General features: G+C 36.8%; 2 protein-coding genes across 3 annotated transcripts; one reads left to right on the top strand and one right to left on the bottom strand.

Moving 5' to 3' along the window:
• Positions 1-16,355: 16,355 nt before the first annotated feature.
• On the top strand, positions 16,356-41,743 carry LOC135773749 (protein arginine N-methyltransferase 8-B). 2 transcript variants are annotated; one of them, XM_065283513.2, is made up of 10 exons: positions 17,052-17,135; positions 19,994-20,233; positions 23,516-23,671; positions 26,909-26,972; positions 32,639-32,781; positions 33,727-33,814; positions 33,944-34,059; positions 35,446-35,596; positions 40,419-40,540; positions 40,767-41,743. In XM_065283513.2, exons 1-10 carry the CDS (start codon positions 17,067-17,069, stop codon positions 40,848-40,850), a joined length of 1,233 nt encoding a protein of 410 aa, XP_065139585.1. In that variant the 5' UTR covers positions 17,052-17,066; the 3' UTR covers positions 40,851-41,743. The 2 variants fall into 2 exon arrangements, with proteins under 2 accessions (XP_065139584.1, XP_065139585.1); XM_065283512.2 differs by lacking the exon at positions 19,994-20,233 and having other exon boundaries at positions 16,356-17,135; positions 40,767-41,741.
• A 1,288-nt stretch (positions 41,744-43,031) lies between these two features.
• cracr2aa (calcium release activated channel regulator 2Aa) lies at positions 43,032-71,553 on the bottom strand. The gene is made up of 18 exons (XM_065283510.2): positions 71,311-71,553; positions 64,694-64,928; positions 62,110-62,221; positions 61,134-61,311; positions 59,481-59,627; positions 58,905-58,995; positions 58,601-58,696; positions 54,829-55,016; positions 54,468-54,539; positions 54,348-54,393; positions 54,176-54,267; positions 52,165-52,525; positions 51,854-51,986; positions 50,133-50,214; positions 49,872-49,986; positions 47,868-47,969; positions 47,419-47,495; positions 43,032-44,281 (listed from the first exon to the last, which is right to left on the bottom strand). The coding sequence occupies exons 2-18, from the start codon at positions 64,880-64,882 to the stop codon at positions 44,197-44,199; spliced, it is 2,166 nt and encodes a 721-aa protein (XP_065139582.1). The 5' UTR covers positions 64,883-64,928; positions 71,311-71,553; the 3' UTR covers positions 43,032-44,196.
• Positions 71,554-72,089: the final 536 nt, after the last annotated feature.

The following is a 72,089-nucleotide window of genomic DNA, read 5'->3' as shown; positions in this document are numbered from 1 at the left end:
CATTTTAACAGAGCAGCTATGGTTGCGCGTTTCACACACCTCTCCAAACCACGTTGTTAACACTATGCTTGTTCGACTTCATGCGGCGCCACAAGAACCGACAGCCGGATGAAGTCAGAGTACCGCGAGAATGATTCAAGAAATCAAATTTCGCCTCGCTCTCGCGATACTGTGACGTCTTCCGGCTGTCGATTCTCGGGGCGCCGCATGAAGTCGAACAAGCCTATTGACAGCAGCAAAAGCTACGCATGCGCTTTTAACTTGTAAAACTCAAAGGTGTATGGGTAATGTAGTCTCTGCTCTCGGTGGGACGAATTAGGTAGCTTGCATTGTGAAGGGCGCTTTGAAAAGCGGCAGCGCAGCCAAAGGATTAAATTAAGCCTCTGATTTAAACAGATGTGCAAATGAGCGTTCTGGTACGCTAGAAGTACGTTCTGGGCGCAGGGAGAGGTGGTGGTACGCAAGAGCTATATTTGGAAGTGGCGGTAGAGTACTGGCGCCTACCGGCCCACATTAAAGCACTGGCGGTAGCAAAGGTAGACGGCCCTTTGAAAAGCAAAAGAAAGCTGATAAAAATGAGAAACCCACACTGAAATAAATTGGAGTCTTAGGCTACTTAACAAAATCTAAAAATTTTTCACTCAGAAAAGGCTAGTAAATATAAACAAAATTATCAGCAGTTTTAACTTTATTACTTTTTTAATTTTAATTCACTCTTTGTTTCAGCGATGTTTATAAATATACTATATTTTTGCATTTTGATTACAAACTGTTCTACACTGAAAATAAACTAATGTAATCTTCATGATTTAATCACGTAAAACACAAGTCTAAACACAAGCACCACTTTTCTGAATGATGATAATCACAAACATCCCAGAGTTTGTAAACCAATTGTTTGTAAACATATTTAATGCTAACTACTTAAAAATTCAGAAAATATTTTTTACAGTGTATAAATAAAAAGACATGAAGGAAGTTAATTCCAAAATGTAATTAATTGTACATGGTTTAGCTGCTTGTTTTAGCAGCTACCAGTGACACAGAGTCAAGAAATTAAAAACCACCCACCCCTAGGTCTGCCAATTCTTTGCCAACCCCCAATGCTAATCGATCACCTCATCATCAGGGAATCAAAAGAAAACCGGTTTATCCAGTTTTCACCAGCGCGTTGGGTTTTAATTTCAACCCTTGCAGTTTCTTTGTTAAAATGCAATTTAAGCAAATAGGCCTAATACATACGCTGTATGTTATTTTAAATGAATGTTTATAACTTATAAAATTAAGTGGATATCAGGTAACTTAATTTGACATATATAACCTATATAACCTAGGTTTGTTATGAAACATGTTCAATGGTTACAGTGGCTCATGGTGGGGTTGAACCCCTGGTTCAGTTTACCCCATCTGGTTCACTTTGCCCCACAGCCACCGTTTTGGAAAACTGCCTAGCTTAGTAATTCAGGCTAATCTTTAGCTAAATCATTCACATGGTTTTATACATTAGCCTATCACCAATATGTATGGTATAAATATTTAGACCTGGATAAATCTACTTTGACATAACAGCCATTATACCTGGTATGTAAACATTTTACTTTGATAGGATAAAAACTGTTTTTTTTTTTTTTTTTAAATCATACTTTAATCATAACTCTTTAATTTGTCCTTCTCTTTAACATAGCCAAATATAAATTATGGTTGCTACCTGTATTTGTGGTCACACGGCTACAAATCTGTATGGTTGCCTAGATAAAGGGGGTGGGTCAACTTACCCACTGGCTCACTTTGCCCCACTCTCCCCTACTTGGTGTTGAGAAACGGGCATTGTTTATCGAAGCCGGAGCGCGAGCTACAAACTACAGAGCGAGTGCGCGGGTGCACAATGGTGAAAGAGCAACACACGATGTAAATAACTAAACCAGTGCTCGCAGTACAGACACTTTATATTTTAGCGTACTGCGTACCTTCACTTTCTTTTGCGTGCCACCACTTCTCATGTTGCTGGTACTTTGCCTTAAAGAGTCAAAGGGCGTTTCTATGTGGCGCTGCGCAGACAGTTCGGCAACGAAGACATCAAAGTACCGCGAGAGCAAGTCGAAATGTTACAAATGGTCCGACTTTACCTTTGCTCTCGCGGTACTCTGATGTCATACGCCGATCAGTCAGCGCCGCACCATTTAAAGTCGAACACACAAAGCGTCAAGGCAGCATGGGCGGAAATCCCGGGGGGGTCGGGGGGGACAGGACCCCCCCTATCTGAGGGTTGTCCCCCCTAAATTATCATTAGAATATGTGTATTGAAAATAATTTAATGATTTATAATACTTAAACTAGTTGTGTAAGAAGTGAAACAATACAAATGCAAACGGAGCAACAACAAAAAAACGTTTTAAATATTTGGATTCCCCCTCCCTTGCCTCACAGTGGTTTGGTCCACTGCCCACGCCCCTTTTACCTCACCACCACACATTCCGGTGGTAGAGAAGTGTACGGAGCCGACGCGTTAATAAGCTATATACAATACAACGTTTCCCATCACTTATCAGTTTATCCTCATATGTTTTAAAACTGGACTATTTTGACATATAAACATGAACATATTTCGTTTTCTGAGAACAGAAGCAGATAAACGATCAAGAAAACATTTTTATGCATTCATCATGCAGAGGTGAGGCAGAGCTGAAAGTAACAAATTACATTTACTCACCTTGCTGTAACTGAGTTTTTTGTGTACTTTTACTTTGAGTAGTTTTTAAAATCTGTACTTTACTTTTACTTAAGTATGTTTAAAGTATTGTTGGTTACTTCGCTACATGTTAAATCATATCCGTTACTGAGTAAAAATAAATAAAAAAGTAAGGTGATAAAGACGCGCCACGGTCGGATGATTGATTGATGGGCGGGGGAACGCGCAAAAAGAACCATGGAGAGGGACGAGACAGGCGCAGGCTAATGCAGACCCTCAATTCAATTCTTACGAAAGAAACCCCTGGCCATTGACGCAAAGCGATTGTTTCATTCAGGTAGGGTTCATGCTCTTGAGTACGGAGTTTGAGAATTGCCGACCGTGTTTAACCGCTAATTTGCACGATGCATTTTTAATACATGCGCATTATCTTCCGAGGTCTAGCAGCTTCGCGTCAAGTCAAACAACTTGAGAACGTCCTCGAGAATGCGCAGATCATTAGACATTGCAGAGAGAGAGAGAGCGCGAGAGAGATAGATTGAAAGACATCAGGTACACAGGTCTGGGAGCTAATAAACGTGTAAAGGATGTATAGTGTATAGCCATGGCACTCATCTCATTATATGTTCATTTATGTATATAGTTTAATAACAATGTATGTTACCAGCAATACATCAATTACAACCTTCATATAATGATTGTATTTACTAGCTGCTGACCTCATATTATTTTTGCTTCAAAAGTGCATAACTCACCTGTAAAAATCATTAAATAATTCCATAAATGTTTCTTAGTTATAAAAAGCTTTTTATTTTATTAACATTTGTTATTGCACTTTAATTGTAGAGATGTTTACAATTAAAAACATAGTTTGAGATGTATATATCCTTCCTTTGTGAACTATACTAGAAACCTCTCCCCGCTGTAAAAAAGTAACTCTTAAAATTAAAATGACTTTTTACTTGAGTAGATTTTTAGACCAGTAACTTTACTTTTACTTAAGTAAAATATTATTAAAGTAACTTTACTTTTACTTAAGTAACATATTATTAAAGTAACTTTACTATTACTTAAGTAGAAAATTGTATTACTCTTTTCACCTCTGCATTCATATGTATTAAAATTAAATTTGCGTCCGTTCATAGAGAAAGAGAAACGTTTTCTATCTGTACCCATTTCCTTGCAAGTACAATTTTGCCTGTATTATTGGTGTCCCCTTCAAAAATTGTTCTTGAAAAATTTTATGTTTATTGTCCCCCCCAACATTTAGATGAGATTTTCGCCCCTGCAAGGCAGGGCCGCTGGAAGTCATTTTGAACAGGGGGTGCTGTGAATTTTTTTAACCAAAAAACCTATGAGCCTATAGGCCTATTTAAAATACATTTTAAAAATAAATACATTGAGATTTACTACTTTATTGTCATATACACTTCAGGGCACACAGCCAGGGTCTGAAACACACAGACATCATCAGTTCTCAGATGAATATGCGCTATTAATCAGAAGCAAAAATACTTATCCCAGGGGGAATTACTTTCGTTACAATTTACATACAACATATAATATTATAACAACATATAATATTAATTAAACTTCACAGTTTTCAATGTCCATGCGGACGAACATATTTTACTTTCGTTTTTAAGTTAAGATCACACGTCGATTAACAGATGTAAAATATTCTCACATTAACATACCTAGTATATTTTTATATAGATCTTTTTTTACTAAATAGTACTATTACTGTCTTTTTTAAACATATAAATAATTCATAATTTGAACAAAAATAATAATGGGTTTAGTTCTGATATTGTATACTTTTATAAAGAAAAACATGGTGTATAATTACATTTTTAGAATAGGCTTTATATAAGGTTTGTACTGTAAAAATACTTTATTTGTTACAAACAAAAGATAAAGAATTTACAAACGTGTGGAGAGCCATTTCAGCACTTGGACAGCGAAATGTTTTTTTTAAAAGCATTACTTAAAATGTTTTCTCATCTCACCATATCTACAGGTGCAGAGTCATTATATACAATAAATCCGTTGGGTAGCATTTAAAAAAAAACATTTAAAAGTAGATGCATTTGTTTAAAGCAAAGCATTTATTTACTTAGCTACAGATGAAGCAGCTCTTTGCGCCTTCTAACGTCTCATAATTGGTCATCATTTATGTCCAAGAGACTCAATAATAATCTGTTACATTTTAATCCTTTAATTTTTCATATTAAAAAGCGTTTTTGTGCTGCTGCGCATCCATGTAATAAACAAACTCGCGTTGTCATTCCGTTAATACGCATATTATCAACGCGCTCTTTACTCGAACAGAAAAAACTCGCCTCGCGAATTGCGCCGGTTGTATAATAGAGATTCCAAAGTCTCTCATGAGCTAGAGGACTAATATCCAGGGAGTTCAGTATTTCTGTGTGGGCATGCATCAGGGAAAGGTGTGTGAGTCTTTTCTGGGTCATGGTGCTGCATACCAATGTCTTCAAAAGATGCAAGGCGGAGAAAGTGCGCTCGGATGAGGCCACGGATAGGCACAATAATGAAATTAAAATCCAAAATACACGTAATAACCTACGTGTGTCAAAAATAATTTCCTAAAATATTCATAAGTAATATATCAATTGTGCAAAATATTTTAACTTAAAAAATATATATTTCTCGCCTTCCCGCGACCATGCGTCAAGGTCTGGAGGAAAATGATACCTGCCCGGATCCCACGCACGCATCTGCAGTTATATACATTTTACAAAACCAGTATTCATTAGATTTTAAGAACTTTTTTGCCACTTTTAAAACTGTAAAACTAAATAAAAAAGATATCATATGCCGAATAAGCATGTAAGCATATGTTTTCTTGTTCGCTCCACGCAACACGGGTTTAAACGCCGTTTTTTTTCTAAAGAATAATGTTTACACTTTATTGGTGGTGGTTGAGAATAATTTATATTGCTTGCAGAATAATGTATATTGCATTTTAGCGCAATATAAATGTATCATATTGTTATTCTTAAATTAAAGAATACTAATATATTTTTTACAACATTTTTAACTTTAAAACATACATATAAAGATGCTTTGTACAATAGCTTTGCTTCTGACAACAATTTTCTGTAATAAATCAGTAAATGAATCACAAAATGTGTTGAAAGTGGCGAATAAAATGCTTGTCAATTCAAACAAAGGTGTATAAAACCGCTTTAATTAACAATAACTAAACTGTGCTCTTTTGCATACCTCTACTTTTCTCATGTCTTTCTTTATACCACCTTTATCTTTTTAAAATCTTGCCACTTTTAGAAATAATTTGTTTGCATTTTTTGTATACTGCACACTTTATTTGCATCAACTATACCCATAATAACATTTTCTACGTTTTTCTTTCAATAAGGAAATCTGTTTATTGTTATGAATAACGGCTGAAAGGATTAAAAAAAATCATAACACTGACTGCCTATATGCGCAAGAAAGGTATTATCAAAGTTTTAAATATGTAAAACTAAATAAAGATATCATATGCACTGTACAGTATGTAAGCATAGGCCCATGTTTTCTTGTTCGCTCTGCGTGGGTTTAAACGCTATTTTTCTAAAGAATATTTTTTTAACTTTATTGGTGGTGGTTGAGAAGAATTCCTCTTTCCATATGTATAGCATTTTAGCGCAATATACATGTGTCATATTATTGTTCTTAATATATTAAGAACAATAATACTAATATATTTTTACAACATTTTTAACTTTTTTAACTTAAACATGTATTTTTATACCACATGAATCTCTTTAAAATATTAATACTTTTAGAAAAACGGACATAATTATTAATATTATAAACAAACAATGAAACGGTGTCAAAATTCGACAACACAAATAATTAAGATATTCATTGTAAATAGAGTTAAGGGTATTAGGCTCACACTAAATTCTTTGTTGCACTTAGTATAAATGCCCATTGCACGTACAGTCATCTTAATATATGTATGCGCTGTTATGCGCGCAAGAAGGGGTTGACGTCACTTTGCTGTTTTAATAGAAATATTAAAAATTCAGCAATGCCCTTATTAACTTCTGGAAACAACCGCAATGACAACGCATATAAAAATGTAGTTTTTTATGCGCCACCTGGTGGATTTTCTGTGAAGCGAAACACATTAAGGGAAAAGGGAAAGTAGCCCCCCCGAAAACACTTGCAGAATTCTGCGTGACTCCGCGAGACGATTTGGCGAATGCCGCGGGAGAAAACGCGCGTTTTTAAAGGCCACATCTGTATTTAGCAATACGATTGTCAATTTTGACAAGAAAAATAAAAAATATGTACTTTTAAACCACAACTTTTCGTGTAGGTCCGGTCCAGCGCGACCTAACGTAAATGCGTAGTGACGTAGGGAGGTCACGTGTTAGATATATAAAACGCACATTTGCGGACCATTTTAAACAATAAACTGACACAAAGACATTAATTAGTATCAGTTGACATACAACAACATAGGAACCGTCCTCTTTCTCCACACTGGGGCGGAGTTTCCCGGTCGTCCTCTGTGACCTCTTGACGTCATGGCGTATTGCGTAGGGTCAGCTGGTGCATCATGACCGGATATACATGACGAGAAGTTGTGGTTTAAAAGTGTATATTTGTAATTTTTCTTGTCAAAAATAACAATCGTTTAGCTAGATAAGACCCTTATGCCTCGTTTGGGATTGTTTAGAGTCCTTTGAAACTCCGTTGAAAAAAACTTTTAAGTGTTCAGTTAAGTATTAAATGTTGGGCTCTATTAAAGTCCATTAAAATGAGAAAAATCCTGCAATGTTTTCCTCAAAAAACATAATTTCTTCTCGACTGAACAAAGAAAGACATTAACATTTTGGATGACATGGTGGTGAGTAAATTATCTGGATTTTTCTTTTAAGAAAATTGACTAATCCTTTAACAATAGAGGTAGTGAAGAAATGCTTAATACTGTACTGTATATCCCAGATTATACTGTATATCCCAGACTGTACAAGTTTCTGGCAAAGCCACAATATTAACTTTAACAACACAGTGTTAAATTATTAAAGTGTTTTATCCATTTTCTGAAAAGTAGCGGTTTTGGAGATTTAAGGTTTTCACCTGACAGCGACAATATATTAAATTGCATGCAACAATCTTATAGGGTAGGACAGATTGTGTGTTGTAATAATCGCTAAGGTAAAAATCATCACAAAATTTGATTTTTCATATCTTTATTGCTTTTCTTAGACTGGAAGCTTTTCTTGTCTTTTTTCACAAAGCGTGCTCAAACTTTTACGACCAACACCAAAATCGACTGTATTGCTATACTGTGTTAAATGAAGTTTAAATGAAAAGATTTTTGGGTGGGGCTGTGTGGTGTCCAATATGAGATGAGTCTGTAGAAACCCACAGGAAAGGTCATAAGCAATGAAAGAGTCTGTGAATACATGTATGTGATACTTTACCACAAACACACACATCATAAGCATCTAACGGCAACTAAAAAAACACCTTAAATACCATGTATGTGGGAACATGTCAGCAAAAACAATCTCTCAAAACAAAAATCAAATTGAACATACCTTCGAAGTAAATGTATACATTTTCCCTGCATTCCTGTTGAGCAGTCGAATGCAATTCAGACCGGCTGATGCTGGCCGACCGGTGTGGATGGTATAGTTACACAGGAGGTCCCATCTGCACCTTCATAACAGCACAATAATATAAATGATCAAATGTGACATCACAATGCCACATGAGAGTGACCGCAAAGAGTAATAACACAGCGTGATGAAGGCCCGCTTTCTGCCGAGCCTCTGTAAATGATCCAAACCATCTACAGAGAAAAACAAACACAGGTGGCACATCTGATGCAGTTTATTATTGCTCTGATAAGAAACACAGTCCTCTCACCTCGAGCGGTGCTGCGCTTTTGCTTTATATGACCTGCAGGACACAAAAATTGTATAAATAAGGACATAATCATTTATTTTAAAATGTCAATTTTATAATGAATGTTGTAATGTACTTACTTATACTGGGTAATAAGTTGTGCTTTAAAAGTGTATATTTGTTATTTTTATTGTCAAAAATGACAATCATTTTGCTAGATAAGACCCTTATGCCTCGTTTGGGATCGTTTATAGTCCTTTGATACTCCGTTGAAAAAAACTGTTACGTGTTGAGTTAAGTGTTAATTGTTGGGCTCTATTAAAGTCCATTAAAATGAGAAAAATCCTGCAATGTTTTCCTCAAAAAACATAATTTCTTCTCGACTGAACAAAGAAAGACATCAACATTTTGGATGACATGGTGGTGAGTAAATTATCTGGATTTTTCTTTTAAGAAAATTGAATATTCCTTTAACCCCAACATCATAGCTAATTGTACAAAAACGAACAAATGTAATCATACAAATTACCCACCTCGTAAAATATGTATGAACTGCCATGAGATTGTTTAAAAATTGGTTGACAAATAGTTTCAAAGCACTTTTTTTACTTAAGTTAGCACACTAAAACACTGCAATGACAAGTTTTTCTCCTAACCTTCTTTGCACTCTTTATTAATCTTTTTGCACACATTCTGTGCCGAATGAAACTCACTACCACTGAGACTTAAAATGTCACAAGGACAAGTGATGTTAGCCATCAGATGGCCTTATTTTTAGCAGTTTCGGGTGATATTCTTAGCCTGTTAGTTCCAGATGTCCTTGCAGGCTTGGCAACCGACGAGACTTTGACAGGACTGTCAGATTTTCCGAGTCGATCGTGGGTTTTATCAGCGAGCTGCAGATAGGACTCCCCACGCCTCAAGCTAAAGTTCAAAGACTTCAACCACCAGGACGTGCTTTACAATACCACTCCATGGATAATGGCGAAGCATACATCACAAATATCATTCACATCTTAACTCCCGTGATCACCCAGGGCTCCTAATCTCCACGTCCAGAAGATAGTGAGGAAGAAAACATCCTCACGTGAAAAAAGCAATTGCAGTCTTGATTAAAATGTTCAGTTGTATAGTGAAAACAAGAGCAGGAGTTCATTCTTACAGATTTATTTATGTTAATAATAATAATACAGTATCTAGAATTTAACTTTCCTTTGAGAAAAAACACAAATCGCTGTTTTTTTATACTTTTAGGACAAACATCTGACTCAAAGATGTAGCCTACTTGAATACATGATTTAACAAAATGTGACATTTCTGCTAATTTAAATAAAATAATAAAAAAACGATGATATTATTTGGCACAGTTTATTGATACATTACCCCGATTCTACGAGAGTGGTTTCTGGAAAACATTCTTCTTTTCTCTGGAGTTCCAGTATTGGCTATGTTTACAGATTATCAAAGATGTTTACATATCATAAATCTTTTGGAGAGTTTTCTGGCAACTGGGTTTGGAGGATGTGAAATATCAGTCACTGTCATCGACAGTTGGTGCTCATCTGACTGTGGTGGGGATGACAATGAATCACGTCTCAATCCAGCACAAACACACACGTGTGTGTACAGAATTTAGCTCATTCACTTTGCCATCTCCCGCAGTGGAAACGTGGGCGAGAACGTCAAAAACGTCTGCGTTTGACAACCACTGATGATACCTGCATCTGTGCAATCAAAGCAAAATGTGGGTGTGTGCAGCCCTTAAAACTATTTCTTGCCATCTGAGCTCCCTTGGCAAAATCTTGGCAATGTTCTGAGTCATGTCTGCTGTTCAGATTATAAATACGAACTGTTGAATGGGGTGAAACAAACTTAGGGTTGATAACACCAGTGTATATGAAATGATGTTTTGAAGGAATAAAGTGTTCAGCACTACGACTCTAATGGTTCATAATTGTAATTTTAAAATATGCCTCAGGAAATAAACACTTGACCATTGTTAAAATACTGTAAATGTCAAAAGGTGGCATAGACAGCATGGTGGGTGGGTGTTTTTTTTTCACATGAACATTGTAGTAAAGATATTATTGTCTAAGCATGAACAGATGTACAGGTTGTACCCAGTCGATGTGGCTCCTTGTTTCTGAATACTGAGATGTGCATGCAAGGCCAATCTATCCTCGCCTCATTTTCCCCCTAATGAGATGAGGATCAAGGATGATAGAGGTTGCAAAACAAACAGACGGCTCTATATCAACACAGAAGCCAATCAATTTCCACACATTGCAGGGTTAAAATGAAAACACCAAGATAAGTGATTTACTATAAAGAGAATTATAATTGGCAGAGGGGCGTCACAAATGTGGCATGAACGTAGCTTGAGAGCTTCGATCAGATCTTGGAAGATGACTGTATGTGATATCTTTGTGAGAAATCGTCTCACTAGGGATGCATTCAAGTTCTCATGACAAGTGGGTCACTATGACAACCGCATGAGAACTACGCAGCACTAATTAAAAAAGACATGCAAAATACTCAACGTGTGTTGTGGTATCATTTTTATCTAAATGAACCTAGAAAACACCGTATTTGAAACAACCCAGCATTTTTCTTAAAAATAAAGGTCACCGTACACTCACTGTAAATTTTTTTAATGCAAAGTCGAAAAATGCAAATGTAAAGTGAGGTCATGTCTCTCACCAAAAATAAAAAAGTTGCTTTGGGAGTTTTTTCAAGTCAAAAGTTATTTAAGATAAAGAACTGACTTTCTTTTCACCTTCAAACAGATTGGCTTCAGAGACCTAGCGTGGCTGCGGTTACCTCAGATTTCCTGCTCGAGTCGAAAGGCTAAAGGCGGACTGTATTATTGAAGACAGTGCTATTCTTTTCTCAGGTCTGCTCACAGTGGCCTATTTCTCATTGATCATTAAATATAAATCCCACCTTTTAAAAGTATAAATGGACTGAACAGGTCACATGTACAGAAATAGACAGATGGGGAAAGAGGAAGTAAGGATATTTTAATGTCACAATAACCACATCTCGACTCAAATCTTGTCTGCTTTAGATCTGAGCGGTGCAGACTTTGTGCTCATCTGTGAGGTTTGGATTTGGACCAGCACTGCAGGGTAAGACCAACTGCAAAATCCCCATCCTCCTAGTTCTCTTTCTCCATTCAACATCATCAGCCAGGGCCAGATGGCTATATGCTTAATATGTCAGATACATCACAATGTCAGTGACACAGTCATAACACAATCTAATGTGTGTGCAAGCATCCACATCCACAAACAGCTAAACATGACACAGCAGCAGTTTAATCAACCCGAGAGTAACACGCCACCTGGACACTTACTATCAAATAGCAAAACACACACACGCACGCAGACACACGTTTGCACGCACACACACGTTTGCGCGCGCACACACACACACACACACACACACACACACACACACACACACACACACACACGCACAATTACTTCTGTTCTGTTGTTTTTGTACACCGTTATTAAAAAATATACCTCATATACACTGCAAAAAATGATTTTCAAGAAAAAAATCAGTCTTTCTTAAATAAAATAAAAATTCTTAAATAAAGATGCTTTTTCTTGATGAGCAAAACGACCCAAGAAAATAGGGCTAGTTTTTAGACAAAAAATATACAATTTAAGTGAATTTGTGCTTAAAACAAGCAAAAAAATCTGCCAATGGGGTAAAGCAAATTTTTCTTGAATTATTCCTGAATGTAGTGTTTAAACAAAATGTTTCATTGACAGATTTTTTTGCTTGTTTTATGCACAAAATCACTTAAATTGTATTTTTTTTGTCTAAAATCTAGAATTATTTTATTGGGTCGTTTTGCTCATCAAGAAAAAGCATCTTAATTTAAGAATTTTTAAATATTTTTACTGAAAACAAGACAAAAATACAACGAATTATTTTTCTTGAAAATCATTTTTTTGCAGTGTACTATATTTTTTAAGTGTTTCACTAGATCACATTAACATCAATAGGAAATGCGATAAAGAATATTTGGTGCTGTCCGAGGGAAGGGCTCTGAAATCGGAATTTTAGCCTGAACCCGAAATACTACCTCCTTTTTAACCGGAATAGATGAAACTCGCTGAGCGAGAGATGACAGGGTGGAGGAGGGATGCTGTAAAAACTGTCACGGGAAAAATGTGAGGGACCGCTATTTATAGGCACCTCTTTGCGCTGATTGGTTGGATCACATGACCATGCTCATCTCCAACTTAGTTAAATAAACTTCATTTATATAAATGAGGACATCCCCAAAGGAAGGTTTTGTCCGGTTTTGCTCTGCTATTCAAAATCCCTCGGCATAAATTAGAGCAGTGGTTCCCAAACTGGGGTCCATGCCCCACCTTAAGAGGGCGCCAGAGTTCAAACAGGGGGCGCATGATTTGAGATACACTGCAAAAAATTATTTATTTTATTTTTGTCTTGTTTTCAGTAAAAATATCTAAAAATTCTTAAATTAAGATGCTTTTTCTTGATGAGCAAATCGACCAAAAAAAAATAAGTCTAGTTTTTAGACCAAAAATATCAAATTTAAGTGCTTTTGTGCATAAAACAAGCAAAAAAAATCTGCCATTGGGGTAAGCAAAAAAAGCGTGAAAATTTTTCTAAACACTAAATTCAAGAAAAATTAGCTTACCCCTTTTTTGCTTGTTCTATGCACAAAATCACTTAAATTTGTTATTTTCGTCTAAAAACTATAGACTTGTTTTCTTGTGTCGATTTGCTCATCAAGAAAAAGCATTGTGTGATAATTATTGTTCAAGACTCTCTTACTGTATATTGGAAATAGATGTGTGTATGCGTGTGGAGTGTTATAATCCTCAATGCTGCTTAAGGGGAAATTTTCTGATAGCAAGTGCATCAGTGTTGTGTTAATAACCACAAGGCCTGGATGCTTTTAAAAAGCTTTTTACTCTGTATGTAACTGTACTCCACACCTGCTTGTTGAAAGAGAAAGATAAATCATTTCAAAATCTCCGGCAACCCATCCCGCTCACAAAATAAAAGCATAGAGGATCAAGTAAATCACACTTTGAAGTGTTACACTGTTGCACTAGCTTAAAGGCAAGCGTGCACACTCGAGTCAATTACTGCAAACAAGAACAACTTGCCCCTGATGTGGAAGACACTTTTTTGTTCCTCAAAAGCACATGACTTTCACCTTACACACCAGCTATACTTTACACTGCTAATGAGCTGAGAGGTTTTTGTTTAACTTTTGCATGCTATTCATTATGTAATCAACATAAAATAAAGTAGAGAGAAAACTAAAAACATCCAGAAACAAACCGCAGCGTCTCAAAACTAATTGTTAATAAAAGTGCCGTAGGAAACTGGCTGACAGTGGAAAAAATGTGCAATGTTCTTATTTATTACCATGGACTAGATTTGTCAAAATAAAAAATGTGAACAGCGCCCTGGGTTTCAAAAATGTTTATTTAAACTTTTCCTATCTGACTTTCACACTTGGTTTTGAAACCCTGGCAGCATTTTAAGGCAACATAAACATCCGCATGACATGAAACAGCAGCATGAATGTGCTACACTGTTAGAAAAAAATTTTCAAAATTCCTGTGCACTCTTTATAAGGGTCCTAATATTTATACATTTGGTACCTACTAATATAAACTTTTTAGGTTCAAAGCTGTACTTTATAAAAGGATACAGTTCCAGTGCCAGCTGGGGTTTTTAAAATGGAGTTGCTTTATTCCTCTAGTTACTTTGGATAAAAATGTCTACTAAATACCTAAATGTACTGTAAGATAATTGGGATGGAACCTTAGTGAAAAATCCTTCCAAAATAGTGGATGAAGCAGACTAAAAACCCATAAAACATTTACTTAATGCAATACTTATACAGTATATAAGCTTACTGTATGTGCCATATTCCCCTGCCAATAATTTCATTTTAAACCTTTCACGGGCACTAAGCAACAGCTCAATGGAGGGTTAGCATGTGTCACGACTGATTACCCATAACAATTATCATCACTAGAAAATAATTATGTGCTATTTTAATATAATCATGAATTATTTAATCAAAAATGTTGCCAAAAATATAATATAATAGAACCAAGAACAGTTTTTACATGTGCTATTGGAGTACTCAACACCAGGGGGTGCTCGTGAGAAAGTGTAAGATGAACCAGGAGCATGACTTGCACCTGCATAAAGCCCACAAATGCCCCAAAACTGCCCAGGTGCCTTTATCATGTAGTCTGGATCCATATGACGCACATAACCCAAAACGAATCCTGTCTCATTACGCAAAAATTACACAGTTATTTTTTTACTCAGCGTGTCTGCAGTAAGTGTAATATTTTTGCTGTATATTTAGAGATTATGTAAACTTGGCAGATTCAAGCCTGTCCACCCACTTGGTGCACAGTTCATCTAAATCTTTCTGAAACACCCACAAACCCATGTTCCTGTTCTAGCAGCACAACTCCTACAGCTCCGCTGAACATTTCACAATCTTTTAATGCCAATAAAGCCAAAGCCAGAATTTTTCAAGCATTAATTATTTCACTTTTATAATTACAGTGCCAGTTATTAAGTTATGGCATTAAAACCCACAAGTACTTCACAGGGTACGTTTCTAATTTTAGCTCCCCTATGGACACATTTAAAATGGCACACAAGATGAAATGTGAACATACATGACATAATTTATCAAAAATAAAGGCAAATAATCATAATATTGTATTCAATAATATGTTATGAGAACTGAGGCCCAATGTGCCCACGTAGCCCAGTTATAGCAGCAGAAAATGTTGGATCCGGTTTCTCACATACTGATAAAAATAAATGCACTTTACATAAAACATGCCAAATATATACATTTAAATTTTGATAGCATTCTGGAAGATGAGAGAGGTATTTTATACGGAGTCTAAATAGACATTCAATGTTATAACCTCAACACTGTCATTAATTCTCTGAAATCGGAGCTCCATTAAACATCAGACGATGAGATTTAAGAGAGCCCATCAGAGGTAATCTCTCAAATTGTGTCTTCTTTGATTTTATTAAGGAGTAAGGGAGTTATAATGGTGAAGTAATACTGGTAAAGTATTTAGGCATGTGTTCATGTCACCTTCAGATCCAATAATAATTCTTATACTGTAGTTGAGGCATAAAATACAATCATATAAACAATCTTAAAGGTGTGTGGCCATGAGTAATGGAAAAGTAGTGATTGTACTCCAAATTGGGTAATTTTGTTTTTGAGCTATTTTTGAAAAATTGGTTCAACTGAAAAGGTTAAAAACCACTGACTTCATGTTCAACTTTTAAGTGTATTTGTCATCAGCGCGAGATGTGAATAAGAATTTGTACATTTATATTCTGGATGTGAGGCTCAGGCATTTGGCAGCAGTACAACACAAAGTGTAAAGTCAAACAAGATAATTTAGATGAACTGTCGTTTTAGATCACTTTGGGTTTTATGTGTGCTGCGTGAAAGATATTCAATTATTAATAAACCATTAATAAACCTATTGATCAGCTGTTCGAATGCGAATATAAAATAGGGTGTCACATCATTGATGAAAAAAATCCAAAGAAACATTTGATCAATATTGCATGTAAATCAAACATGCTAATAAATTGAAATGAAGATTAAGAGGATAACAGAGACCCCCCCCAAAACCTGTCTTGTTTTAATTTCAAAGTTCTGTTATATTGTGTGTCTATTCAATTCCTCTATGTGGAGGGCATCAGCATCATAGCCCACACTGTCACATTCAGAGGATGGAGGCGAGGTGAAAACACATCTCAGTGCCTCATGCCGCTACATTTAAAGGAATACAACTAATTTCTCCTTTAAGATCAGATGGGAAGCTGGACCACAAACCGGCATTATGCACATCTGTCCTTAAACATGCGCTACACATCGGAGAAACTTTAAATGTCCGATGCGCTATCTTTTCCAGAAGGGACGATAAATCTTTCAAGATCTGAAATGGAGATGTGAAGCAGCGTCTATGAATCACTTTTATTAACTGATCGACGATTCAGATTAAAGAATAAACCACTTGCGGCTTTTCATGCCTCGCTGCAATAACGATGAAGATTCCTGCGCGTAAAGGATCTAAGACCTCTAATGGGACTTTATTCCGTGTCAAACACTTTAATTGATCAGATGATGTGTAGATCTCCTATTACTCAAGACACGAGCGAGAAAAACGTGTTTCTTATTAGTATTTTCCCACGGTATGGAGAGCTCGCCATGCGCTCCTCTGGGAACGACTGCTGGTAACTTTTACGCAATGGATTCAGGAGGGATTGCAACAAGTTTAAAGAGTCGTTTATCTTCTGGAACATGATTATAGTTTATTCTATGACTTTATGGTAGCAAACAGTGTCGGGATTTTGAAAGACTTTGGATTTTGAAAAGGTTTTTTCGCGCAAACCGGAACAAAATCCGTTGGCTCATATGGGAATGAAACACTCATCCCGTTGTTTGCTCCTCAGGAGAAAAATGGCGGATTCGGAGAACACTGAGGTAAGCGATTAACATATAAAGTATACAAATGTGATGTCTTAATACAGCTAAAATCCCTATTCACAGCTCCGCATTTGAGAGTTTCCGTGTTTATACCCATATTCATTGTTTGATTAATCTGTTATCATACTTGGTCTTTGGTTCGTTTGTGTCTATCACTAAGGTTGCCGGTTCAAATCGTGCAAGTTTTGATACATGTTTTTTGGCCCTTTGAGTAGAACACTTAACAAGTTGTTAGAATAAATTAAGTTTCTATATTTAAAAGCATGAATTAAAGTAAAAATCCTGCTAGTATTCTAGTGCTGTGCTTTGGTTCACTGGTTGCGGACGGTGGTTGCTGTCCGTGGTGCTGCTGCACCTGTTACGAGGAGCTTTTTAAATTCAAATTCTTAAAACTGATTTAAGAAGAATTCCTATTTTAAAATAAAATCCAAGTATATTTTCAAAAGAATAAACACTAAAAAGTAACATACTTCATTGGCAAGCCAATGAATTTATAAAAAAATGAACTGTATATGAACTGTACACCTGACTTATAAAAAAACATTTGTCCTGACAACACACTTGATCATTTTAGTAAAACATTATCTTCAGTTATAAGTGTGCCACTATGATGTGTCCTAGCTGTTTAACATTTTTCTGTGGACAACAATAATGAAAAATGTTTGGCACTGCTAGACAAACGTCAATGTTTTGACTCAAAACCCATATTTACTAGGAGGCCTTGCCTTGCCTTGCAGCTATTGTGACAACTAACCCCATTCCACTCCAGTACTATAAAAATGGCAACAAGTAGTAGAGAAGCTAAGCAACTTGAAAACAATCAGTTAAAATAAATTAGAAACTAGCCCGCAGGCAGCAAGGTTATAAAGGTTACAGTTTAGCCCTCCTTTTAAGAAAATACTTTAATTTATTTCACTTCTATTTATAGTCTTAAACTTTATGCATTTATCCTCAATAAGGGATTATCCAACCGGAATATATTGCCATGGTCATGCAAGCATAAAAGCAAATCCATGTTCATTAAAATATAAAGAAAAAAGGCAAGCTTTTGTTAAGCATTCCCAGTAAAGTTCAGCGCAGCAGTAGGTCACGGTATAATGTCAGGGGATCTTTAAAACCATTTGATGGATGATGCCTGGCCTCTGAAAACTCTCCCAAAAATAGCAGTCAGGCTCTGTACCTGTCAAACAGCCATCCACTAAATCCATGCTTGAAGACTGAGTTAACACTACATTTTCTACATGTTTATAAAAGCTTTCAAGCAATTGACTAATGCCTTCAAAAATGTCCATCTCTCACACGTCTTTGTGTTCGATTCTCACCTGAAGGTGGGTGACGTGCATGTATTTCAAGGTCAGCAGTGGGTGTAAAGTATAAAACTTTACTACAGATGTGCCCCTACTTATCTCTGAAAGACACTGACAGCTTTATAAAACTACAGCCAATAAAGAAAAAGCTGCCCAATGAGCTGCAAAACTCTTAAGAGCATTTTTAAAACGCATTAATAATTTAGTATGCAATGCAAAGCAACTCTTAAGCTTTTAGAAAGAGATGTGCTGATACTGAAGGCTGATATATTTCACTGTCATAAACTAACACCAGAGGAAAGTCACGCCAATGCTGTTTGTGAAAAGATCTCTTCTTCTTTCAATGCAAATCAATCCAAATGTCACGAAAAAACAATTTGAGCTCTTTTCTCGAGGGCTTGTTTTAAAGGTGGAGCGTTGCCGAAATGTGCCATTTGTTGGGGTTAAATATAGAATCCGAAATTAGATTTGTAAGCCGAGTGGAGGGGCAAGGACGTGTGTTCCCATTCTCATTTCTCTAAAAGATGCTTTCCTAACACCTTTACACCTCTTGATACACCTGATCGCCCCCCTCTGATGACACTCATTACTTTAAATTCCTAAAGCTGCACAAAAACAGAAATACACACATGATGGCCAGTAAACATAGGCCCTATTATTTAAATACAAAGATATACACTAATGCGGCGTTCACACCAGCCGCGGTAGAGGTGTCAAGCGCGAGTGATTTCAATGTTAAGTCAATATGAAGATACGTTGATGCGCGTCTGTAGGTCTCGCGGCACGAATGAGGCGTGTAGTGCGGCCCGGTAAACGTGATTCCGCCTCGTTCGCGCGAATGGCGCAAATTGAGCGTTGCTACGGCAAACGCGCTAGTTACAAATTTTAACTTTGACGGAAAAACGCGCCGCGTTAACAAATCAGGAGCTTGCTCTAGTAGTGACGTGATTACAGAAAGTGAGCAGAGTCGCAGAAGCCCCTCCCATGACGAGAATTTCCATGTGAATGTCTCGATGACTAGAATTTCATGTGCAAATGAAGTGAGTAAACTCAAACTGTTCAAGCGGCAAACAAGGCGCGGTAGATGCAATTTTGACGCCTCAAACGCGGCTGGTGTGAACCCACGGTTATCCATACACACCAAACGCAGGGCATCGCGTTACTCGCTCTAGATTACTCACGGGATTGAACTTATTGTCATGCAAATTTTTCACCCAAGTTGAAAATATTCAACAAGACGCATTTGAGGCGAATAGCGCATATTTTCACGGCAAACGCACTGCCCATAACGCATAAGTCGCATCACCCCACGCGAGGACGTGTCTGATCACGTCTTTACATCGACTTTGTATGTAATCTACTTGAAATCGTTGAACTCGCGTCTGGTGTGAACCCACAATTATACAAGAGTTGACACTGGCACAGTACCATGTACAAATGGTCCTAAGACATTATCACAAATTTTGGATATTTAAATGTCCAAACAATTTTTAGGGACGGAAAAAGTTGGAGGAAAAATGACAGTTTATTCTTTTGTGCAACTTCTAGCAACAGCCCCTGAGTGCTGCCCCATCCCATTCAGTCCAGCCATCCCCACTGCCCAAACCAGTGTCATCAGTCCATCAGATTCAGCGGCCCACACACCCGTCCCACCCGCCTCACACCCCTCACTCGGCCAACCTGACCAGTTGCCCCGGCAGAGGAAAGATGTCCAAGTTCCTAAACCCAGATGAGATGACATCCAGGGACTACTACTTTGACTCCTACGCCCACTTTGGCATTCATGAGGTACGAGCCGATCAAAGCAGCGGATGCTTACATTTAAGAAAGATGCTGAGATGTATGATCTTGGATGCACTCTTATGCGAAGTTCAGACTGCACAATTTTCAAAGTAGTCGGGTCACAGATCTTTTCACATTACATGACTATCTTGGGTAGCGTTCAGTCGCTGCTGTGTTGACACTACATGATGGATTGGTGACAGTGCATGACTTAGGAAGAATCGCCAACAACTTGTCCCAGTCCACAAACTACGTCTCAAAACCAAACGCACGCAAGACGTGACAAGGAAACATCGCGAGATCACGCGTGCAAGGTCGGAATTCTCACATGAGAGTGGGATTATTCTTAAAAATGTTATGCGCCATACAATTTGCATGTGCGCAAGATTATGAAGGAGGAAATGGTTGGGGAGACTCCTCCCCGAACTTCCAGCTGCCCTGTATGTTGCTCTCTCATTGGCTGTAGGTCATCGCCGGTGTTATTCTCAGTCAGAACACATTTCTCGCGACATTATTTTAAATCGATGACAGGTCCAGATATCTAGCATGCCAGATATCTCACGGGTGTTGGCGACTCATCCGCAATTCGGTCAGATCACGTCTTTGATCGTTCATTTGTTTGTTTATTTCTCAAAACCTGTCAGCAAGTCAAAATCAGGGCTAAAATCGTGCAGTCTTAACTTGGTATTAGGAATCGACATCAGTCCTCCTGATTTATTTCCTGGGTGTTATGTATAATGCAAAATATTCAAAGAAGTGGAGCAGGGTGAGAGAGAAGGGGGTGTCATTGAATTAAAGGATGAGAGTGAGCGCAGTACAGGAGATTCAGGCGAGACCTGCAAGATTAATTTTGTTCATGCTCATTTTTAGCATATAGGTCAGATCTTTCCCCTTCTCTCATCTCAATTTGACAAATTCGTACCGGAAAAGAACTGCAAAGACATGCTTTAACGTTGATGGCACCAGTTATTCATTCTTATTCATTACACTATGTCAGAGATCGATGTTGGAGCTGTTTATATACCAATGTTCAGATAATAGTGTTTCCTCAGCAGTATTGCACACAAACAAATCAGCACGGATATTATAAAGACAAAATGTCACTTTTGTGCATTTGGCAGGTAATCACTCAAAAGTGGCTTTGTATACTACAAAAACTGAGAAACTCTGCAATCATCAAATGCAACGTGACTACACTGGGTTATTTTCAACCCAGCGTTGGGTCAAGAATGGACAAATGCGTTGAGTTGTAATTTAACCTAGGCTGGGTTGTTTCAACCCAAAATGCTGGGTTGTTTTTACTTATTGTTGTAGCTGTGATGCCCAAAAATGCTGCCAAGGTTGTCATTAAAACCTAGCTCTTTGCTGTCTACTGCCTACATATACTCTTAAAATTACAGTGTACCGTGGGAGGGACACAACAACAACTCAACAACAAAAAGCTAAATGTCACATATCTTGGAAAGCTAAAATTCTTCAATACAATCAATACAGCAGGTACAATTTGTATCTTTTTAGGTATTTTTTGTAGCCTTTTTTAGGAATGCTAAGGTAAGAGCCGTGTATCAGGCTTTATGGCTGCATTCACATGGCAACGTTTCGGGAGTGACAACTGCATTTACTTACAGGTGTCTGTAAGTATGAAAATCTCCTGCTTACACAGCAGATTACAGTCACAGCTCTAATACGGTCTGCATGAACAAGTAAGCAAAGTCAAACCCATATTTTATTCATGCATGATGTCGTAACCCTAGTGACAGACATAAATATTAAAGATTGCACCGTCAGAAAGTATTATTTTGCATCAGACTTTGCGCTGAACAACGTGCGATTTAATCCGTTCGTTGTACTAAATACAAACATAACACTTGGATGCATGCAGTATGTGTACACGAGACAAGTTGGCATTGCACTGTGCATGGCGTCTTTATCTGGGTTTCCATCACACTGATTTTATGCGCGTTTTGAAGTATCGCATAAACACAAGTGATGGAAATACCAAATTTCGAATAAAATTCCCTTAATGCTCAATAAAGTTTTTACGCTCTATTGAGGTGTTTTTGACTTATGCGAAAAAGAGTAAATGCGAAAAATGGGAGATTGAAACGCATTTGCCGAATAAATTCTGACGTAGCGGACATTAAACCCACATGACTGAACATTTAGCTGTATTAGCTGACATTGTCTTAAACATATAATGGGGCTTAACATCTTCGCAATGCCCTTGATGCTAGTGCATGCATCAAAACTTCTGCATTTCTTCTTCTGTGCACAACATTCAGTTTGGGAATAACAATCTGCACTGCTAGTAAATTTATAACTTGCCAAATCATAACCAAATGCAGTCCTGTTTCCATTTTACCATCAAGCGTGCCTTGTTTTATCTACTGTTGGATACTAGGTTAACAATACCTCGCTCATTCGCTCAGCTCGAACAACTTGATGGAAATGCCCCTAATTTGCATTTGTTTGTTTTTTTTTTTGTTTGCAAATTTTCAAAGGTGTCACTTTTACATTTCGATGAAAACCCAACATATGGTTACCAGTTTGCCATCTCCTTCATAAATTCTGTACCTCAACACAGTGACTGACAGATGACAACATGTAACCAAGTTCACAAGCTTCTCTGTAAATGCAGTTTTGAATGCTGAATATTAACAGGTGTTAGTTTGGTTATAGAATGCGGTCGTCACTCCCGTAAATAACCAAACTGTGTGTGAATGCAACCGTATTGAGGACTCAAAACCAGGACTGATCATTTTCTGTTGCCGTGTAAATGTGGCTTTTGGTTCCATAATAGTTCAGGTCCGGGAAGCTGATGTTCAATGCAGCATTTCTTTTGAAATACACAATATGTATATGTAGGCAGCTTGGCAGGTTTTAGAAAAAAGCCATTATGTTACATAAGAAATGATGTACAGACAGCAAGATGCAATTGCAGAATAATCCCAACAGGGTGATGGGGTCTTGTATCACCGAGAAGGGATTTATGCATGAAACTAGGTTTTGACAAATTTCCGTGAGGAAAAACTTTTTTCTAGTGGCTTTAAGCCAAGACGCATTTTAACAGGCTCAAGACGAAAATGCATTTGATTTTATCATTAGTAAATCTTATTCATTATGCATATTTATATTTAATTTATTTGAAAGTATAAAGTTGCACTTTGCAAGTGAATCACAGTGCCCAGATGATGCCGTGTTATCAATTTCAGGTGGTTGCTATCTGGGAATGACTAACCTTGGAGTGCCGTAATAAAATGCATAAAAATTGTGTGCATGTGTGTACAGGAGATGCTAAAAGACGAAGTAAGAACGTTAACATACAGGAACTCTATGTACCATAACAAACACATCTTCAAGGACAAGATTGTACTGGACGTGGGAAGTGGAACTGGCATCCTCTCTATGTTTGCTGCCAAAGCTGGAGCCAAGCACGTGTACGGGGTAAGAGGCCACAGCCCTCCTTATGCCTAAAACTACATGAGCCTGTATAGTCTCCTACCATGCTGGAACCGTCCTCCATGCCAAAAATAGCATCACGGCAGCCACACTGCAGCGGCTTAGAGCTTCTGAATACAAATCAAATAATCCTCTTTTGTGGGAAATTTGATGGCATATAACCACCTACTTATTTCATAAGAAACGCTGATCAAAGATGCTTGCTTTTCTTCAACTAGAACCTCTATCAAAGTGCCAGGAAGTACTATAGTAGTACCATATGGTAATCCATCAGTATCATGATATAATCATCATCAACGTCCATAAATCACGATTTCACGCTCTCAAACTGACGCCTGAGCTTGTTAAGTCAAAATATGAACAGAGATGAAAAAATTTCCTGAAAATTCTCTCTCGATATCCCGTGTCCCAGTAACCTCTGGGGACAAAATGTTCAGAGAGCTTTTCCTCTTTTTAGCAAGTAGAAGTACCTGGAGAAGTGGAGCTGTTGTCTGCGTCCTCTGCTGTAATTGAGTTGATTTGATTTGCACCTCGCTGGTCTTATCAAGTTGCACAGCGCTAATGAAAAATCATTACATAATCTAAATGCCAGAGAGAGCAAACTCCGTGACCATGTTACAGCTCTTAACAAACCACCTGCTCATCATCGCAATGTCAAGTCAAATTTATTTATACAACACAGAAGAAACCAGAAAATTGTAAAATTATATAGTAATATTGTCCTCATAAATGTGTTTCTGTATAGCTCAGTGGAAGAGCATTGCGTATGCAACACAAAAGGTCATGCGTTCGAACCCGAGAACATAAATACTGATAAAAAAATTTTTATAGCTTATAATGCTCTGTAAGCCGTTGGATAAAAGCGTCTGCCAAATGCATAAATAACAAAAATTAATAGATTAGAATCTAATAAAATGACATACGTTTCAGCGTCTAGTGACCATTTAACTGGAAATTTGATAAGAAGCTAAATTACAAGAAAATGTCATAAATTCTAGCCTTTTTTAACGCCTTTTATTTGGACCCCGATTATATACCCTCTTTCCACGCCATTGACAAGTTATCTCGTCAATTAAGAGAAAAGGCTTCTCTGGCAATTGTGAGTTTTTATGGCAATTCGTAATTCCACTATAATCCAATAGGTGACCCTCTTACCCAACTTATAAAACACTAAAGCACCCATTGATCCAAAAACAGTAAAACTCAGTGAGGGCATGTTATAAACTATGAAAAATATAAAGTACCATCTCGCCCAGTGAGATGTCTTTAAGTTTGTGTTTATGCAAACAACCAGCAGACTCGGAGTTAATGCGCTATTTGCAAGAGGAAGGCAACTGATATCAGTGATGACCCGCTGGCTTATGGGCGGAACAATGAGGCAAGATATCGGCCGTTTCTCAATCCGAAGGCTGCAACCTCCGGAGGTCGCTTTGTAAGCTGCATACGTCATCAAGACTGACTTATTTCATAACATTAACAATTATAAAGTTGACTATTATTCTTTGTTAATTCTACATTGTTGTGAAATGCTTATGAATTGCAAATGTGATGCTCAGTTAACTGAATTAAACCAGGCTTGATGACATATGCGACCTCCGGAGGCTGCAGCCTTTGGAATAAGAAATGCCCGTTCTCTCTTGGTCACTCAAGGTTGCGAAAAAGTATCAATTTGCGTTACACCATCAAAATGGCTGGAAACATTATAACCCCAAAAAAGTTTCTCACATGTTGTTTCATGGATAGAAGTGCTACAAAAAATACACACATAGGCGCCGATCCCGTGAGTGCTCTCGGGCTCGGCTTGAGCACATATGCACAGTTGCTTCAAATTTACTTCACATGTCGCATCTAAAACTACACGAAAAACGTGACCGCAAGACTTTCCTCCTCTTCAAAGCACTTGGGTGCTCCAGAGCATCTTTTGTTGCTCAGTAACCTAAACATAGATTGACACTGTGATGAGCAACCACCAGCGGAGAAAGAATTTGGTGCCTTCGTACATGCATGTTTGTTAAGAACTATATATCTGATCATCGTTTACATTTTTATATTTTAAAATATATGTATGCATTATATATATAAGACCTATATGCATCAATGTTCGTGTAGAGTTCTCAAATGGCCTGAAAATTACAACCCGACCCGGCCCAGCCCATGGCTTTTAAAGCCCGGCCCCGATGTAACCCGAGACATCAACGTGAATTATCTGTCTGAACCCGACCCGCGGCCCAACCCGCCGACAAACATTGATTTCGTGCAAAATGATAAATATTTATAAACTATTACAGCTTGAGGCTGTGTGGAAATTTACGAATGAATACAACCTATTTATCTGCAGTCACATTTGGTCTAACATATAAGTTTATGTTTTTGGAGGATTCACGTTGCACAATTTCATACAAAACTAATTATGAATTCCTAAGATCAGGCTCTTATTTTCTGTGCTTAAATGTTTTAAATTCAAAGAATTTTCAAAAAGAATCTTGAAAAGTCTGAATGATGCTTAAACAGAAATTTTTACCATCAACAATCATTTTTTAATGCTTGAACTTGTCATGTTTGCAAGAGTTTGCCCTTGATCTACAGCAAACAGTTTCTTCTCCCCTTGATCACGTACATCAAAAACTTTTTTTCAGAGATTGCTGGAATTGTGCTGACTATGTAACAGTACGTGCACGGCTGATTACATTGAAACTCTCTGCCGGTGCTGGCTGAGGCTGCACTGCAGTACGTGAAACTTTTCTGCAAACAGGTGCGACAGCCAGAAAAGACGCGGCGATACTGATTATATCTGACTTTAGTCTTGGTCTTAAACTTAAGTTGACAAAGATGTCTATAGACACTAATGATGTCTGCGAGACACACAGGGGACATTATGCACCAAAGATGATAGCATTAACCCCTCACTTATCCAGCAGAAAGATGCTGTTGGCTACGAACTATATCTCTTCCTTTCTCTTTAGCCTTAGGCATTGACAGGTCTGTTACTGTGTGTGCTTGTGTATTTTCGTGCCTGAAGAAGGGGAAGAAACTCAGTGTGTGAATGTTAAAAAAGGCCAATTATTAGAAGAGTGGAGACGGACTGGTGTACAAGACTCTAAGGACAGAGATGTACTTTGGTGAACGGAGACATGCTAAATACTCACATTGGGTTATGACTTTCACTCTGTCGTTATCTGTTTATGTCAATCTGATTATTTTGTGTTTTATTTTATTTTTTAGATCGAATGCTCAAGCATATCAGAATACTCTGAGAAAATCATCAAGGCCAATCATCTGGATAGTGGTAAGAACATATACAGCATCTATATTTCATGTAAAGCTGCTTTTTAATTATGCAAAATGATGAAAAGCGCTATATGAATGCATAATAAACATATTATTTGTCTAATATGTGGGTGTGTGAGAAAAGCAGAATGAAATATGATAAGACGTTAACTGGATAGTGTTGTCCAGCATTCTCCTGTACGGGCACACACACATAGCTATGAAGGCCTGCAGTAATCTGAATATTAAAAGAGTAAAATGTTCAATGGGGTTTATCAATGCTTTGAGAGTTTAGAGGGAAAGAGGCTACAAAAGAGACTGTAAAATTGGTGCTGCTGTATGCTGTACAGAGTACATTTTGTAATTGAGTTGACAGCCCTAGAACACACAGTGTCTGATGAAGGGCTATTTCCTGTTTTATTCCGAAAAAAAGTTCAGTTTTTAGGTCACTGCGGTATCTCTATGGGACTTTAACAAAAGCTGATGTTGCAAACTTAGTTGGACTTGCAGCTCAAACACACACACGTTGGCATATGTCCTAGGTGAAAAAGTAGTACACTTCCACACACTAATTTTGTACTTACTAAAAATTAATCTTTAGTACTTCTTAAGATGTTCTTAAGATTATCTAAGTGTACTTCACTGTGCTATTTTGAGACATGAATATGAACTAAAATGCACTTTTAACATAATGGGCCCTATCTTGCACCCAGCGCAATTGACTTTGTCAGTGATGCATGTATCATTCCTATTTTGCACCGGCACACAGCGGGTTTTTCCCTCCACAGACGCACGTCGGCAAACTAGGGAATGAACTTGCGCTCCCTGGGCGGTTCAGCACAAAAAAGGAGGCGTGTTGCGGCGCAAACCATCCCTGATGCTATTTTGCAGTTTCAAAAAACAATTGCGCCACTGACCAAAAAAAACTAGTCTAAAGTCAGTGGCGCGTTGCGCGTGGTTCATTATGCTATTTTAAGGGCGCATGCTTGACCATAATGTATAGCGTGCACAACGCGCACACACTTTGCTTATCTAATCTACACAGATGCAACAGTTATTTTTGCAAATCATTAATTGTTACAATAAAAAATATTAACACACGAGATAAGGGAAATCATAGTGGTGAGCATTGTGGTGATAGTTTTTATTTATTGTGTGGCTGCGTTAAAAAATTCTCATGCAAATAACGATTAAAATATTTTCATAAGTTGTTGTGTGGCTGTATTACGTTTATTTTATGTAAATAATAATTAAAATGTTTTCATAAGAAACCTTAATGTATATGAATTTGATTTGTAAGAGTACTTTGGGGTTGGACCTTGCTTGCGTTTCTTGGGTCCGATTTCAAAGCCCCCAAACCCTTTCAGCAGTGAGGGTGGACGCAGCGATGTCCTCTGCTGGCATCAGGTCCTGAGGCAGATCCACCTCCCGTTACACGGCGTGCCTGATTTATGCTGGCAAGCTTGGGATTCCCCTGTCTCCTGACATCATTGTAGCGCTTGGCGCAACGATGGGGATGCCAGCTGAGACAACTTTGGCTATTTTCTCTCACGCCTGTTTAACCTACGCTGATTTCGGCGGGTTTCTCCCATCCCCATACAAAACAACTTCTCTGTCTTTGACTGCTCTTACAAGAACGTCAGTCTCCTCGGCTGTGAACCGCTCCTGGCGTACGCCTGGTAAATCCGTCATAATAATAGCAACCCGCCATGGAACTTGCGCCCTTGCGTTTAAAGGGAATGTTGGATAGCGTTCTGATTGGTTTAATTGACATTACGCCCAAACCACACCTATGAATAATGAACCTACTTCAGACCAACCCCTTATTGATTTGCGCCTGGCGCAAGAGTTATTTCTCCCGCCGGGAAAATAGCAACAGCGCCCAAGATCTGCCCACAAAGTCACTTGTGCATTGCGCTTCGCACTTGCGTTTCAGATCGTTAAAATAGAGCCCATAATCTTTGTATTAAAAAATTTACTTAGTTAACACTTGTATTGACTTGAAGTCAACTTTCATACAAAGATGGATTCAAGTTTACTACAAGTGGTAACTAAATACATTTTTAAATACATTTTTAGCACATTTTAGATCATATTTATGGTGTCTCAAAATAGCACAGTGAAGTACACTGAGATGATCTTAAGAACATCTTAAGAAGTACTAAAGATTAATTTTTAGTATATTAAGTACAAAATTAGTTTGCGAAAATAAAGCACTTTAAGTACACTATGGAAGTGTACTACTTTTAAACCTGGGGTGGTTTACGGGGACAATTTCATAGACGCAATGCATTTAATAAACTGTATATTCCATTCCATTCCCCTACCCTACCCCAGTCCCTAACCTCAACCATCACAAAAACCTGTTGGCATTATTTATTCTATGAAAAAGTACCATTTAGTATGTAATTATATACTATACATACACACACACACACACACACACACACACACACACACACACACACACACACACACACACACACACACACTTTAAAGCAGGGGTTCTCAAAGTCCGGACTCCGGTCCGGATCCGGACCCGACGGGAACTTGATCCGGACCCGCGTCCACTTCATAGTACAAGTGCATTAATTTCTATGTGATTGATTAAATGTGTGCATTTGCTACTTTACAAATGCATATTAAACTTGTAAACCATTCGTTTAGTTTTTTTTTAATTTAAGAGTATTCCTGGTCCGAAAATAAAACGAGTTATTAAAAATTTCGTGTCACGCTGTAGCCATCACACCCAGATATTATGCACAGCTACTTCATATAATACAGCTTTTGATCAGTAAGTCCTTATCAATCTGAAATCACTGTTGGTTTGAGTCGTTTATAACATGCATTTGAAAAAGCAACACTCATCAAACACAATCTTTATACATATTCTTTATTATTATGAAAATACCTGAAAAGGTTTGAAGAACATAAATATATCCTTAAGACATTTCCTGGAGCTGCGTGTTTCTGGTTCTTCGTCTGCAGCGCATATTGAGTTTCTGCACGAGAGCGCCCCCTGGCTTTGGGATGTAGCGGCATTTCACCGTAATTCATTGAGAAGCATAGCAAACATCATCAGCCAATTTATAGGTGCACCCCTAATTTTGGTCGGTGTCTCTACATACCAACCACACTTTTTTGGCATGGTTTATGCATATGATGGAAAACAAAGTGTGCCATTTCTCTCATTAGGCTGCTCTGTATTTTGCACCTGGTTACTTTTGGCATATTTCTTGTGTTTATGTTTAAAAAATGTTTTTACTTTAAATGCAAAATACACTTGTTATGTTTTTCTTAAACTATTTGTGTTGATTTGTTATATAAACAAATTATTTACATAAAGTTATTACCATGCTTGACAATTTTTGTAGTAACCATTTTTTTCGGACCTATTAAAATGATGAGAATTCAGAATTGGACCTCTGAATGTAAACTTTGAGAACCCCTGCTTTAAAGTCAGAAAATTTTATATAAAAAAAACAATTCTTAAAGCTGACAAAAAATGATTGAACGGGGTATTTATTCTTGTTCTGTGATGTGACATGTAGACAAAAATTTTTTGTTTGGGTCTGTAATGCCTTAGAAGCTTCCTAAAAACCTCTCTCAGATAGCTCTATTAGGGTGGGGGATTTTAAACAAGTGGTTTTGCACCTTTTTGGCTCGCAATCTCATTACTGATTGGCTGACTTTGCTGCCACTCAAAAAATTTAGCCAATTATTTAAAAGTGGAGGGGCAGGGAGATGCCTGTGATGTCATAAGCATCAGTTTTTCAGATTGGGCCGTTTTCTGGCTGACATTTCTAAAAGAGGAATTTCTATGAGACTGAGATGTTTAGCATGTCTAGCACTTTTTGTATGTTCGTGAATGCGGGTAGACTACCATTATTCAACAAAGACAAGGTAAAAATGGTTTTTCATTCTCTGTCCCCTTTAAGGGCCATTCACAGTATATATAATGATAACTATAATGTTAACTATAACAAAAACTAGATTAGCGTCCACATCATAAGTTGCGATAACTTTAAGCTAATTTCCTCACATGCGCAGCACTCTGGCAAAGCTTTTGCCTTTAAGAGGCATTAACTAATGCATATTTCTTGCAATAAAAACTCCTGCAATTGTTTACATGTCACTGAATATGTAAATATGCTGTTCTTGTTGCATTCACACAGCGGGTAACCAGCAGATGTCCTCAAAACGCTGTTTCTCGCATAACTCTAAACAGTGAATCTAGTAGTTTGTGTAATCTAATATGTTGCAGGCCTTTGTACCTTTGGTTTAGTCATTGTGGTAGCATTACGCCTTGAATTTCATAGCAACTGCATCAGCGCTGGATACCAGAGGAAATTTTATGTTACAGACCTCAGCATGAGCTTCTCCACAGTCATTTCAACTGCGCGTGACCTTTGGAAGTTCAACCGGCCCTTTAGGCGTTACCAAGTACTTGTTTTCGTTAATTAAACTTTTTTCTTTTTACAGTGTAGTTACTAATTGAAATGCCTTATTTTCACAAACGTCCCTTTAGTCATATAGGGTTGCTCTTTTTCAAATTTTCTAGGTTGATACAAGCACTGGAGAGCCATTTATAGCACTTAAACGTGATAAAGTCAGATTTACATGATATGTCCCCTTTAACAAATTTGGTATTTCACTGCTATTTAACATATCTGTCTTTCGCTGCAAAACCCTCTAAGTTAGAGGTGTGCGATAAATCGCCTGTGATTCTCATGCGTATCTCATCAGTAAAGCCAGTTTCGTGATAAGTAGTAAATCACCATCACCTGCTTTTAAATGGAGCGGCATTTACTACACAGAGCCGTATTTCACCAAGAAGCTAGGCAAAGTTGCGTTCATAATTGTGGACGAATCGTCTCCGATAATGTATTAATTTTGCTGATCTTCTCAGCGAAATACGGCTCTGTGTAGTAAATGCCGCTCCATCTGAAAGCAGGTGATGGCGATTTACTACTTATCACAGAACCGGCTTTACTGTTGAGTAGCCTACTGATTTATGGCCAACCCTATAACTCCACAGACAAAAAGTCAGAATTCAAAATGTAAAAATGAAGAAACTGAACCACACATTAGGGGGCGCTGTGATGCATGTGCCTGCCAAATTCCGGTTGTATTCAGGTCCAGGTACTCACAAGGGACACAAGTTTAAATGTGATCTACGGTCACTTCCCAATCCCACTATCTCTCTCCAGTCATCTTCACTGTACTTTCTGAAGGTTAAAGGCTCAAAAATTCAATCAATATCCGCATACGTTTGGTAAACCTTCTTAATCCGGGGAAAAAGCTTAGCTCGACAATTGAAATCCAACTTATACACATGCTGTTGTTCATCAAGTTCTTCTTTCGTGTACTTAGAGGACTCTACTGAAAAAGGGCGGTGGCGTTTAACAGATTCTTCCAACTAACCAGTATTTCTAAAATTTTCTTGTTTTGGATTAAGCGATTTTGAAGTGAAAGTTCTACATGCCTAGATTTCATTTTTGACAAATCTTCATATACATGCATATAACTTTTAATAGAGGTCCTCACCACTTTAAATGTGCTTGCACTTGTCTCTCACTAGTAAAGTCAAACCTGTGCACACCCACAGTTTTATAAACATGTATTTTAACCAGCCTTAAACAGAGTAAGAAGTAACTTTGTGTTATTCGCTGCTGTGTATTTCAGTTATAACCATCTTTAAAGGAAAAGTGGAGGAGACAGAGCTTCCAGTAGATCAGGTGGACATCATCATCTCCGAGTGGATGGGCTATTGTCTATTTTACGAATCGATGCTGAATACTGTCATCTATGCCAGAGATAAGTGGCTGGTCAGTACTGAATAATGCGTGGTCAGTGTCTAATGGGGCGTACACACCAAACGCGAATTCAACGTTCAGAGTAGATTACATACAAAGTCAATGCAAAGATGCAAACTCCCGCAGTGTGATGCTAATAACTCGAATTGTGCAGTGCGATTGCGCGAAAACACATCTTTGCGCAAGTTGAAAATATTCAACTCAAGCTAAAAATTTACATAACACAAAGTTAAATCCCGCTAGTAATCTAGACAGTAGAATGTGATGCCTTGAGTTTGGTGTGTAGGCAGCATAACCCAGCAAGCAAAAACCAAGACGTTGAAATGACGGCTAACTATAGACCCAATATAGACCGGCTATGAGTAACCCACTTTTACCCTAAATAGCTTTGAATTTGGTTACATGCCATTTTTGCCAAAATAACTTGAAGATGTATGATATTCCAACATGTAGGCAAAGTCAACAGGTGTTCAAGGTGTTTGCTTTCATTTGTTTTAGACTTATATGTATCGTCTATTCTTGGGCTATGGTAGACGTCTATTAGATTTTCACTGACAGCCCAAATTTAGCCTGGTTTTAGCCCAAATTGCTTGCTGGGAAGTTTTTCCCTCCTTCGTTAAAAAAAATATCTCCACGTCCACACGAACACGCAAAAACCCAGTATGAAGTGCAGTCAAGAGCATGCCAAACCAAGAAATGGTGATATATCCCTAACTGCAAAGCCATGTTGATCAATCAGGAGACTTTGCAGAGTCTCGCCTCGGCATGACCGATGATGTCAAAAGCCAGTTTCTGAAAATCTTCACCCTGACAGGAGTTTTCTTAAAAATTCAGTTTCAGTCATACTGCGTTTGCGTGTGGACGAATGGCCAAACCACATAAAAAAAGCTACGGTTTTGAAAATACCCGTGTATGTGTGGACAGGGCCTATAGTAAACCGAGTTTCTTCATCTTCAGAAACCTGGAGGTTTGATGTTCCCAGACAGGGCTGCTCTTTATGTGGTAGCCATTGAAGACAGGCAGTACAAGGACTTTAAGATTCACTGTGAGTACATACACATCTTACATACTGAAATGCAAATACCTGGCTAGAGTGTTTAACTAGGCCTGATAGATCTTTAAACCAACATCTACTGTTAGACTCTTAGTGATGTATATCTTGCTGTTTCATAAGGGTGGGAGAACGTTTATGGCTTCGACATGACCTGCATCAGGAACGTAGCCATGAAAGAGCCGCTAGTGGACACCGTGGACACGAAACAAGTCGTATCCAACGCCTGCCTGATCAAGGTCAGCTCGCATTGTTGCACGAGCGTGTGGGTTCCTCTGTGCATGTGTGGGAGATGAATTGAGATGAAGCCATGGAGAAAACAGCAGCATTATATTTAACTGATCATTAACTTTATCACTCAGTGTGACGGTTACGTAATGATCTGTTGAAATGCAATTTCATTTCATTATAAAGCACTGGAGAAGGTTCTGATGAGATGATTATTGCTTCAATCAGATTCATCAAGACTGAAAAGTTTATGGCACCACAGATGGGCTGTGAAATGCATCTGGAAACCTTTCATGTATCTACAAATCCTTTCATTTGTAGAAAGATAGATATTTTTACCAATATTTTCTTGATTTGAAGGGATAGTTCGGCCAAAAATGAAATGACATCATGATTAACTCACTCTCAACCTCGAAGTAAAGTCAAAAATGAATAATTCAAATATGTATTTATAATTAAAATAAATGCAGCATAGTTTAATATTTGCTTCATCTAATGCAATGCCATTCATATTTCACTTTAAAGCGACTGTATGTCCTGTTTCTTCAATATGTTTCGACTTTCAACCTTTCTCGTCTCATATAGTCTTTTTTGTAAGGTCAGGGTAACGTAACTTAAGCTTATTTTAATGATCACATTAGTCAAATTGAGCAAAGCTTGAAAGTAATAGATGAATGCACTTAACGTAGACAGACAGACACAAGCATCAACATCGTTGTCTTGTTTGTATGGTAATACAGTGATTAATGATGCTTTTCAAAATGTTGTGCTACATCTAAATCTAATATGAGATGACTTTACAAATGGAAGACCTGGGCTGCATTCGGCCCAGACAAAACGTAACACAATGTTTTTAAAGAGCACCATTTTCCGATTTACGATCTTACATTTCCTTCGGTGTGTAAGTGTGTACATGTTAATTATATGCAAAGGCACAAACCCCAAAGTAAACGATGACACGAGTTATCATCTCCAACGTAAATCTCTATTCATGGACTACAACAAACACACAGATTGTAGGCAACAGTTTACTTCCTGGGATTGGCAATGTAGACAAGACCAACATTATCACATTATCATAACTCCTCCCGTTTGGATTGACAGACTGTAAGTTAACTCCTGTTAGCATTAAGGAGCGTCACATGTCTTCGGCACGTCATGCAAACTTATGTGCATCACACATGATCAAAACATATGTGCCTGCTGCATATGCTTTGAAAGGGTTTATGATAAAAGTGCCCTTGAATGACGGATTTAAAGTGAGAGTAATATAAAACTATCCAGAGAATTTTTGCCAAATTTTAAGAGAAGCTGTTGATACTTAAATGAAACATTGCTTTTGAAAAATTAGTACTCCATTTGATCTCATGTGTATGATGCTCTTTTTCTTGTCTCAGGAAGTTGACATCTACACAGTGAAGCCAGAAGACCTGTCATTCACATCCTCCTTCTGTCTGCAGATCCAGAGAAATGACTATGTACACGCTCTGGTCACCTACTTCAACATAGAGTTCACCAAGTGTCATAAAAAGACTGGCTTCTCTACAGGTGTTGTTAAATGCACATCATTGCACTCTTAACCTGATTCTGAAAGCATTGCATTGGGTCCATTTGGGTCTGCAAGCGTAAAGCGTAACTAAACCCCTGTTCAGAGCCTGACTCCACCCACTGGCAATACTGTAAAAGTGGGCAGACCCCAAGGGAGATAGAGGGGACGAACTGAGCTCGTACCAAGGGTGTGGGGAGATCGTAACAAGGGCGTGGTGAGCTTCAAATTGCTTACGTAGGGTCGTACCACTTACACGGTACCGCAACATTCAATAGGAAAATTCAACTGCAGTAGCCACCATTCAACCTGAAGAGGGCAGCACTTAGACGTTTTTACACCATATACTGTAGCAATGAAACACTTTATAACCAAATGTCAAAAAAGTTACTCAAATCAATGAACAGCACTAATAAAGCCACATTCTTACATATCATTAACTATAAAAAGTTGGTTTGGGGTTTAGTTACTCTTTAAAATACCATTACCAAAGTGCTTTATTTGGGGCTTTTACACTGCACTTAACATTTAGTTATACTCTTTATAGACTCAGGTTTAGAGCCAGTTTACTTGATAAAAGGAAGTTAACATCATTAACCCTGAGTTTAAAGTTAATCACTTTTGTAAGATTAAGACTCACTTACGTGCCTTGAAGTCTTTTTTTTTTTTTTTTTTTTTTTTTTTAAATTAAATCTTTGAAATTCAGAAATTATACAAAAGGGCAAGTGCATATAACATCACATTTTTTACATATCACATACCTTACAAAAAAATAAAAATAGAAAAAATAAAATAAAATAGGGCGTTACAAACATATATTAAACTCATTTAAAAGAGAAACAGTTTTTCTAGCTTTTTTGTTCTTTACAAATTGTATAGATTCTAAATATATCTTAAAGGCTGTTTGAAAATGAACAAAATTGGGTTCAGAGTTACTCCATTTAACCTGGTGAATATAGAATTTGCCTAAGAGCAAAAACAAGTCAATTAGGAACATTTTTCCTTTGGAAACGTCATATTCATTAAAATGCAGCACAACTGAAGATAAACTTAAATGTAGATTGCAGTTCAATTTAACACTTAAAAATTGAGACATCTTGTACCAAAAGACAGATGAGCAGGGACATTCATAGAATAAGTGTACAATAGACTCTTTTTCACAACTACAAAAAGAACATTTGTTTTCAATGTCCAAATGAAAACGCTCCAAAGTTTCTTTCACAGGATATACTCTGTGAACAATTTTAAATGATACTTCTTTAGTCTTATTTGAAATACAATAACGATTAAGAACTCTCCAAAAGTTTTCCCACACACAAGAAGGAAACATGTTTAACCAAACAAATTTTGAAGGAGGGGAAGAAATATTAATAAAAAGAGATCTAATTGCTTGGTTACAGCACTTATCATTAATTAGATCAAAATTATCTAAAAATAAATGTTTGGAAACTTTACACACAACAGTGTTACACCAATCACTCTGATTTCGGAATAAAGACAGGGTTTTTACGGATATAGAATTGACAATAATACAGTATTCTTTAACAGAAATAAGGCAATTAAATTTATGACACAGATCATTGATACACAGAATTTGACCATTAGCATCTAACAGTTGAGCAACTAATAATATATTAGAATCAAACCACTGTCTAAAAAACAAAGATTTTCTCTGGTGTGTAATATATTTATTATTCCAAATAAAAAAAGAGTGAGGAGAAAAGTTATGTTTAAAGATTAAACACCATGTCAAAAGAACTTGCCTGTGAAAATTTGATAATTTAAGAGGTATTTTGTTTACATCAAAACTACATCTAAGAAAAAAATTAATACCCCCAAGTTGATCAAATAAATAGTTTGGGAAGATATTCCATATACAACAATTATTTTTAATAAATCTTTTCAACCAATTTATTTTAAAAGTGCAGTACAAAGTTGTGAAATCCACAACATTCAAACCTCCCTGATCCTGAGGATTGCATATTATACTTTTCTTTAAATAATGAGGTTTGTTTTTCCAAATAAAATCGTATAACAATCTGTCAAAATCTTTAGTAAATGTTTTAGGTACAAATAAAGCTTGGGAGATATATGCTGACCTTGATAAACCTTCAGATTTAGACAATAAGACCCGACCATAAATGGACAGATCTCTTTGTAACCAGGAGTTAAATTTTCTTTTGGTACTTGTGAGAATGGGATCAAAATTAAGGGAAGCACGAAGTGATTCATCTTTACAAAGTTTTATACCAAGGTATGTGACTACCTCTTTAACAGGGATTCCTTCAATTTTTACCATGTTAACACTTTTAAGTGGGAATATCTCACATTTGTTAACATTTAGGTTAAGACCAGATATTTTAGAGAAATTGTTTATGGAAGCTTTGCTCGATGCACTGACGTAATTTCCACCGCAACCGGAAGTGGCTAAAATGTGAGTTGCTCCGCAAATTTTAAAATAGCATTACATAGCGGACTTGAATCTGATAAAACACGAAACTGATTTTTTTTTAAATCATTTTTTTATCTAAATCCAAATTTTGGTGACGTCAAAAGCTTACACTGAAGCAGAAGTGCCATTTAGGAACAGACATTACACCTGCTTTCGGTTCAGAATATGTGCGAAAAATGACTAACATAGATGGAGTTATATAGAGGCTATAATAGGTTTATAATACGGTTCATAAAATTTGATGAAGTCGCGTTTTGAATTTGTCCAACGGTAATGACCTCATTAATATGCAAATGAGAACTATCACGCAGAATTTATGGGCGATAAGCCCTGTGTAAATTATGGTCAATGTCTGCCCCCTTGTGGACGAACTAAGATAGCGCAGTGGCAAATTTAGCCAAAATAGCCACATGCACTTATGAATAAAAAGAGATGCTTGCTCAGTATTTTTACTTACCCCTAAGGTTGGATTAAACAATAAAAATATGAGGAGTATGAAGAAAAAAAGAAAACTTAACTTGGATAAATGGATAGTGCACCCAAAAATTAAAATTCTAACATCATATACTCACCCTCATGTTGTTCTAAACCTGGATGAGTTTTTATTTTTATGAACACACAAAAAAAGATATTTTGATAAATTATGGTAAGTAAGCACACAGCTGATTGTAACCATTGACTTCCATAGTAGGAAAAAATATTTTGGAAGTATTGTGAAAAATGATAAAGGAGGTATTTTAATAAATGATGGCAAGCACACAGTTGATGGTACCCATTGAATCATTTTTTTTAATTATTATTCCTACTAAGGGAGTCAATGGTTACAATCAGCTATCATCATTATCAAATATTAACTTATACAGATTTAGAACAACATAAGGATGAAAAAATTATGATAACATTTTCATTTTTTGGTGAACTATCCCTTTAAGGTATTTATTTGACAAAAAGGCATACATCACATCAGAGAATATGTTTTTTTAACATTCGAAAATGCACAGAAGAACAAAAAGCTCACAGAAAATAATGTATATACTGATAGCAATTTTATTAGCTATTCATATTTTTATCCTTTTATTTTTGTATTTGATTTAAAAAACATTCTCCTGCAATTTTACTAAGCTGTGTGCATGCATTGTGTGTGCAATTTTTTCAAAATCTCCCTAAATTGTTTCCAAAGGTGAGCTTCAATTTAAAACGCCAAGCACACAACATGCATCCAATTGTTTTAATACATTTTTGACAATATATTTGAATAAAGGGCTAAAAGATCACTTTCTGCAACTAAATTTCCTATAAGAAACATTACTAAAAGTGTATTATTAAAGATTCAATCCAATGCAATCCTATATTAATTCAGTGTTTATTTGAACACAAACAGAGCAGAGAAAAGGTTTTGTCTGGTGTTTTGCCACAGGTCAGGCTCTTACAAACAACTAAACACTTCATTAATTCCAGCGGTTGCCCAAAAGGCTCATTATATTGCCTGGACAAAAAATAAATTTGGATGTTGAAACAGAGTAGGCGATTCAAACATTGTCGGCTGTAATTTACATTAATCTGCTATGTGTTACTTTACTCTTCTCTCTGTCTTTTATGTTTTGTACATCAGCAGTTTGATGAATTATACATTATAGAGTCAAGAGACTACCTGACCGGTTCTTGGATGTTGTGCTGCAGTGTTGTCAGAAGGCTTTTAAGATGAGATTGTTGTGTTATCCCTAGACAAAGTGATCAAAGGGTTCTTCTGACCTTTTAAGCCTGGAATATTGCTCAGTTAGCACACAGTTTTCTCATGGGTAAAAGAGCAAGTGGATTTCCAGCTGGCACAGAAACTGACAGTGATGTTACAGGAATACAAACTATGCAGGTTTATGATTAGGGAAAGATGGAAAAGGACGAGCACTTGCCTATTAAATAAACATTAAACATTGATTTTTGTGTTAAACAATTTTATTTTGTGAAAAGAATAAAATGCAGATGTATGAAACCATGTAGAAAATAAATTTCAATTATACAGAAGACAAATATACATAATTTAAAAATATATACACCGACAAGCCATTACATTAGGACCACCCCTACCCACAGCTGGAGTTTGGGGGGGACTTTCCCCCAGACCATAGCCAATTATGATTTTATCTAAGCTCTTAATGAAATTGAAATAAGAATTCATATTTTTTTTGTCTTATCTGAATATTTTAATGGGTAGACTTAATAAAAACCACAAAGCCCGGACTTTCTCGCTAATCTCAAAGTATTGCAGTAGCCTTGTTTGCTGAAAGGTGCCCCCCAAGCACAAGCAAAAAATATAATAGCCCACATATATTATTGTATTAAATATTATTGTTTATCTTTTAACTCCATCATAGCACCAGACGCTCCGTTCACACACTGGAAACAAACAGTGTTTTATCTGGAGGAGTATCTGACTGTGAAAAGAGGAGAAGAGATAGTGGGCAGTGTCACCATGAAGCCAAACGAGAAAAATGCAGTAAGAAACCTCACAACTCATGTACATACATTATGTGTGCAACGCATTGTTTCATGCATTTGTTTTCTTCTTTAGATTGTGTCATGAAACACCTCAGTCTGATTTTAAAACACCAGTCAAAGATGTTTATGTGCACAATGTTTTATCTTCAATCATTTGGTAATGGAACAGCCAGATACTTATATCGATACGTCTTTCTTACTTGTCATCTTGTTTTATTTTTCAGCGTGATCTTGACTTTTCCTTCGAGTTGGATTTTAAAGGGCAGCTATGTGAGGCCGCTATCGCTCACGACTATAAGATGCGCTAAGTGTCCTGGAGTGGATGATACGGAGATCCTGATGCCACTTGAAAAAGCAGAGGCAAGGGCCACTACTGCTGGAGAAACAGAGATCCAGACCGAAGCTATTGTGTCTGGGAGACTTGCCGGCATTTGGAAGCGCTGTGGCACTTCTAGCTATAGCAGCTTTGACTTTGCCAACAATAGCCTGCATTAGTATGCCATCTTTACGACTGTTCAGGGGCCAACTTGTGTGCCCGTCTTAAACAAATGAATGTTATTGTCCTATGAATGTTAAACGTTTGTTTATGTTTTGTTGTGGTTTAGGGATGGGATGTTCAGGATGATAAAGTCTGTGCCTCTCTATCAATAATATTTCAGCTAAGCATTATTCAACATTTCTGTGTTTGAGAACAACTCAGTTTGCATATTTATAATCCCTATTATTAGCCAAAGCAGTATTGCACAATATAGTTACAATGCAGTAATGTAAGTCATCTTGTAGGTTTAGGATCAGGAAAAATTTTAGCGGCATCTAGTGGTTAGATGGCGAATTGCAAGCAACAGCTCACCCCCAATTTCAAAACGCATATGTAAGGAGACCCACGGTGTGTATGTAGATAAAAGTGGCTAATTTTAATGTAATAAAAACAATATAGTTCATTATGTAAGGTGTTTATACACCACTGATAATATAGTTATGTATATTATATTGCATTTCTGACAAGAGATCCTTTTAAAAGTTAACCAATGCATCTTTAATTGCAATATTTTGCATAACACACCAACCAAGATCTATTTAAATACGTTTAATATCATATAATGGAAAGTAAATATTGTGCAATGAATTTTGCAATATTGCACTGAAAAAAAAATCATTAAATTTACTCAATTTTTAAAGTAAGTGGTTGCAATCAATTTATTTAAGCTACATTTAAACAAAAAATTAGTAAAATAAAATTAAAAAACTTTTGTTTAAATGTAGCTTAAATAAATTGATTGCAACCACTTACCTTAAAAAAATTGAGTAAATTGAATGAATCATTTTTTTCAGTGTGTATCTCCAGAATTAACAGTATTTTTTGTTATTTAAAATGTGAGGTTTATGTTCCATTTTATGCCATTATATGGAGAATAATGAAAACAATATGAAATAAACTAGCTTAAAATTTATTGAATATTATATAAATATTAATAGGTGTACAATAGCATGCTATAGTGATGACGTTTTGGCTGTTTATAGAACATAATAATGCTGTAAAGACAGATAAAATACGAGAATGATGGATAATAATAAATAAAATACATCTATGATCATCAAGAATAATGAAAGATTTATGATGTTAAGAAAAATTTGTGATGTAAGATGGTGGTTGTTTGAACTAATAAATCAGTTATTTGTAGTGTCTAATAAAGATTTTGACATCCATTTGCCTGCATTTTGAATAAACTTCCACAAGGGGGCGAAATACTCCCAATTATAAGTCAACCTGAAAAGTTTATAGCTAGATCGAGTGGGATAAAATGTTGACTGGGCATCAGGAAAATTAATAAATGTAAAAGGAACACTCCTAAAAATAAAGGTTCATAGTTTTTTCTGTCAGGATGGTTTAATGAAGTTTCCTAGAAATTAAAATGGATATTTTTAAGAAACATTTTTCTCACTGCAGAAAAAACTGTACTTTATTTAAAAGATTGTAAAATAGTCTTAGAAGGCATCACTACTCATCACACACTAAGTAGTTATTTAATATAACTTAGTAGTCCACTTGAATGAGGGGGCAAGGGGAGCGCCGCGGGCGCCATCTTGTGACGAGATGCGGGAGTTCATTTGGCACGCGCCTCAAATGTTGCCGCAGTGTACATTGGTTGTACACTCAATTATGGAATTGAATAAGTGCACTCGATAATTTCCACTATTTTCCGACACCACTAAAAAATGGCTGTCGGGAAATTGGGAGCTATTTCAAATGGGTTGTTGTGTCAACCCATATTTAGGTTAAATATTTGACCCAACCAAAGGTTAAAACAACCGATACGTTTAGAGTGTATCAATTCCAACGAGGGCTAATTTTGAAAGCTTTTTTAAACTGGTAATACCGGTTTAACTCACAACTTAACATTTCTAAGGAAGACTGATTCATTATTTAATTGTCAATGACATTTCCAAACACAAAATGTGTAAGACAGATCATGTAAGCCAAGTTAATGCAAACATAGAACTCTTTATTTCAACATTACTTCAAATACATTTCTATTCAATATTTATACATGTACATAATAAACAACAACATGAATGAGACTACCACTACAGATTGTAAAATGATCCAAAATGTCCATATGATGTTCAAACCTAGTGTTTATTCTTCATCCGGCCACAAGATTGGCTGAAAAATGTGTCTATAGCAATGTCAGAATCAACATAAGTGCAAAATGAAGACCCATACTGTAATTCACCGAGTGATAAAGACAGTGTTGAATACAGTAGCCCTGCAAAGTCTTGTTTCACATATTTCAAATGTGCATAAATCCAGTCTGATGGAAAATAATAAAATATATCGTTATGCTGGGTTATTTTCAAAAAGGGACAAACCCAGCCGTTGAGAATAACCCAGTGTATGGTGATGGTTTCAGCCCAATTTCTTTAAAGGGTCAATATCAGCAACTACTGTGGAATCTTTTGCACTCATTTAACCCTTATTCAATTAATTGCAAATAGAGTCAGTCTAAGTTTGCATGACACATAAATGTTGACACAAATCAAAAAAATACAAAAAAAATTATATTAGTCACAATATAATCCCAACGATCATTTGTTTCTTCAGTACCATAAAGCGAACAACAGTGAACCCTGTTAAAATCGAAACTTAACAAACCAAGTTCACTTTATGGCTATTAAAAATATTTAGGTTAAGGATGGTGACACAAGCCATTTTTCAAAATGGCTCATGTCCTTTTATTCAATATGCATTTGAATTAAATATAAACTCTATTTCATCATTTTTATAATAAATTACAATATATTTGTGCGTAACAACTGTGCTGTAAACACATCTAGCAAGTGTTGGAGCTTATTTTGCTTAAAACACACACTTAAAAATATAACCCTTATATTAAAAAGATATATTACCACATTTAGGTCAATATGAAATACACATTTGCTTTTTTAATAGTGTGATGGGTGTCTGAGATTCAAATGACCTGAAAAGACACTTTAGTGCACTTAAAAGACAAAACATGTTTCACTAGAAATGTCTAAACTCCACAGTGGTCGTACAAAATGCTAATATGCAAGACGACGCAAAAGAAAGCAATGCTGAGGACACATGAACCCAAACTTCTAGTTCAGCAGAAATATCTAGAGTGTTTGTGGCTGCTAACAGCAGGACGACTTCTTTGTGAGGCTGTCAACTAGTGACACGGTTTTCTCTTTCTCTCGATCTTCTTGTTCTTTTAAAACTCTGGCATAGAGAAAAGAGTGTCAGAATTTATAGTCAGTATTAATAGTAGATGACAATGAAAAAATATTATGCTACGTTCACACCAGCCGCAGTAGAGGCGTCAAGCGCGAGTGATGTCAATGTTAAGTCAATGTTGTAAGATAATTTCCTAAATAAGATAGCACCTCCCCAAAGGACACTGCATGGGGGCAAAGTGAGTGCGCGAGAAAAGCCTCTCTCCACGATTCACAGTGGACTTCCCACTGAGACACATTTGGGTTTCAAAGACACACCTTTAGGGTGTCATACATTTGTATTCTTTTCTCTAAAAGCAAACTGTATATGAAATGCTACATGCACAAAGAATCTAAAATCTGTATCTTATTTGTTTTCTATTGGAATGTCTCATTGCAAGTGGTTACAGGTCTCACTCATATAACAACAGAATTCAATGTTAAAGTATATGTGAAACTTCATTCAATGTTGATAGACACCTCCCTTTCTAAGCATAAACCAATCACCCACTGTATACAGATTAAGGACAGCCCTTAGTTTTACCAACAACCAATCAGTACCAAATTCCTATATGCTTTGTTCTCTGGTTATTTAAGGAGATGTGTAGAAGATTTAGGCGGGACTTTCAATATCGAGAAATACACCCCCATGATGCTGTCCTTGCACAGCATCATGTATTGTTATTTTACTTTGAGGAATCTGTAACCAGATCTTCATCTCATTACCAGGTATGCAATGGGTTTTCGTTTGATTTTCGTATTCGAATTGGAATGTAAATTGGCTTCTGAATTATGTTTTACCTACCTGGTTAATAAATTGTTATATTTGATTTTATTCTGTGTTGCTCGGTAAATGTTGACACTGCAAGTAATATCGTTGTATCCGTAGTTACCGTAAGGACTGAAATCAGGCTAGGATCGGCCCAATCCCAGTTAGATAGTGAATAATACATCAGCTGAGGATTTGAGAGATACGACTAGCAATTGGCGTTAGTTTAAGTGTACTTAGAAGCGTGGAGGCTGTGTTTCCGTTTAGAGTAACATTTCTGATTACTCTAAATAGGGTCAGCCTCAACCTCTGTTTATTTCAATGTTATTCTATTCATTAATCTTGATTAGAAATAATAATTGTAATAATTAAGTGTCACCTCTAAGGGGACTAAATAAAGTATGTTTAAAGTTGAGCACGCAGAAAGCGGCCGCTTAAGCGTATAGTCCAACCTCTGGCAGCGACCAACACTGATTCGCTTACGACCGTTGACCAGTATATTAATTATGAGGCCCGTACTAGGATCATGTGCGACTGTGAGAACCGAATGAACGAGTGTAATACCAGAGCTTTATCAGAATAAATAAACAAACATCCATCTAAATTCTGTAAGCTTTAAAAGTAATAATCAATCAAATTTGTAATATAATATAAACTAAATCTTTGTCTTTGGAGTCAGATTAGAGATAAATATACCTAAATTACGTAACGCCAAAACGTCATCTGCAAAGCTCCGGAAAAGACCGAACGTGCTATCAATCCTTCCCATGCGGTTTGGACTTCGCCATTGGGCCAAACGGATGGATGGGGGATATAAAAATTCACCCCCTTACAATGTGAAGGTCTCGCTGTGCGAATGGCGCGAATTGAGCGTTGCCGCAGGAAACGCGAGAGTTGAAAAATTTGAACTCTGGCGGGAAAACGTGCCGCGTTAACCAATCAGGAGCTTGCTCTAGTATTGACGGGATTACAGGTAGCGAGCAGAGTCGCAGAAGCCCCTCCCATGATGCGAATTACCGCGTGAATGTCACGATGACTAGAATTTCACACGTGAATGAAGCGGGTTAACTCAAAATGTTCAAGCGGGAAACTAGACGCGGTAGATGCAAATTTGATGCCTCAAACATGGCTGGTGTGAACCCAGCATTAGGGTTTAACTCTTTCGCCGCCATTGACGAGATTTCTCGTCAATCAAGAGAAAACCCTTCCCTGCCAATGACGAGATTTTCCGTCTTTCCGCAATACCGCTATTATCCACAACTTTTTAAACCCGGAAGTATTGCCCTATGGCAAGCAGCTGCATGTCCCTGTCTGTTTTAAAGATCGCTCTGAATGGGATCTCTATGAAAAGTTCGTCACAAAAATTGAATTATCTCTGCTTTTTGCTCAAAATGTGGTGTTTTTGCAGAAACCCACCCATATTCAAAAGCTGATTACAAAAGAACTACTGAAGGTAGGATGAAACGTTTTTTTTTTTGTTTGAAAGCAGAGGGTCTGTTCTTTCATTTGGTATATTGTATGTTTATATATTTAAAGAAGAACATTTTCTGGAAGGCATTAAACTTTGGTGAAAATCATGAAAAACGCTGGCGCTGGCTGGCAACTTTTTTAAAAACGCTGGCGGTGAAAGAGTTAATGGAGTTAAAATGACGCACTGTCACTTATACAGTGTTGGCGATCACTAAAGTGCCATCAATGTTGCATCATCTCAAAGCAGCTTTACATGATTTTTATTTTTAGTTATTTTTTTTTTTTACTAAGGCAACTGATATTCTAGTTCTTTAATTATCATGTTTAAAAGTAGTTTACTATACTTCTGTATTGTAGTCTAAAACATGGTCACTGATTTGGTTAACTCTGTCCCCGCCAGTGTTTAAAAAAAAAAGTAGGTAGCCAGCAGCAGCATTTTTATGATTTTCACAAAAGTTTAAGCCTTCCAGAAAATGTTCCTCTTTAAAAATATAAACATACAATATATCAAATGAAAGAACAGACCCTATCCTTAAAAAAATAAATCAATTAATAAATATATAAATAATATCATATAATAAATAAATAATATCCTATTCTCAACTCTTTCTTAAAAAATGCCAAATTTTGAGCAAAAAGCTGAGATAATAGCTTTTTTATAAAGGACTTTTATTATAGATGGATAAGAGCGCCACCTAGTGGATAATAGCGAAAATATAGATTGCCGTTAAAACTCGTCATTGGCAGAGTGTTAAAAAAACTCGAGGAAGGAGTTAAAAAAGATATACCAAGGTAATACCATAGTATTTTCTCTAAAGTTTACTATGGAGTCCCATATAAATACCATTGACTGTAAACGTGGTAAGCTTACAAAACCATGGTACTGTACGAAGTTCTTCGCTTACCTTGCCATGTGAATCATGGACTCCATCACATTGTGGGCAGAAAAAGCACTACACTCATAGAAAATCAACTGGAAGTCCTGGAACACATTGAGAAAGAAGATCCAGAATAACAGGTTCATTATTAAAACACGTCATTCAGTTAATCTCGCTCCATGTGTCTGATGAGCTCATACTTGTCACTTCAGAAATCTCATTAATGCCTTTGTTAATGCTTTTATATAAGCGACTTACAGAATATCGTATGTTATTAGTATCTCAAACCTACAATTAAACCTCCACAGGAAAGAAGAGTGAAAGTTAAAGTGAAAAGTAGGTAAAATGGAAATAATATTCACTTTCTCACAATGACCTGAGGATTATTTATTTAGTTCTGATCTTTTACTGATTCGTGTCAACAGCGGTGTGTTTTAAAGGTAATCAATAAGTGCATCCCCAGTGCCCAGACTCACCTTGGCTAATTTCTCTCCCATTCCGAGGGGAATTTCTCTCTGATGATCTACATCAGTCTTATTCCCCAGAAGCATGATGGGGATGTCCTCACCTGCTCCCTCCTGTTAGATAAACATGATCATTTATGAATTTGTGCCATAAAGAAGTATAACTAATAAGTAGGTTGTGACAATCTCTGACATATTTTAGACATTTTTTTAAACAGTTGTGGCACATATGATGTATTAACTATTTAAACCATAATTTAGGGTGGGGCAAATCAAAAAGCTCCTTCATTAATGCAGGGGTAGGGAATCGTAGATCATGGATGCCCACTATCCTGCCGAGTTTAGTTTCAACCCTAATCAAACACTCCTGCATTTCATTCCCAATGTAAACCTGAAGACTTTGATTAGATTTTCAGGTGTGTTTACTTAGGGTTTAAGCTAAACTCTGCAGGACAGTGGCCCTCCAGGACCAGGATTTCCCACCGCTTATTTAAAGTACTGTAAGTTGGCAATTAGGGCTTTCACAATGATTAAATAATCGTCTCATCGCGATAGTTGACCTCATCGCAATGATTTCAGATCACCACAATGATTGCAGGTCTCTTTAAAAAACACAAGGGGGAGCTGCAGCCCGTGTATATTTATTGTGTATCTGTCTTATGAGGAATTTTCAGGTTTTGAAAGATATATTCATCAAATAATTACGTTTAAATATGTGTTATGTGTATTAATATTTACTGCCAGTTGAACCTTGCATCAAATTTAATTTCAATAATCACAACAATGTGAGAAAATGATTTCATGAACAAACCAAATATTTATGAGAATTAAATGTCAAAGTAAGTCTGTTGTCATCAGGCTTGCCATCAAAGTCACAGGCTTGACAGCTCATAAAACACTGAAAACACTTTCAAAAAAAAAAAAAAAAAGGCAGCAATTACAATCAATGAATGAGTGATTAAATTAATAAAGAATATAAATAATAAAATTGATAAAAGCTTGATAGTGAAGTGGGAGGCAGGTGGTTTTATAATTTATGGTGAGCCTCTTATTTTACAAAATATTGTATTAGAACAAAATATTTTAGGGATGCACCGATAGGATTTTTTTGGGCCGATACGGATACAGATTTAAACAGACAACTTCTGGCCGATACCGATATTAAACACTTCTATACAATACTATACAGTTGGTCAATTTGCTAGTTTATTTCTGCATCAAATTATTTTTACTGAACATGGATTTGATCTGATTAACATTCAACTGACCAACATAATAAGAGAGGCACAAATTAAGCTAAAACAAATATAATAAGACAGCATGACAACCTTCAAAGGTGGTTTTTGATATTCAGCATTAATTTTATTAACAACATTAACTAATTTTTTACATATAATGGATTTCTTTATGCAGTTAATTAATAAACAATCGGTATCGGCCTTTCTTGTGCTATTGCCGATATGCCGATGGTTTCAAATTCATCAAAAATCGGCCAATTAATATCGGCGGCCGATACATCGTTGCATCACTAAAATAATTTGTATATGATTGATTATATAATTGCAGGTACATTTGGTGTTCAAAGTCATTTTTTTCTGCTTTTTCAAACTGTATATTGTTAATTATTTGGCATTCATTATCATAGATCACAAGATCCCACGGCCCGAACAATAAAATATTTTCTGTAAAATGTGTCTTACATAGCTCAAAATCATGATTTCCTGTTGTCCGAATTAGTGGGGGTCAATTTTGTTACTGTCAAACTCTGTTACCAAGATAGAGTAACAGTGTTGACAGTCATGTACTGTATGTGTGTGATAGAGAGATGGAGAGACAGCGTCAACAATGTTACTCTATCTTAATAGCAGAGTTTTATTTAGTTTTGAATGATAAGCTTATAAATCTGCTACGACTTTACTTTTGTCATGAAGGAGTCAACTAGATAAGCTTAAAGCTGACAGACATGAACTAAAAGCCAAAAACTCTATATAAGAGTTTCCAGAAAAACAAACGCACCTGCACGCTGGTCAGCCAGTGCCTCACTGCCGTAAACGTCTGCTCATTAGTGATGTCATACACGACTACCACACCATCAGCCTTGCGGAAAAACTGCTTGGTGATGCTGCGATACCTGCCGTCAAAACCCCAGATTCAGAGTCACTTTCAGCATCCCCTAATAAAAAGTCTTTGAACTCTATTTTTTAAGTCAGGATATTAAAACACATTAGGATAATAACACAATTGATTTATAACAGTAATATCAAAAAATTTACTTACCTCTCTTGTCCTGCTGTATCCCACATCTGCAGTGCGACCTGGATGTTGTCTACCATTAGAGTCTTAACACTGTAGTCAATCCCTATATAAGAGTGTTAAACATAAAAGCATGTATTGTTTATCACATATAAACCCTATAAGCATTTAAAAATAGCTAAATGTTTTCATTCTGAATCATAAGTTATAAAACTGATTTTTTTTAAACTTGTCATACAATCAAAATTTAGCAGTCGTAAAATGATTGGTTTCTTGAAAGATTATTGTAAAAATATTATTGTAAAAAATAAGTAATTAATCAATGTATAATGTAAAATCCATTTGGCAGGGGCAATTATCCAAATTTTATCCTATACATTTATCAGTATGCGTGTCCCATGGGATAAAACCCACAACCTTTTACACTTCAATGCTATACAATTAAACTATAGGAACACCTTGAATATCGGAGCAACGAAAAACATATTACATTACTATAAATGTGTAAGGGATGAACTAATCATCAAAAAAAAAAAAAAAAAACTGGGCAGTAAAGATGATGAAAGTGTGTATGACTTCAGAATGCTGTAAGTGCTGTCTTTGTATGTGGTCACTGATGATCTTGTTGAACAAGTCAGCAACCAAGGTGATGTTAAACCTCCCCAATGGTTTAAGATGCTTAATAAGCTTTAAAATGTGTTACAGTCATCAGCATGTGGCGAACTAAACTGTTAAAGGGTTTATGTTAAAGGGACAGTTCACTCAAATTCAGTTGTTTGCAGCCGCACAAAAGCTTTGCATTTGAATTTTAAAAGTTGCTATTTAGTGAAAATTTTAAATGTAAAACTTTGATGCATTCAACCTAATGCACCAGAAAACAAATTCTTTTATGGTCTTGAGCTGCACAAAGGTCTCTTATGTAAGCATTATGATATGACTTATATGAACAAAAAGCAACATTTTAGTGAATTCTGAAACAAAATAAATGTAAGTGCCAAACTCTCCAGAAAAAGACTTGGATTACAGTAACATACAATATACTTTTTAAGTGCTTTTCTGCCCTACATGTAGATGATTTTGGGTAAACTATCCCTTAAATTGAGATTTGTAAGGTTAAATCAAAGACTGTAAAAAATATGGACCTAGCGTCCGTGACGTCACCCATAGGTTTGTGAAGAGCTTTTTTGAAGCTTTAAGTAGGCGGTGCCTGTTGTTGCCATCTTGGCTGCGCGTCACTGCGCATCATTCGCGGACGACCGAAAATGGGTAAAAAGGCAGGACGTGGGTGAAGCTGAGGTGGCTGGTTGCTAAATTTACGCCCGCCTAGCTCTATTCTAGTGACAGCAGTGGCAGTTCACCCATCACTCAAGTGGCCACGCCCTTAATTATGCAGATCTTTAAGGCTTAATATCATTTAAACAGATGAGTTACAAAAAAATTCACCGCCTCACAGTTGTCATGAAGGGCAAAATATAGACCAAAAACACTTTTTATTCCAGACTGTAAATTTTTTTTACTGTAAAGTTGGGCATTTTAACATGGGGGTCTATGGGAATTAACTCCCTTTTGGAGCCTGCCTCTAGGGGTCAGTCGATGAATTGCAGTTTAAGTCACTTACGTATTGGCTTCATCAGAGAGATCGGAAGGTTGAATACACACAAAAGGATAAAAAATAAACACAGGTACAACAGATAAATTTAAATTGCAGGTAATTAAGTGACAGGAACGTTGGCGGGTGGACTGACCTACAGTAGCACAAGTACCAGGATGGAAACAATCGTCACAGAAACGCCGTAAAAGAGACGTTTTTCCAACACTTGAATTCCCAACCAGAACGATCTTAAATAGGCGATCTGGACCTGAAGTGGCCCCTTCCACCTAAAAACATGAAATATTCATAAAAATAAAAAACATGATTTAAATTTCTTAATTCTGATTTCTGATGTTTTAGTTTTTTTTGTGATTATTTCTAAACCACATTAGAAATGACAAACAAAACAGCTGAACTGCTCATACAGATCATACATGAATTTGACCATTCAAAAAGTTTTCATACCGACTGGACTGTCTCTTTGCCCACGGGCTGTCCCCTGGGTGAGGCGGGTGTTTGTGACTCTCTGTTTCCAGGAAGGCTTGAAGCTGACGTTGGAGTGCTGGTTGTGGGGTAGATATTGCTCATCTGGAGGTCAATGCCCTCTTCATACTCCTCATCTTCACCCAACTGCCTGAGCTGGGCCTGATAATAACCCTGTTGCAGGAGTTGGGGGAGAGGGTCCTCCTCGATTGAGATGATCCTCTGTAGGTGATGTTGGGGAGAAGGTCGCCCATCTACAATGTCGTCCAAATCTACGCTTTGTCCGTTTACGGGGGTCACGTTCTTCCATTTTGAATGCGTCAAAACTTCTTCCTCACCATCACTGGAGATGAAAACAGACACGAGAACATTTACACAGTATTTACAAAATTGGCAAAGCAATTCAGGTTTTATTTAGATGGAACAAACCACAATACTGGCTGGTAACAGAGACAATGAATCAATATTACAGACAAGACATCGTTATTATTTGCAGGTTTCACAACTTCTCTAACATCAATGACAAATAAGAGTGACCAAATGTATTATGGTGTATGCACAATGCATACATTTGATCCTTTTTCCAAACGGACATACTGTTGTTTTCATGGCGGTGAAATTGCCAACTTAAATGGGTGATACTATCTCCTTGGTTCCTGTCCTAATGTAATAAGGGGCTGCATTTACATTTTAATATACACTATAAAAAAATGCTGGGTTATTTTCAACCCAGTGTTAGGTCAAAAAGCATAGGTTATTTAACATTTGCTGGGTTGTTTCAACCTAAAATGGTGGGTTGTTTAACCCATTGCTGGGTAAACTATAAACACTTTTGGGTGAATTTAACCCAACGCTAGGTTGAAAATAACCCAGCATTTTTTTGGAGTGTATTTCAACTGAAATGTGGGCATGTTATGTACTTTGTACAGCTTGTTTGGTGCTATGGGCGACTCCTCACCTCCCTTTAGCACCCCCTCAACCCACTTAAACCATCCCCTCACTGTTTCCCCACCCACAAATAAAAAAGGCATCTGTCAGTAAAAAGACTCAGCAATAACATGTTTACTACAGATGACAGCAAAACCACTGGTGTGTTTAGTGACATGCTGGACCTCTGATAGGATGTGGTGAGTTTAAAAACAGTCTAATACCATATATGCTTTGTTGCACATTTCATTATGCACAATTGATCAAACTTTCAGAATAGGAAAATAATTATGAACCAAAAAAAATCACACTTGACTAACTGTCAAAATAATTGTTTATTAATGTAAAATAAGAAAAACAAATAATAAATAAAATAGACTTCAAAATGTGTAGGAAAGAAAAAAAACCTGTAATGAAGTGTGTTCAATACTTATTCCCAGTGTCATTTCACTTTATTTATTATGACCCAACTTGTATACTTAAATGTTCTGATTTCTTTGTATGAAATACATTTTTAGCTTGATGGCTAGACGGCATTTACGTCAATCCATATTTCCGCTATTATCCACTAGGTAGCGATCTTGTGCAACTTATTAAACACTGAAGCATCCACTGATCCAAAAACAGTAAATTCATTTAGAAAAAATGCAATTATCACAGCTTTTTGCTCAAAATTTTGTATTTTTGAAGAAACCTACCCATATTTAAGAGGTAATATAAAGAGAACAAATGAAGATAGGATGAAGAAAATTTTTAGTTTGACAGCAAAGGGTCTGTTCTTTCATTTGATAAATTGTATGTTTATATATTTAAAGAAGAAAATTTTCTGAAAGGCATTAAACTTTTGCAAAAATCATTAAAAAGCTGGCACTTGCTGGCAACTTATTTGACTGGTGGGGAAAGAGTTAATGTCCTTACCATAAGCTTTGATCAAACGAATTATTTAATCTCGGTAGCGCATTCATTTAAAACATTATTTTGAATTTATTGATTCACAGTACTTCTTCATGGACTGCACTTGCACGTACAGATACGATTATTGCGAGTAATTAAAAAGCAGCCTTGCCTCTTAAATGACGGCTTTCTTTCAGCATACTTCAAGGTAATAGATCCAGATCTCTGTGTCCATGAGAGTTTTCCAGCGGAGCTTTTAGGCTTCTGAAAAACAGTAAACAATGATTTGAGACCGTCAAACACAGAGCCAGTACAATTATTTAATTTATATAAAACGTACCTACCTGATAGCACATGTCCCTTTCATCCCGCAAATGTTTGTTCATTTCCCTAGAGGAAGAAAATAAGATGTGAAATCTGGGCAGACATTAAAACTTTCCTTTTCATTTGTGATGACATCTTACCTTAGTAAGTCAAGCTGTTTGAGGAGACTGGCTCGCTCTCTCTGCAGACTCTCTGTTACCCTGTAAATCTCCCTGAAGAAAACACAGATAGTCTTACAAACGGTGATATTGACGTATTGGGCGGTAGGTCAAAGAACAAATCAAAGAAGGGATAAAATGAGCAGACTTCTGGAATGTAAAATCAATATTTTAAAACCCTCAGACAAAACAAGAAAATAATAAATGGTATTACTGACAAACCAATCAGGCCAATATGGCCAATTTTTGGCAGAAGAGCTAAAAATGTTGCTCCCCGTGCAGTCGTGAGGACTGATCCTGCATCAGTTACTGAACACAACAGTAAATGGTATGATATGCTCACATCTCTCTATCCTCATGCAGTCGTGAAGACCGTTCCTGGAGCAGCAGGAGTTGCTCGTGGGCGAGACTTAGCTCTTGTGTGGTGGTCTCCAGCTCACGGCTCAAGTCCTCATTATACTGCTTTAGCTTCACGTTCTCTACGGCCGTCTCGCGCTGCTCGCTGTGCAGCTCTCGACACTGACGCTCCAGCTAATGGACATCAAAAAACACACACAAATGAAAACAGAGAACAATAAACACTCAAGACATCATTCAAATTCAAATGGGTGACAGTCGTGCCTATCGTCGAATCTCAGCTATGCTAATATAAAGATAACTGAAAGCCAGTCATGCGGTTTTAAATGTTAATTAAGTTCAGATATGTCTGTGTGTCTGTCAATCTGTTTATCTATCCATCCATCGATGGCCTAAAACTATATTTTTTTTGCCAGACCAGCCAATAGCCAGTTAAAAAATATTTTTTACTAGTATTTTTAACTACATCTACTTATTTAAGTAATACTATTCAATAAGGTACTAGGTATTATTAACATAAGTTAGCTACATTAGTTAACCTGAAATGATAACAGATAATACTACTGCTAATTGATATAAATGTCACCGGCCAACCAGCAAATGACACGTTTCATATACTCGTCAATACCGATTTTTACTCGCTTTTGGCGCTTTGCGAGTGTTCTTTTAGGCCCTGCATCTGTGCATCCATTCATCTCTATATATGTAAAGTTTGGTTCCAAAACCATTTTTTATATAGATACCACCAAAAGCAGTATTGTATCAGGTTAGTATTTAAAAGTAAATTCTTAATTTGATGCAAAATCCGATATCGGCCATGTTATTCTTTCATCTTTTCTCGCTTTTTTCCTAAAAACGCGATAAACAATACACACGGCATCCTAGTTTTCCTCATCTACTTTATACTTCGTAATCAACAAACAAACAAAAACAAAATAATACATTTGTTGGAATGGATAAACCTGTGGTGGTTTTCTGTAGCGAGGAAGAAACGTAAGCCAATCAGACGGCAGAAAAATGCCGGTTGTTGCTTGTTCTTAGACGACAGCATCAAACTTCTTTCATGATAACACATTGACCCCAGGCCAGGGGATCTTATGAAAAACTTTTCATTACTTTACTCGAAGTCAATGAAAATCAAGCAGGACCAAAACATTTTACAGTTGATCGCTGTCAAAAAAGTTCAGCGACGACGTCCCAAGGATGACTGCAGCCATGACAGTGTTCTTTTTTTTATCAATGTATACCATCATTTATCAACTAAATGAATATAACATGGCAAAAATGAATGCACATTTATATATGGATTCAATAGAATTATAGTATTTTGGAAAAACATTTTTTAATGTTAATTTAACCTAAAGATGCTATGTGAAAGTTTGCAACTTTCTTGGTATAGAAAACATGTTTTTACCCAAATTAGTCAAAATGGATTTATTGCGTTTTGGAACCAAACTCTTCATATATTCCATATTCATATCCAAATATACCATCCAAATCCTTTCATCCATCATTCCATCCCTCCCCCCATATATATTCCATATACCATTCATCCATCCGACTTCACTTTGTGAGTGCCTTGTAGCACAAATGCTCCCAGGTTAACAATATAACATCAGGGCTACTTCATGATCATGAGTGTCTTGTACCCAACACCTACGCCAACAATTTAACCCTCACTCTAAACTTAATTAGATAAACTGCAGGGCGAGCCTTTGGCTGAACTGGTTTGGGTAAAAAAATTTGCACATGGTAATCATATTGATGATTATGCTCTTCTCACGTACAGACAGTACGTTTTTGTTTCATTTACATTTTTGCCCTGACTGTTTATATCTATCTATCTGTCTGTCTATCTGTCTGTCTGTCTCCCTTTTTCCATCCGTTCAAATCCATCTTTCCATGCATCTATCCCGGTATCTCTGTGCATCTGACATGTTTTATGGTAAATGAGCATATTTTATCAGACTCTTAATGGATTCTGCCAACAAACCTGGTATTTTTAGGTATTTTATGAATGTATAATATGTGCCGAGAGCATTCGGTTAATATCTCATTTTCGATGAAGGTGGTGTTTAGCGGCTTTTGCATCTGAGCTCCTCATTTATATTTATAGAAAGACATGTAAAGATATCAGACTTTTTCACTGAGTACTATGTGTAACCCAGAAGCAGCACGTGAAAGTGTGATGGCCTCGGTTTATGCCATTGCGAATGTTTGGCAAGGGCTTTGGTGGGAAGAATGATTTGATAAGAAAGCTGCTACACTTATGCTACTAAATATAGAAAGAAAATAGGACACAAACACAAGGTCTATTACCAAACATGAGAGTCTGCTTCACAGCACAGGCTCAGGCTTATCATAAGTTATACTTCACCGAACAGCACAATGAAGAAAGTAATTGTTGATTACAGATGACAAGAACAGAAAATAAAGCTTGTAATAAAAGGCAGGAAGAGTTAAGACTATGCTGATGCTAGTTTCAATTTATTCATTAGAATTAAAAGGCTTTGCATGGTTTTATGTCGTCTGTTAACACTGTCTGTCTTTAGAAATCCTTTCTCTTAAAAGTTTAACACAAATTGTTGCTGAACAATTGACAACACCTGCTGATTGTGTTAGTTAAACAATCTGAGATGAATAAAGGTACATTTTCTATCATTTATTTCTGAGTCAGGGTTCCCACACCTTAGTTAACGTCAAATTCAAGGACCTTTCAAGGACTTTCCAGCTCCAATACCCTCAAATTCAAGGACTAAATGTGGGGAAACATTTAAAGTGAGAGCAAAGTTACATCGTGTTACCTTTAAAGATACATTGTTATAGCTCCCTTTCGAAGGAACTTGCGCTGCGTCACTGCGGTGACACTTTGGGGACGCCTCCAGGGGTAAGTGCGTCTGAATGTGTATATCAAATTCAACCAATGGTGAGGCTTAACGACAAAAACAGGGTGACGCGGGAGCTAGGAAATAAATCACTATCTGAAATATTGCCAAAGACGGCGTTACATGGACGCAGTGTGGCAAGGGAGACCAGCGACTCGTTTGCTTCTCAGGGAACAACAGTTACATACATAACCAGAGACGTTTTCATGTGTCAAACACAACTATGCAAAAAAGCATTTTGGTATGAATCAACATTCGCATACAGAAGATATAAGCATTTAAAGCGAACAGTTTAGCACGTGTGCTTAAAAAGTCTAGAATTGTTCTGATATTATCCTACACTACACAGGGAATAATATGGAGTTTTTTCCTTCCATAAAATAGATTCAAGCACTTTTAATGACCTGTATCTATGTACAGTATGTATCTTTTCCAAAACTGAATCCACCCCCAGGTTCACAAACTTTCAAGGATTTCAAGGACCCGTGGGAACCCTGCTGAGCAAAAGTTGTAAGTGTTGGTACTCACGAAAGGAGGTCAAAACATTATTTTGACCTTTCATTATCTGTAGCTAATATTGCATACATTAATTTTACACAGTAACTTTAGCTCTGTGTAGTAGTTGATGCACTTTAGCTATCATTTGAATTAAGGTAATTTACTTGTTATTTATTTTGCTTGTTATCAGAAATAATCTACTCTATAGAGGGACTCTTATTGATTCCTGGCAGAAGTCTACCGGTAGTTGAGTTTGGGCCACAAAAGCCATTTGTTTATGTTGTTGCTGAAACTGTACACCTTCTGCCACTTTGTTTTTATTACGGTACTTATATTTTAAGAAGAGATAAGCAAAAGAGTTTGTCTGCTACCCACCCTTTTCTGTTTGTTAGAAAGGACTTCCAAGTCTTTCTCCTTGGCTGAAAGCTGATGTTCCAAGTCTTGACTCCGAGATAAGAATCGTTCCGAATCCTTGAGGGAAAACAACAGATCATATAAGTCTTGCATTGTGTGGCTGTAACTTTACAATTCGGCATGGTAACTAGTTTTCACTTTTATCACAAGTTGCATTTACGTACAGTATGTATTTTTAAACACGTGACCTTGGCTTTGCTAGCATTGCACTATATTAACTGAGCTACAGAGGAGATACTTTAAATTAATTTTCAATTTTTTTTACCTCTAGCAGAATCCTGTCTTTCTCGTTCTTGATCTGCTGCTCCATTTCTTCATACAATCTTTGGATTTCATTATCATGCGTCATTGCTTTCCTACAGTATAAAAGACATCATGATCACAAAAGCTTAAGTCATTTGCTCAAGTGAGATTTTTAAACATTATTCAATGCATTCATTGAAACAAAAAGTCGTTCAAAAGGCATTTATATTATTCCAGGTAATTCAGAGGATTTAATCTCTCCTTTGTTCACTCTTCCACTGCTTTTTTTGGATGACAGACTGAGAGAGAACAAGAAGGCACAAAGCAAGGGGCAGGATGCTCTGACACAGACACACAAATCAAATGACAAAGGGAAAGTAGAACTCTGGGATAAGTAGAAGTCTGATTGTATCAGCTGTGCCTGTGATCGTCATTAGCAGGTCAGATTGACATTTAAAAAATATATCTTTATAACATTTTTGCAATAGTCTTCATAATGGTCCAGACAAACTAACAGTCACCACTTTTGTTTGTTTTCTATTACAGTTGTCACCAAATGAAACATTTCTTTAAAAAAAAGTTTGATGTAACGTCTGACCTTTTTAGGGCAGTTTCCATTTCTGACTTTTCCTGGTTGGCTTCTTTGATCTGATAAGTGACTCTTGAAAGAAACTCCTCAAAATTGGACAGCAGGTGCGGCTCATCTCTTTTGAGTTGGGCCCACAGGCTGCGTACCTCTTCTGGACTGATACATCACAACAATAAAAACAAGAGATGCGTCATGAGTCTTATCAAATATTAAAGAATGACTAGAAATGTTTGTCGAATGTTTCATCTCTGAATGTGCATTTAATCTGGATGTGACTGAAAGTCAAAACAATGTGCAGTTTAATCCAAAATGTCAACTGTCCACAAAAAACAACAACCGCCGTACCCAAAGATTACAATCAGTCAAAAGGATGAATCTATGAAATTGATGTCTTCCACCATCAACATTAGATTTTAAGGGATGGTGGTTGTTTATGCTCATGCGTTACGGATGTCCGTACTTGCCATATGGTCAATGATAAGAAAACAAGCGAACTGTATTAAAATCCCAGGGCCTTTCAGATGCCCATCTAAATGTCATCTCTAACTATTGATTAGATTTTAAAGAGACACTCCCCTATTTTGAAAATATGCTCATTTTCCAGCTCCCCTAGAGTTAAAAATTTGATTTTAACTGTTTTGGAATCGATTCAGCTGATCTCCCTGTCTGGTGGTACCACTTTTAGCATAGCTTAGCATAATTCATTGGATCTGATTAGACCATTAGCATTGCGCAAAAAAACCTAAAGAGTATATTTTTCCCATTTTAAACTAGACTTTTCTGTAGTTACATCTAGGGATGTGCATCGATGCATCGCGCTCCCATTAAAAAGACCTGTCTAAAATCGATTCTGAATCGTAAGGCTCCGATTCAGTGTTTCATGCACAGCTTGTGCATGTACTACGGCTCCGTGATCAGTAGGAAGTACTTATCAATCTAAAATCACTACAAGTTTGACTCGTTTATAACGTGCATTTAAAAAAGCAACACTCGTCAAACACAATCATTTAAAATATTCTTTATTATCATGAAAATACCTGAAACAATCTGAAGAACAGCGATATAAATATTCCTTTAGACATTTCCTGGAATAGTGTTTGGTATACTACTTCTTCTGTGGCACAAATGGTGTTTCTAAGCGAGAGCGCCCCCTGGCTTTTGGATGTGCCTGCATTTCACCGTAATTCATTCAAATTCTTTCATTGAGAAAACGCGCATTTGCCCGATTAATTGTCACAACCCTAGTTACATCGTGTACTAAGGCCGACGGAAAATTAAAAGTTGCAATTTTCTTGGCCGATATGGCTAGGGACTATACTCTCATTCTGGCGTAATAATCAAGGACTTTGCCGCTGTAACATGGCTGCAGCAGGCGCAATGATATTACGCAGCATCTGAAAATAGTCCCCTGCTATTGCAAGTAACCAAGGGGACTATTTTCGGGCACTGCGTAATATAATTTTTCTCAATATCATAATTTAAAGTCAGTTTGGGGTATCTGTCTGCTGGTCAGAGTCAGACTGTAATCCATCCAAAAAAAATCATCTGAATGTCAACCTGGCCAAGGGAACAGCCAGACAAGAAATTTTTTTCCACAGAAATTACACACAGAATTTAAATGACAACAGACACTATAATGTGAATTACTACAAAATCACTTACTCTTCAAAGATATTACTGGCCCCCAGGTTCTCCATTAGCATGTTGAAATGTTTTTCATCATCATCTTCACCAGCGCTGAGACCTTCCTCCCACTGACTCTCATAGAGCGACTCTGATCTCTTCTGTGAGAGAGGTTCTTCAGCGACCGATGCCACACCTGGACCGCACATGAACTCACCTGAACAGGAGTCAGACGTTAGCAAAATTTCTGTTTATATACTGCAGTTGAAATTATTGAAAAGTCATTCTGCAAGGTCCAAAATTAACTCTTATAAGCTAAAAAAAACCACATTGCATTGCTGAGTAAATACAGCCAAGCCACTCACACAGTGACTTTCACAAAAAAAATTCTATATTGAATTTTAAGAATGCTACTTCGAGACAAGCCGCCCTTCCACTGTACACAACAAACAACGGCCATTAAACCGGGAGTCATTCATTCCCTATGGAGAGCGGCAAAGGGGCTGCGTGGGGTGCCAAGCATCTGCCGATGTGTAATTTTCAGATCCAATTTGAGCAGTGCCCGAAACTAGTCCTCTGCTATTGAAAGTGACCAAGGGGACTATTTTCAGGTGCTGCGTAATATCATTGTTATGTTACGGCAATCCTTGATTATTTCGCTGGAATGAGAGTATAGTTCTTGGATATATATGGAATGAGCTTCATTTCCATGTTGGCACAGATTTACAATTAAACTGAAATTTTATTACGACTGCCACTAGGGGGCGAACTCCGACAGTCGTGTCTGAATGTCATGTACAGTGGAAATGTGGCTTTAGTAATATTCATTCAAATCAAAGACATACAAGCTCTGTATATTCTTTACAAGGATTACAAGTGGTGACGGACATGGAATATTTCCCACGTTTAGCCACCAGTGAATTTCACAATTCATCCACCATTGGCAGGTCTGGCAAAGAGTTAATTCTGGATTAAGTTTGTATGCATTTTAACCTCCAATAAGAAGCAAACCCACTAAAGCCGGAGGAGAATTCATCAAACGTCAGGTAACCATTGCCATCCGTGTCCAGGGTGTCAAAAACGTTCTCAAGTTCGTCGGAACTGAGGGGCAGCTCTGCATGTAACCTCTATAACACAGGACAAAAACAATATGTTACTACACAAAGTGGTTTAATATGTAGAACAATCCACACTTCTAAAATGTCTAAAAATGTAAAAATGTTTACTGTTAGCCTAAGGTGGTTGAATTGTTGCTTATTTTATGTACAGAGCTTTGAGAAGCTGCTTGTATTATATTATTTATTTTCTTTCTTTGAAACAAAATATACTTGTGCTATCCAAATGATGTTACCTTCTGACTAGGCTAACAAAACTGATGCATGAAAAGTATCTAATATATCTCACAACAAACATGGGATTTGCATCTGTAAGGCTGTGTTTGTGTTAAAAAGCCGGTTTATGTCAAGTCATTTATGGAAAACGCACACATGCAGGTCACATACTTCAGTAATCAACCCAGTTAACACACAATACAGACGTTACTAATCTTAGAAAGTAAATAACACACCCTGTGTGTTAACTTCATGAGTAAGTCCACAACACACACCCATCACAGGTCAGATTAGCCCTATGTGACTTGGACATGGATCTTCCTTTGTATTTTTAAAGATTAGTCCATTTCTCTATAAACTAACTTGACAGCAACACCAGCCTTCAACCCCGAAGGCTTAAAAAATTGCTCTCTTTGAGACAAATCGTGTCGTCAGCGTTTTCGACGTAGACCAACATGCTGAATTGTGTAACTTTGTGGTTAGCGCCTGAAGAATGTTACTGTGTCAAAGATATGTTTTGTGATGGTTTTCACATAAGCATATCCACAGCATGTAACAGAAAGATTGAAATGCGTACGAATTTGAGGGATCGGTTTAATTCAACGAGGCGAAATAATCAGAGGCATCATTTAAATAAAGATGAGCAACAGATGTTTATTAATGCCTTTGCCAAAGACACTGGATAAAAAGGTGTGATGAGGTTAAAAGAGGCTCTTTAGAGCCCAACGGACAGAGTTCAAAGGAAACCTGCATGATGAATGGAAAATCTAAGAGGCGATCAAATCTACACAATAATACAACTGAAGGGGTGGTGGTCTCAAAACACCCACCCCTGTTTGAGTCATAACAGACCATGGCTGTCTTATGAGCTCTTCTGGCTCTATTCAATTTGAAAAAAGACAAAGTACCATAGTATTACAGGACGTAATGAAAACATGCATTGCACACCATTAACATTTGGTTATTTTTCTAAATCATACAAACTAAATTTGGGCCTTTAATTATTTGAATATATTATAAAGATTTACATTTAGGCATTTGGTAGGCGCTATAATCCAAAGTGACTTACATTGCATTACAATTTCTTAGCATCATGTGTGTACCCAGGGTTCGAACCCATGACAACACAAATGCACTACCAATGAGTTTAAAATGCAAATTCATTTTATAAATAATTTTATATAGCAGTGGTTCTCAAACTTTTCAGCATGTGGCCCCTCTTGTGTGGGGTGCATCGCTTTGCGGCACCCCCCCCAAAATAATTCATGACATAAAACACTCTCAAACGTTGTGTTAATTATGAATTAAACAAAACATATTAAATTATACAATGTAGTGCTGCTGGTTAGTCTTATTTTTCTGAGGTTTAATTACACAATAAATTAATGTATTTTGTAAACATCTCGTATCCCCCCACCCAATCTGAGAACCACTGACCTATGGTAAGTTACACAACTTCAGTTTTTAGGGTTCCCACTAAACCAAATGTCAAAACTTTCACTAATTAAAAAGCTGAATTTTTATGACCTATGTCTGAGATACCGTGAGCCTGATAATGTAATGTACGTGAGTTTATAAAAAAAAATTGCTTAAATGCGTGAAATGAATAAACAATGCCAAGAAACAGCTGCTTAGATTGTAGTCTCACTTGAAATCGGTCTAGGCTTGGACACGGAAACGGCACTACTTAACAAGCGGATTATATTTTTATAAATACAAACTAAAGCGACAAACAAAAGCCTTGATATTCCATGCCTTGGACAAAAAATATAAAAAAATTCCATGACTTTCAATGTCTGGAATAGACCTTTGAAAAGTCCTTGATATTCCAGAAATGCTATGACCCATGGGAACCCTGAGTTTTGTTTATTTTATAATTAATTTCCAAGGCCTGGAAGTAAAAATGTAACAAAAATCAAGGATTTTCCAGGTTTTTAATGACTATGGAAACCCCAAATAGTGCTGTCACAGTAAGTTTTGGTATTTTTGTTCTTAGAATAGAAGCCTGCAGTACAGTAGCATGTTGTGCTTTTAATGGTATCAGAATAAACTGTAAGCTTTTTCAAGAAGAGTTAAGGGAATTACTCTACTTTAATGCCTCTTTAAATTTGTTTCAAACTTTTTATAAGGTTAAATAAACACACATTGCCCTAAATAAATTTGCTCTTTAAAAAAAGCTTTTTCATTTATCTTTAATTAATTAAACTACAGGCTTAAGCACCAAATCACAGGTCCTCCCAGTCTCTCCCATGCCAGCAGCATCCTTACCTGCATGTCCCGTTTCGTGATGAAGCCCTTGCTCTCTATATCACAAATCTGAAAGAACTCTTGAGTCTTCTCCAGCACAGTGCTGCAGTCGCCATCACTAGATGTCTCCTTTCTCCTCTCTCCTCTACGAAGGGGTGGCCGATCCACCTTGGGGCCACAGGTGCTGGAGAGAGCTGCCATGGCGTCCATGTGTGCGCGTGTGTGTGTGAAGCACCCTGCCTCACACAGGTCAGCCCTTGACAGAAGAGTGAAAACAGAGCACAAAGCTTTTGAGTTACACCACATCAAATCCTCTTAGAGTGCCGCCAACCGCATCTCTTAGCAACCACCCCTTTAATTAGACAAGCATGCACACGAGACGGGTGCACGAAAAGAAAGAGAGAACAAGAGAAAAAAAGAAGGATAGATTTAAAGTAGCAAAAGTAAACATTTTCTTAAAGGGGACATTTCACAAGACTTTTTTTAAGATGTCAAATAAATCTTTGGTGTCCCCAGAGTATGTTTGTGAAATTGTTGCTCAAAATCTCATAGATAATTTATTCTGACATGTCACTTTGTAGGTGTGAGCAAAAATGTGCTGTTTTTGGGTGTGTCCTGTAAAATGCAAATGAGTTGATCTCTACACTAATTGGCAGTGCCGTGGTTGGATAGTGCAGATTAAGAGGCGGCATTATTCACTTCTGACATCACAAGGGGAGCCAAAGTTCAATGACCTATTTTTTCACATGCTTGCAGAGAATGGTTTACCAAAACTAAGTTACTGGGATGACCTTTTTCACAATTTCTAGGATGATAGAAGAATTGGGAACCCAATTTAAACATGGAAATCAGATTTTCATGATATGTCTCCTTTAAGTCAGTGGATGCATCATTGCATGTAAAGCCTAACAGATCTATTATAGCTGAAAAGTAACAAATAACCGCATTGGCATCTAATAATGTTTAACGAGGGGAAACCACAAAAAGATCTGCTTTCATTTACTAGAAACCTACTTTATGTCCAAAACAAGCCCCTGACCATATAGGATTTTGTTTAAAGAACGAAAAGCAAGAAATTAGTAAATGTAATCTGTACTTTTATTTAGGTTAATCAAAAAAATGAGCATTGCTACTATATGTAGTTGTATACTGGTCCCAGTTAATAATACCCAGCTGACGCACATAACATTCTGGGGTCTCATTTATAAAACTGTGCATAGGTACAACCCAGTCTCACCCCATGTCGTCAATATTTGACGACACTTGACCATTCGTCAATATGTGACGCGGAGGGTATACCTTTCGCGTCATTTTTTGACGAACTGGGGACTTCAATACTATTACGTCCGTTGCATTCTCTTCTCCTATTTTCTTACCAATTTCGCGTCGGTTTAGGGTTAGATTTACATAATGACATCCCTACCCAAACCTAACTCTAACCCCAACGCCAGGTGACAACTGTTTCTAACCCCAACGCCAGGTGACAACTGTTTAATTTCGCGTACACTGTTTAATTTCGCGTACACTGTTTAATTTTGCGTAATCTAACCCTAAACCGACGCGAAAATGGTAAGAAAATAGGAGAAGAGAATGCAACGGACGTAATAGTATTGAAGTCCCCAGTTCGTCAAAAAATGACGCGAAAGGTATACCCTCCGCGTCACATATTGACGAATGGTCAAGTGTCGTCAAATATTGACGACATGGGGTGAGACTGTGTTAATAGGATCCTTACTAAACGTTTACATGCAAGCTCACACACGTCAAGTTTTATTTTTTTATAGATCGCAACCTTTGCGTGGGAACTGACGTACACATAGGGCTGTCAGAATGATTAAATAATCGTCTCATCGCGATTGTTTGACATCATTGTGATGATTTCAGAACACCGCAATGATTGCACATCTCTCTAGAAAACACAAGGGGGAGCTGCAGGAATTAATTTTTTTCAGCCACTAAAGCAGGGGTCTCCAACCTTTTTGTGAGCAAGGGCTACCACAATGGATAAAACAATCTGGAGGGCTACTGTTTGATATAGCCTACTCAAAACTTTTTGTTTTTGTTTTACTTGTTGATTTTATTTTATTTACTTGTTAATATGTTTTAGTATTGTTTAAAATTTTTACATACATAAACCAAGCCAAGCTAATTTAAAAAGCATTAAATATTACAATTAAGATTATTAATTAAATGGGCTTTGGCGGGCACCTCACAGACTCTGTGCAGGCTACTTGGTGCCCACGGGCACCACATTGGAGACCACTGCACTAAAGGCATGTGGTCCAGTACTTAGGTGATCTTAGCAGGATTGGCTACTATACAATGCCTGTTCTGGTACTTGAACATTTTTCTTAAACACTAAATTCAAGAAAAATTCAAGAAAATTTTGCCTACCCCATTGGCAGATTTTTTTGCTTGTTTTATACACAAAATCACTTAAATTTGATATTTTTGGTCTAAAACTAGACTTATTTTCTTGGGTCCTTTTGCTCATCAAGAAAAGGCATCTTAATTTAATTTTTTTTTTGATATTTTATTGAAAACAAGACACAAATATAGAAAATGTTTTCTTGAAAATCATTTTGTGCAGTGTAACAATAACAAATCATTCACACAAACAGGTTACACAGCAAATTTTAAGTTAAAAAGCATCACCAAAAATGGCACCAACAATACAGACATAGACAGTTATTGCCTGCATGAATATGTAGACCAACAATATAACTTTTCGTATATATGTAAAGCCATTAGCTTGCAAAGCATTGCATCTCAGACTTAACTTAATTTGTACAGATTGTTTTTTTCCTGTAATATTCATAGTATAGCACAAACTCAAAAACTTCTAAATGGCATTTGCAAAATCACATTTTTGTTGGGGTCTTGTTGATTAAACACATCTAGAGAGACAGAAAAGCTATAAAAATGCTTCTGAGGAAAGCACAAACCCGAACAAAAACCGCACTGGAACACTGACCCACATGTCTCTCTCATTTGGTGGAAAACAGATGTCATTTGTGCACTGACCATGGATTAGCACAAGATTGATGAAATCTGACAAGCCATACCACAGATTTGAGAGTGGTGATGCATATTTTCTTTGAATATTGACTGAGAAAGCCACAGGTTTGCCATTCCAAACTTTTGAGTGCAGTGGCACAGAATGATGATTTCAGTGCCCCGAGTCTGACCATCGATCACAAACTACAAACCTGGCATCTAAAGAGAGACCAATACCACATCACAGGCAACATTATGGATGTCTGCATATAGTCTTTAGTTTTGATTTATTCCTTATTACATTTCACAAAAAAAAGAAAACAACTAATCTGATCAAGTTTTAATCTCCTGGGTTTGTCTGCTGAGCATTTCTTTGGTCAAACTACAGTATTTCCTTTAAAAGAATATCACTAGGCCTACTGCTTTGCATGAAAGCTTGATCTGTCCTGCTTGAATGAAAACACTATATGGTGATGTGATGTTAACACAGCGCAGATGCTAATAAGCAGGCAAAGTGGAGGTTAATTCAAGAATCTAACAAACTATGACTCATTTACAATATAAAACAACAATTAAAGGAATAGTCAATTTTCTTAAAAGAAAAATCCAGATAATTTACTCACCACCATGTCATCCAAAATGTTGATGTCACAAAGAACAAAGAAGTTCAGTCGAGAAGAAATTATGTTTTTTGAGGAAAACATTGCAGGATTTTTCTCATTTTAATGGACTTTAATAGACACCAACAATTAATACTTAACTCAACACTTAACAGTTTCAAGGGACTCTAAACGATCCCAAACGAGGCATAAGGGTCTTATCTAGCAATACGATTGTCATTTTTGACAATAAAAATAACAAATATACACTTTTAAACCACAATTTCTCGTCTAGATCCGGTCCTGAAAGCGCCAGCGTGACCTCACACAATACGTCATGACGTCAAGAGGTCACAGAGGACGAACGCGAAACTCCCCCCCAGTTTTTGAGAAAGAGGACCGTTCCTATGTTGTTGTATGTCAACTGATACTAATTAATGTCTTTATGTCAGTTTGTTGTTTAAAATGGTCCGCAAATGTGCGTTTTATATATGTAACACGTGACCTCCCTACGTCACTACACATTTATGTGAGGTCGCGCTGGACCGGACCTAGACGAAAAGTTGTTTAAAAGTGCATATTTTTTATTTTTCTTGTCAAAAATGACAATCGTTTTGGTAGATAAGACCCTTATGCCTCGTTTGGGATCGTTTATAGTCCTTTGAAACTCCGTTGAAAAAAACTGTTAAGTGTTGAGTTATGTATTAATTGTTGTCTATTAAAGTCCATTAAAATGAGAAAAATCCTGCAATGTTTTCCTCAAAAAACATAATTTCTTCTCAACTGAACAAAGAAAGACATTAACATTTTGGATGACATGGTGGTGAGTAAATTATCTGGATTTTTCTTTTAAGAAAATGGACTATTCCTTTAACCACCATATATTGTTCTGTTTAAAAAAACTTAGACAATTTTTTTGTGTGTTTTAGATGCTAAATGTGAATGCCCTTACTTATACTTAATACTCTTATACAGTAGGGAAGAGCGGGGCACAACCTAACGCTTTTTTGGACTCTATCATTAAAAAAATATTTACACACACACATCTCTGCTACAAATGAACACTTAAAGTTTTTTTTTTTAAAGGGCCACACAATTAAGACAAAAAAAAATCATAATTGGGAGTTATTTCCCATGATATTGTATTAACAGTTATCATTTTGATTAATAGTATTTACATTGTTTTCGTTTAATTATCATACTGGAGGCTTAGTTGTAACACTGTGTTACTGTAACTAACCCCACAGTGTAAAAATGTTTTTAATCCCAGCTATCAGTTACTAGGAGTTGCTGACATGTTTCAAAATGCTGTTATGTGTTACGTAACAAGACAGTGTTTAAAATAATATAAGGTTTGATTTGGTGACCCAACACACCAAATTATAAAAAACATAAGATGAAGAAAATAATTTACTTTTATGCTTCCAAAAAACTCTTTGTTCAATATCTAAAACACATCAAAACCTTTCACAAATTCACAGGAGATCATCTTCTGACAGTAGGAGAAAATGACCAAAAGCACAGATTGCTCGGCCTTGTATAAATATGTAAAAGTAGCTGTGTTACAATTAACCCTGCGTTAGTGTGTGCCCCGTTCACCCCTAATTATGCTAAAATTCTCCATTGCAGGAATAATGCATATGAAAATGGACTACCCTATTTAAAGGCACAATCTAAAATTTTCACTGCTAGAGATCGTCATAAGAAAAAAACGCAGCTTGATGATGCTGTGAACGATGACTGGCGTATGACATCATTTGGATCGCTCTCGCAATACTATGATGTCATATGTCGATCTGTCTGCAAAGCGCTGCGTGAAATCAAACATATTTCTACCGCAGTAAAAGCCGTGGATAATGCGGACATGACACCATTGGCAGGCGACCCTATAAACATAAAATTGCAAATTCTCCAAAATTGTTAAAACATATATAACACTGTGCTCTAGTAGGTTTATTTATATTTTGATGAAAAAATCGTACATATTGCGCCTTTAAGATAACTGAGCAATCCATAACTTCTCGATCCATGGACACATTCTCCACATAGTGTGGATCAGTGCAGGTTTTATTAACAAAGGTTTTATTTATGAATATTGCACAAAATGAACAAGCAAGATTTTCATACATCATGACTTTGATGGAAGTCGTTTCTTGTCAATCCAGTTGGACTACACCTATCTAAACAAAATGGTGTCTTGCTTGTGAATCAACTGATGACCTGAACAAGGGCGTTTCTATATAAAAACCACAAAATAATTATTGTGTTCTTACATATAATGCAATGTTCTTGTGTTACACTGAGAACAAATACAGGTCAGGGTGTTTTCGGCTACAGGAATGAATGAGCCTGTGGACATCTAGAAAATATACTGTTACAAATGTCTCTCATGTGCTTGATTGTAAGCTCTGCTCACATGTGATTTTGCCTTCTTTAATATCTCAAAATTAATAAACTATGGTATTTGTGTTTACTGTGTTGCAAATACCATGCTACTGTTGTTCAGTTGCGTAAGAAAATGCATTATAAAAAGTTTACAAGACAGTTAAGTGAAAATATACAACAACTAATCACACTACATCACACTAATGTGAAAAGAAAAGTTAATTTGGGTTTTATTGTAACAAACATGTTTTTTGGCAGATTCATTGTATAACCACAATTTTAAAACAAAATTCATGGTTGAAGTATGCTGTAGGTAAAAGGTTTACTACAGAGAGCCTACTATACTATAGTTAAAATATGGTAACTGTACTAAAATCATTTTCATTTTTATAGTAGGGCACATACATACAACCATATGTCAATGCACATTCGCACATACAGCAAAGTAAAAAGGTAATATAGTTACATCCTACATTTCGTTATATTTACAAAACAAACATGTGCAATGCTGGAAGCAGCTGATCATAAAAACAGGAACACTTGTTTCCTTCTCAGATTCCTTTACACTCTCAACTATAATTTTAACACTTCCTGTTTAAGCAAACCAGAAAAATGGCAAATTTAACGCAGAGACAAAGACAAAAACTACTGGCTTACCTTAACCCAGAGCGAAACTTGAATTATTTTAAAAGGTCCATCCATGAAACGACTATCTTTAACTTTCCACAAAGTTCAGCTGACAATAACGTTAAATCTTTAACGCTACAAACAATGTTTGCATGCTAAGACTGTCCACGGAACCGAGACTAAAGTTTAATTCAACTTCCAGCAGGTGACACTTGATCGGGTTTGGTACGCGTGAGTTCAGAAAGCCGCTGGCGGAAAGTTTGGTCAAACACAGCTGCCGCTGCGCGTTCACAGGGGAGGGACTCAAGTCCACGTGGACCTGCATCCGTCTGTAGCTATAACAACCAAGAAACACACACGGAAGTTGGAGTGTTTTACTACATACACATTTTTTTTATTATACAAAAGTATACATCTTTTAAAGGTAAATTAAAGAACATATTGCCTTGGATTCATGTCCCTGAAATATAAATGATAATATATAGCCTAAGCATATATTTTCAAATACTCATAAAATGTATAACACTACACATACAGTGCGGTGTGTTTTACAGTAAATATAGAAAAAGTATCCAAATAATATAAAAAAAAGTTTTTAGAGAAAAGATTAAAGTGCAGATTTTAGAGCTGCAGATTTTACTTATATGGTCTTGAGAACGATGTTCAAAATCACGCGGCGCTGCGCAGATGAAACGGCGTGTGACATCAAGTACCGCGAGAGCAGAAAGAAAGCTGTGCTTTCATGTTGGTCTCGCGGTACTTTAATGGCGTTTACAGTGAATTTGTATTTTATATATAATGTGTTGGTT

This window comes from Paramisgurnus dabryanus, chromosome 9, assembly GCF_030506205.2.
Source record: "Paramisgurnus dabryanus chromosome 9, PD_genome_1.1, whole genome shotgun sequence".
In the NCBI taxonomy this organism is placed as follows: domain Eukaryota; kingdom Metazoa; phylum Chordata; class Actinopteri; order Cypriniformes; family Cobitidae; genus Paramisgurnus; species Paramisgurnus dabryanus.
This window is presented reverse-complemented; position numbering and strand designations above follow the sequence as displayed.

What these genes read in the sequence shown, in the direction of transcription:
- LOC135773749 (XM_065283513.2), top strand. Translation starts at nt 17,067, where the DNA reads ATGGGAATGAAACACTCATCCCGTTGTTTGCTCCTCAGGAGAAAAATG. An exon ending in ATGCCAGAGATAAGTGGCTG is followed by an intron (nt 32,782 to 33,726) that starts GTCAGTACTGAA and finishes CTTCATCTTCAG; the next exon opens with AAACCTGGAGGTTTGATGTT. An exon ending in CAAGGACTTTAAGATTCACT is followed by an intron (nt 33,815 to 33,943) that starts GTGAGTACATAC and finishes CTGTTTCATAAG; the next exon opens with GGTGGGAGAACGTTTATGGC.
- cracr2aa (XM_065283510.2), bottom strand. Translation starts at nt 64,882, where the DNA reads ATGGACGCCATGGCAGCTCTCTCCAGCACCTGTGGCCCCAAGGTGGAT. An exon ending in TCACGAAACGGGACATGCAG is followed by an intron (nt 62,222 to 64,693) that starts GTAAGGATGCTG and finishes CCTGTGTTATAG; the next exon opens with AGGTTACATGCAGAGCTGCC. An exon ending in GCCAGTAATATCTTTGAAGA is followed by an intron (nt 59,628 to 61,133) that starts GTAAGTGATTTT and finishes GTGATGTATCAG; the next exon opens with TCCAGAAGAGGTACGCAGCC.